Source organism: Oryctolagus cuniculus, chromosome 4 (genome assembly GCF_964237555.1).
Source record: "Oryctolagus cuniculus chromosome 4, mOryCun1.1, whole genome shotgun sequence".
Classification (NCBI taxonomy): Eukaryota; Metazoa; Chordata; class Mammalia; order Lagomorpha; family Leporidae; genus Oryctolagus; species Oryctolagus cuniculus.
In genome coordinates this window covers 141,062,492-141,133,998 of record NC_091435.1, presented here as the reverse complement: position 1 = coordinate 141,133,998, position 71,507 = coordinate 141,062,492, and the positions used below count along the sequence as shown (strand labels likewise).

General features: G+C 47.6%; 1 protein-coding gene across 4 annotated transcripts; it reads left to right on the top strand.

Moving 5' to 3' along the window:
* The first annotated feature begins 25,939 nt into the window (after window positions 1–25,939).
* TRIM42 (tripartite motif containing 42) lies at window positions 25,940–48,724 on the top strand. 4 transcript variants are annotated; one of them, XR_007908735.2, is made up of 6 exons: window positions 25,940–26,469; window positions 30,167–30,864; window positions 33,068–33,888; window positions 37,588–37,812; window positions 40,331–40,491; window positions 48,472–48,724. XR_007908735.2 is itself a non-coding variant. In XM_008266249.4 (5 exons), exons 1-5 carry the CDS (start codon window positions 26,129–26,131, stop codon window positions 38,428–38,430), a joined length of 2,211 nt encoding a protein of 736 aa, XP_008264471.3. In that variant the 5' UTR covers window positions 25,940–26,128; the 3' UTR covers window positions 38,431–40,190. The 4 variants fall into 4 exon arrangements, 3 of the variants coding, with proteins under 3 accessions (XP_008264471.3, XP_051674620.2, XP_002716607.3); XM_008266249.4 differs by lacking the exons at window positions 40,331–40,491; window positions 48,472–48,724 and adding an exon at window positions 38,305–40,190; XM_051818660.2 differs by lacking the exon at window positions 48,472–48,724 and having other exon boundaries at window positions 25,941–26,469; window positions 40,287–40,424.
* Window positions 48,725–71,507: the final 22,783 nt, after the last annotated feature.

Sequence of the window (71,507 nt, the reverse complement as noted above, 5' to 3'; positions counted from 1 at the left end):
GCATACTACACATTTCTTTTTTTTTTTTTTAAGATTTATTTATTTATTTGAAAATCAGAGTTACACAAAGAGAAGTAGAGGCAGAGAGAGGAGAGGTCTTCCATCCGCTGGTTCACTCCCCAATTGGCCACAACGGCTGGAGCTGCACTGATCTGAAGCCAGGAGCCAGGAGCTTCTTCCAGGTCTCCCACGTGGGTACAGGGACCCGAGGACTTGGGCCATCTTCTACTGCTTTCCCAGGCCATAGCAGAGAGCTGGATCAGAAGTGGAGCAGCCAGGTCTCAAACCGGTGCCCATATGGGATGCCGGCACTGTAGGCGGCGGCTTTACCTGCTACACCACAGCGCCAGTCCCACACTCCGCATTTCTTTTGTATTCCGCTTCATATCTACCGTCTATTTCCCTAAGTCAGCTTTGTTCACTGACCTCTATCAGGGAAAGGTGTGAATGAATGCTTTCACATGAATCAAATAAAAAAAATTCCCCCCTCCCTTTGCATTCTCAAGAGACCCCATCAAATCCTACCTCGATCTTTTACACCTTAGCGCCCAGGCTTTCCTTGACACCCCTCCCCCCGCTTCCCGCCTGGCTTAACCACTCCCACGGACCTTCTTCCAGTCCCCCCTAAAGATGGCAGGTGGGTTTGGTCCTCCCAGTGAGAGGAGTGTGGCCCAAGAGGGCGTGGTTACACCCGTGTGCCACATATTGAATCCTCACAGCAGCCCTGTGCAGCAGGGAGGGAGAGACTGAGGCTCCCACAGCTCAGCCGTAAGCCCGCGGCCGGGTAAGCATGCAATCCTGCTCCGGGCGAGGCGGCGTTTCCGGGGCAGCAGTGGCATCTTTGCCCGCGTATTGCGCGGTCCCATAAACACCGCGGAACCTTTCCCGGTGTCACCAGGCAGCAAGTGGCAGAGCTGAGCGGAGACAGCCCAAGCTGTTGCATAGAGCCTACTGTGCCTGAAGCCCATGGGCCCCGTCCCGGCTTCTCATTTCTCCCAAAGTTTTTAGCAGCCTCGCCTGCCTACTGCCCCCAGAACACTGTCGCCCTCTCCCAACAGCCTGCTGGGCGATCCCACACGTACGCTATGCACAGCAGGGGGCTGTCTTTATTTTTTTAAGTAGTCCCTCACATACACACATACGCCTGAAAACCGCTCCAGGTGGCTCGATTTGGCTTTAAATTATTCCTTTTAATGACTACATGGTATGAATGTATCACAGTTTATGCCTCCATGTGCCCTGGTTGGGTATTCAGTTTATTTCCAGGGCTTTTTTTTCCTTCTTGTTAGTGTTGTTACATTAAATTTTCTTATAGAAGTGTTATCTGTGACAGATTCCCTAGAGGGAGATTACTCACATTATATTAAAAAAAAAAGGAAAGGTATATCTACTTCTACTTGTTGTAATGGAAATTTCCAAATACCTAAAAGTAATACAGAATGTGGTAAAGTCCCACAAACCTGTTGGCCAGTCTCTGCAGCTGTCAACATACAGCCCATTGATTTCATCCAATTCTCTACCCATGCCCCTACAACACAAATTACTTTGGAGAGGAAAAAAGAAAACAAGTGATTTTATCACTTCACATGTAATTATCTCTTTCTGTATCTCTAAAAGTTGAAGACTGTTAATTTTTATTTTATTTATTTTTATTTCATCAGAAAGACAGAGGGAGACGGAAAGAGACCTTCCATCTACTGGTTTAGTCGCCAAATGTCCACAACAGCCAGGGATGAATCAGGCCAGTCAGGAGGCTGGAACTCCACCTGGGTCTCCCAGGTCAGTGGGGAAGGCTTGAGCCTCACCTGCTTCCTCCCAGGGTGCACATTAGCAACAAGGGATGAGGTATCCCATTCACTGCCTGAACCAGTGTGCCAGACACCCAGATGCCCTGCCCCCATGTATAGGTTTTTTTTTTAATGCAAATAAAGGATTAACAAAACTAATTCTCCTTCTCTGTGGAGAAATGACCTTCAGTTAAATTTCCTGCTCCATTCCCCTGGAAACCTGATAAAGGTGAAATGCCAACTATGTTACCAGGCAATACTGCTTATGGGAAAAGCCACCTCTAATTGTGAAACCACACCTGGCTTGGGAGCGCTCTAAGCACCTGGTAGGAATCTACAGAATGCAGTGGGCTCTTGTAACCGGGCATAGGGCTTGCTGGAACCCCTGGATGCTAGTCCCTTGGGCAATGGGGCTTACAAGCAGGTTGGCGCCCATACCCACTGGGAAAGGGCCCACAAGACAGACTGTGAGATGGGGATTTGCACATGGGGGGTTTGTTGGGGAGTGTGCTTGGAGAGTGAGGAGAACAGGACTATGCAGAGGGAAAAGCTCACCTGTGATATCTTTCCAAGTGTAAACCTCAGCAATCCAACAAGACCTCCCTGGAGCTGAGGTGGTTCTTTAAAAGGGTCCCCGTTTAAACAGCCTTGCCCTCACATAGCACCATAATCCTGTAACAGTGCCATAATCCTATAATGGCTTCCCTCTAGTGAAAGCTGTTTCTGGACACTCAGCTGTGAACCGGGAGCAGGCAGATGGCAGACAGCGGGAGGAAGGGGTGTGTCAGTCCCACCGACCGAGCGTGTACCTGGGCAGCACACCCCAGCATCCTTGTACCTGGATAGCACACCGCAGCATCCGTGTACGGCTCACACAGTCTCACTGCTTCCCACCTGAGCTGTCACACCTGCTCTGCCCTGCCCTGCCCTGCCCTGCCTGCCTGCTTCCTTCCTGTCCTCTAGCATCTGCCTAAACTGGTGCAGAGACAGTCCTGCAGAGTCAGTTGTCAAGTGTAGAGCTATACACACCTTTCCTGCCCAGACCTGGAATCACCCATTTCACCAAAAAACCCTAGTTCTTTTTAATGATATTCCCAGATCACAGCCTGGGGAGACCATGGGACTCATTACTACCAGGCAATTCATGGTTTCTGGGCATTTTCTGTTACCAGAATGAGGATAATTTTTTTTTATTTTTTGCAGATAAAATACAGCATGGGTTGACACTGTTATTTACAATTCAAATTCAGGACCACAAGGTTTTCTTAATTTCAGCAGTGTTCTAACTGTATGTCTTTTCCTCCATGCCAAAAATTCTGATTCTCATTGATATCAACATAATTCCCCACTTGACTCATTGCACAACACATACACACAAACATACACACACACTCACATATACACACATACACATACCTACACACACACACCCCTACACACTCACACATTACACATACCTACACACACACCTACACACTCACACATTACACATACCTCCACACACAACTACACACTCACACATTACACACACATTTATGCACACCTCCACACACTCACATTTACACACATACATAACTACACACATCTTCATATACACCTGCACACATACACACACAACTACAAACTCACACATATATGTACACCTCCACACACAGACACACACATGCACACACACACACAACATTCATAATAGCAACACCAGCATGGCCACTAATGATATGATTAGTGAAAGAGTTTGAGATTTTGATTTGTTTGGTTTGGTTTGTTTTGTCCTCAGGGATAAACTTCCCTGGGGGAAGTACAGACATATTAATGAGTTTTAAATTAACTTGAAATAATTCCTCTTTTTATGGGTGTGCCACCAACTCAGTTTATAGTTGGGCTAATTTGTTCCATTTTTCCTTATTTTTAGATTATTCTTTCTAGTTGATTTTGTTGTATAATTAAAATATTTAAATGGCTTTAAAATCAATTAGATAAGTTGAGAATTACATACAACCCAGTCCACCTTGTACTTGTCTTCTCTCATGAATCTAAGCTTTGTTTCCCTCTCCACATCATAAAACAGCAAAGATTGAAGACCTTTCCTGGGCTGAATGTAGCATATCACAGCCACCTTTGTACAGCTTACCTTTTCACACAGTGACGTGTCTGAGAAATCAGGTTGGAACAATAGACAGGCTTTTCTCATTTCTGTAACAGCTGCATTGGAAACCACTATGTGGGTGTACCTTAGCTTATCTGATCAGTTTCTACCGACAAATATTAGGATTGCCTCTACTCTGGTGCTATTACAAACAGTGTCATAATAAATAGTCCCAGGAATTATATCTTTTACTTTATATTTTTGTTAGTATATCTTTGGGTGCTATTCTTAGGACTGGTATTAATTTTGAGAGTTTTGTCAAATTCTACTCCATGGGGTTTGTGTTATTTAACATTCTTTTTTTATTTATATGATTTATTGGAAAGGCAGAGAAACAGAGAAAGAACAAAAGAAAAACAGATAAAGAGATGGACACAGAGAGAGAGATATCTCCTGTCTGCTGGTTCACTCTCCAGATGCCCACAACAGCTGGGGTTGGGGACCAGGCCAAAGCCAGGAGCTGGGAACTCAGTCCAGGCTCCCACATGGATGGCGGGCACCCAATACCTAAGCATCACCTGCTGCCTCCCAAGGTGCACATTAGCAGGAAGCTGCAATCAGGCACAGAGCTGGGACTTGAACACGGGTGCCCCAAGTGGCATACCAACCATTATGCCAAAGGCTTCCCCACCTCTGCATTTAACATTATTTTATTATTATTATTATTTGTTTGAAAGGTAGACTCATAGAAGGAGAGACAGAGAGAGAGAGAATCTTCCATCCATTGGTTTACTCCCCAAATGACTGCAACAGCCAGGGCTGGGTCAGGCAGAAGCCAAAAGACAGGAGCCAGGAGCCAGGAGGTTCTTCCGGGTCTCCCATGTGGCTGCAAGGACCCAGGACTTGGGCCATCTTTTGCTAATTTCCCAGGGATCCAAAGTGGAGCATCCAGAACTCGAACCAGCACCCAAATGGGATGACGGCCCTACAGGTGGCGGCTTTGCCCGCTACGCCACAGCAACGGCACTGCATTTAACATTCCTACTAGTAATGTATGGGAATTCCTCTTCCCCAAGAGCTTTGCCAACAGACTACATCCTTCTTTGTTTGCAATTTTGGTAATCTGTTGGGGAAAAAAGTATCTCAGCATAGTTTTATTTTGCATTGCTCTTTTTGTGAGCAAAGGTGAGAAAATACACACATCGTTATGGGCTATTTATATTTTCTCTGTAAACTGTTCATGATGATAGCTCATTTTCCTACAGAAGTCTTGATTTTTTTCCATTCAAAATTTTCAGAAGCTTTCTATGTGTTAAGGTTTTCAAATCTTTGCCCATAATGTCAGTTGCAAAATTTCTGCTAATTTATCTTTGTTTTTCTACTTTGTTGAATAGATTTTTATTTGTGTGGATTGTTTGCTTTGTTTTTCTTTGTTCCACCCTTAAAAAGACTTTCATGTTCTACAATTATCGTTCTCTTTTCACCAATCTTTTTATGAAAGTTTTCCCTTTTTCGCTTTTATACACTGTGTCCTAATTAGGAAGGTCTTCCCCCATCCCAGGTTAACAAGCAATTACTCCATGTCTTCCATTACATGCGTGATTTGCTCTTTTATAGTTAGATGGCTGATGCATTCGGAGTGTGTAGTGGTGCCTGGAGTGAGGAAAGAACTCAATGTTTGGAACATATACCTATCCAGGCCATCCAGCTCTATATACTAGATACCCCATCTTCCTCTTCACTGATGTGAAATGCAGCTTGTGTGATACATTACATTTCCATCTACAGTTTGGTCCATTGAGATTTCTGCCCTCTCCGCCAGTGAGTAGTCATTAGTCTGTTCCTCCAGCCATCCTGGCACTCTTCTAACCACAGAAGCAGCTTTGTATTTACCTCAATAGAGCCCTTCACTTCTCTTCTCCATCACAGTTTTACCAATTGTTCTCGTCTGCTTGTTCTTCCAGATAAACACCATAGTCATCATTCCTAAATTCAGCAGAAAAAAATCTGCAGATCATATATTTTAATTTTTTGCATTTGAAAAGCAGAGTGCCAGAGAGGGGGAAAGAAGGAGAGAGTGAGAAAAAGATCAATCTTTCATCTGCTGGTTCACTCTCCAAATGCCTGCAACATGTATGAATGGGCCAAAGAGAAGCCAGGAGCCAGGAACTCCATTCAAGTCTCCCACATGGGTGGCAGAAAGCTAAATACCCAGGCCATCTGCTGCCTCCCAGTTGCATTAGCAGGAAGTTGAATGAGAAGCAGAGGCAGGACTTGGTTCCATGTACTCCAGAATGGGATGTGGGCATCCCCAGCAGTGGCTTTAACCCACTGAGTTACAATGCCTGCCACCACATATTGCATTGGAATTGCAATGAATTCATAAATTAATTTAGTGAAATTGACATCTTTAGGATAGTGAATCTTCCTCTCCATTAATATGGCAGATATTTCCATTTACTGAAGCCTACATTTAAGTCACTCAAGGGTTCTTTAAAGCTTTCCTTTTATAGGTTTGTCTTTTCTGCTCAAGTTACACTTAGATATTTTCTTTTTTGGCTTGTTTGGTTTCCTAATAAAAACTAGATCTTTTACATCTTATAACTACCTTTGTTTGTACATATAGAATTTATTGTTTTTTAAATTTTTTATATTTATTTGAATGAGACATAGAGAAAGACAGACAGAGAGTGAGCTCCTTATCTCTGATTCATTCCAAGTGCCTACAACTTCCAGGCCCTGGGCTGGGTCAAAGCTGGGAGCTAGGAAATCAACTCCAGGTCTCCTGCATGGGTGGCGGGGAACCAGCCACTTGAGCCATGACTAGCTTCCTCCCAGAGTGCTCATTAACAGGAAGCTGGAATTGGGAGCAGAGCTGGGACATGAATCCAGGCACTCCAACAGGGGATGCAGGTATCCCAAATGCCCACCTCCAAGTAGTTAGTCTTTGCATGTTGACTCTATAACCCAATATTTTAGTAAATTTTCATGTGGTTTATAATGTTCATTATTTTGGGCTTAAAAATATATCCAAATTACCTACAAGTGGAGAAGGTTGTACATCTTTGTCTTTGCTAACCACCTTATCGAGGTACGATTGAGATACAAAAATCTTAATGTGTAGAAGTTGATTAGTTATTAGGTAAGTACACACCTTTGAACTCTCTTCCACAAATCTGCTATAAGTCTATCCATTAGCTCTAACAGTTTCCTCCCAACTTCTAATTTAATATTTTTATTATTAAAAAATAAGAGCTGGGGCCGGTGCTGTGGCACAGCGGGTTAAAGCCCTGGCCTGAAGCGCCGGCATCCCATATGGGTGCCAGTTCTAGTCCCAGCTGCTCCTCTTTTGATCCAGCTCTCTGCTGTGGCCTGGGAAAGCAGCAGAGGATGGCCCAAGTGCTTGGGCCCCTGCACCCTTGTGGGAGACCCGGAAGAGGCTCCTGGCTCCTGGCTTCGGTTTGGCTCAGTTCTGGCTGTTGAGGCCATCTAGGGAGTGAACTAGCAGAAGGAAGACCTCTCTCTGTGTCTCTACCTCTCTCTGTAACTCAGTCTTTAAAAATAAAAAAGGAAAAAAATAAGAGCTAAGTGTGAAGTACAACATCATTAGCTGGAGGCACTATAACGTGCTTTATTCATCTTGTGTAACTAAAACTTTGTACCATTGAAGTGATACCTCTCCATTTCTCTCTTCCACGTGCCCCTGGCAATCACCATTCCCACCTTCTTCTAAGAGTTTGATATTTCATGTTCATAAAGTAAGTGGTATCATGTAATCTTTTGTGTGTTTGGCTTACCTCACTTAGTATAATGTACTGTAGATTCACCAGTGTTGTAAATGGTAGGATTGCCTTCCATTTTATTGAAGATTTATTTATTTATTTGACAGGCAGAGTTAAAGAGAGAGAGAGAGACAGAGACAGAGATCTTCCATCCACTGAAGGCCACAATTGCCAGAGCTGAGCCAATCTGAAACCAGGAGCCAGGAGCTTCTTCCAGGTCTCCCACGTGGGTGCAGGAGCCTAAGCACTTGGGCCATCTTCTGCTGCTTTCCCAGGCCATAGCAGGGAGTTGCGTAGGAAGTGGAGCAGCCCAGATTCAAACTGGTGCCCGTATGGAATACCAGCACTGCAGACTGAGGCTTAACCTACTAAACCACAGCGCTGGGCCCATCTTCCATTTTACAATCAAACGATATTCATGTGTGTGGTTGTATGTGTGAGTATTACATTTTCTGTGCTATTTGTATTTCTTTTTTACAGAAATGTCCATTCAGATGCTTTGACCATTTTTTAAACAGGTTATTTTTTGGTTTTTGCTATTGAGTTGTAGAAGTTTCTTATGTATTTTAGATGTGGGCCATTTATCAGATATATGGCTTGCAAATATTTTCTCCCGTTCTGTAGATCACTTTGCATCCTGTCAATCATTTTTATTGCTGGGCAGGTTTTTACTTGTCAAGTTTTGCCTTTGTTGTCTGTGCTTTTCCTGTTTCTTTTGACCAGTATTTCTTTAAATACTTTCTCCTAACTAGGAAGAATTTCTAATTACTTTTCAATTTAAACATATAACACACATATAAAAATGTACATATTTATGGGGTACTCTGATGTTTTGTTACATGTATACATTGTGTAATGTCCAGTCAGGGTAAATATATTCATCCTGTCAAGCATCTAACATTCTTTTATAGTGAAAACATCTGAATTCCATTTTTTATACAGAAATATACAGTAAAGTAACACTATCTGTCATCAGCCTACTGTGCAATAGAAACCCAGAACTTCTTACTGCTACCTAGCCATAACCTAGTACACATCTACCAGTCGGCCAATTTTAGGGAAAATCTTGCATTATTTTCTCTACTCATCATATGACAGGTGATTTGTTTAGACTTTCTCTTACGGCTGAGATCAATCTGGTAAGCTGGATATTTCCAGAAAATTCTCTATTTCATTTAGATTGTATAATCAATTTTTAGAGTTCTGAATAATAGTTCAATATGACTTTAAAATTTCTATTATCCAAGGGCTGGCGCTGTGGCATAGCAGGTAAAGCCTCCGCCTACAGTGCTGGCATCCTATAAGGGCTCTAGTTCAAGTCCCAACTGCTCCACTTCTGATCCAGCTTTTCTGCTATGGCCTGGTAAAGCAGTAGAAGATGGCCCAGGCCCTTGGGCCCCTGCACCCTCGTGGAAGATCCGGAAGGAGTTCCTGGTTCCTGGCTTCAAATCAGCACAGCTCCGGCCATTGCAGTCATCTGGGGGAGTGAACCAGTGGATGGGAGACCTCTCTCTGTCTCTGTCATTGCCTCTACCTTCTGTTACTCCTTCAAATAAATTAAAAAAAAAAACTCTACTGTCTGGATAGTTACTTTTTCTTTGCTTAAATTTTGCGTTTTTAAATATTTCTCTATTTTTATCTGTTACATATGTGGGGGTTTTGTCAATAAGGTTCATTGTTTTTCCCTCAGAAAATCAGCTTTTAGATTTATTTGCTTATGTTTTCTGTTTTGTGCATTAAATTTGGGCTTTTGTCTTCATTAAACTTTGCCCTCAGCTTTTCTGTTTACTTTGTTGTATTCTTGCAGTTTCTGAATTGGGTCTGTAATTCACTTCTGTGTTTCATTTTTATTAATAAAGTTAGTGCTATTAATTTCCCTTTGAAACTAGCTTTAGCTGTATCCAAGATCTTGGCATGCCGTGCTTTTTTAAAATTATTTTTATACTTAAGCAAATCTGAAATTTCATTTCTATTTTGTTTTGCCATAAATGTCATTTAATATTATTTTTAAGTTACCAAGAAGAAGATCGTTTGGAGTTTCTTTTTCCATTTTTGAGTTCTAGTATTCTTGCACTGTAACCAGAAAATGCTATTTCTATCCTTTGGAATTTATCAAGGTCTTGTTTGCTTGCTAAAATATGGCCAAGGTTCATAAATCTCCTTACATATTTGAAATGTTATGTTTTGGATTCAGAATTATTCATTATACTGTTTATATCTTCAGTCTTACAAGTTTTTGTGCAATTGATCTGACTGTAATTGAAAAGTCTCAGTATTAATGTGCTTCTCCTTTTATGTCTGGTTTCTGCATTACTGAAGTTTTTTCCATGTTAGTGGGTGCATAAATGAATGCAAAATTTCTTTTTTAACATTACCAGATGTCACTCTTTTTCTCTTTCAGATGCTTTTCTGTCTGAATTCTACCTTTCCAGATAGGATTGCAAAAAGGCCTCGTTTTTGTTTTCGTTTCTTTTTCTATCTCTGTCTATGCTTTTATTTTTAAACTTTCTGACTGTGTTTTAGAAGTATCTCTCATATGGATTTTACTTTGCTGGCCAGATATTTTTATAGATGAGTTAAGCCTATTTATGTTGCTTCATTTCATCAGTATATTTGGCTTTGGTTCTATTATGTTGTTTATATTGTACTTTTACTTTTCCTATAAATATACTCAGACTATGTTTAAGATACATGCTCTATTTTATTTATGCTCTCTCTTTTTTGATATTTCTGTTTGCATAATACTGTCTTAAAGATAGCAGCAAATTCTTTGCTACTGCTCACACTGAGAAGTAAGTCTGTAAGTCTAATTCCTCCCCTTAAATCTGGTCTGGCCTTAGTGACTGCTTCATTAATAGAATTCAGTAGAGATGTGGTGTAAGACATCAGTATCAGGTCATAGGATGACTTAGCAATCACACAGGTATCTTGATACATTCTCCTGGTGTCCATGTAAGAACTGCCTTGCAAGAAGTTCAGTTCCTTGAGAACCCAAATTAAAGAGACTGACAGTCTGAGTTGAACCTAGTCTTTTAATGAACTCTTCCAAGATTGCACACATGTCAACTAAGCCAGGTTGAGGTTTCAGAGGAGGAAGCTTATCAGGTGTAGGTAGCTAAAGAATTCAATTCTCTGTACAATCATTATCCAACCACTAAGACAATAGATTAGAGGTTTGATGGCTAAACATAAAAAATAAAACAGAATTTAAGAATTGCTTCAGAAAAGTAATTAAACAAGAACAGCAGCAATAAGAACCAACCCTGGGGAGTGTGGAGAATCTGAATTCCACAACTTCCCCATTATATTAGTTGAAATATCCATTTATTATGACATGCAGAAAAAGGAAAAAAAAAACATGAAAATATGACCTATTCACATGAGAATAGGAAAAAGTAGTCAATAGACACTGCCCCTGAGGCACAGATATCAGATGTTCTAGACAAGGACTTAAAGTCAGCTACTTTAAGAAAGGTAAAGAATCCAAGAAAACCATAAAGAAGTGAAGTTTAGAACAACATCTCATCAAATCAGAGATATTTTTATGCCCAAAACGTCTGATTCCCACCAATTAAGACCACCAGGAGCCGAGGCTGATGCAAACACAAAGGTTTTATTTCAAACGCGAGTTTGGTCTGACGTCCGCACCAGGCGCAGCTGGACTGGATCGGCGGCCCCTACAGTAAGGTCGTTAGGATTTTTATACAGTTGAACAAACAAGTTCAGCTATACAGCATCTGACAGGCTTATATTTTAAATTTATACTTGTTGTTTTATAATTGGCTAAAGTTTAGGGTCTGAGCTGCTAGGGTGTACGTGCCAAACTGCAGGGTTTCGGGATGTTATCAATCACCTTAACTGTCTGAAAAGACACCTGGAACTTTGCGTATTTCCCTGTTATCTGTTAATTTGCTGTTGCTAGGAGAGTTTATCACAAGAGGAGTTTTATTTTCTTTTTTAGGAGTTTTTGGCTTAGGGTTCAGGGCCTGGTCAGGCCCGAATTACAAGATGGAGGCCTAGTCTAAAATAGCTGCGCCTTGATCCAGGCTCAGATCTCTCCATATGAGGAAGAAGCAGAAATTGTAAAAGACAACCAAATAGAAAGTTAGGAGCTGAAAAGGGCAGTAACTAGGACATCATCCAGCACAGTGGAATAGACATACAGGGACTGCTAGAAGTAGAGGAGAGAGTGAACAAGAAAGAATGTTTGAAGAAACAAAAGCTAAAAGTTCCCCAAAGTTTATAAAAAAGATTAGCTGGGGCCAGCGCTATGGCATAGTGGGTAAGGCTGCCACCTGCAATGCCAGCATCCATATGGGTTCCAGTTCGAGTCCCGGCTGCTCCACTTCTGATCCATCTCTCTGCTATAGTCTAGGAAAGCAGTAGAAGATGGCCCAAGTGCTTGGGCTCCTGTACCCACGTAGGAGGTGGCCCAGAGGAGGCACCTGGCTCCTCGCTTTGGGTCAGCACAGCTCCAGCCATTACAGCCACCTGGGGAGTGAGCCAGTGGATGGAAGACCTCTCCCCTGTCCAGCCCCTGCCTCTGCCTCTCTGTAACTCTGCTTTTCAAATAAACAAATCTTTAAAAAAATATTAATCTACATATCAAAGAAACTCAATAAATTCCTAACATGTTCAATTCAAAAGACCCACCCTGGACAAATAAATTGTTTCAAAAAATAAAAATAAAGAGAGATTTGAAAAAAATGAAAGGAAAACAACTCATGTATTGCTCTTAGGTGAGAAGTGACTTTTGTACAAAGCATCCACAATAAAAATTAACAGTAGATTTCTCCTGAGAAATAACAGAAATCAAAGGTATGGAATGACATATTCAAAGGTTAAAAGAGAATAATATCCAGCAAAGCTATCTTTCAAAATAAAAGAGAATTTTATATCCAGCAAAGCTATCCTTCAAAATAAAAGAGAATTTTATATCCAGCAAAGCTATCCTTCACAAATGAAGAACAGGGGTGGGCATTGGCACAGCAGTTAAGATGCCACTTGGGACACCCACTTCTAATACTGCAGTGCCTAGATTTGACTCTTAGCTCTACTCTCAATTCCAACATCCTGCCAATGGAGGCAGTAGAATGGAGGCAGTAGAGAATAGTTCAAACAGTTGGTCCCTGACACCCATTTGGAGAACTGGACTGAGTTCCAAGCTCTCAGCTTCAGCCTGGCCCAGGACCAGCTGTTAAAGAGTATTTGGGGTATGAACCAGTAGATGAGAGATAATTTTCTTGCTCCCTCTCTCTCTCTCAAATGTAATTAATTAATTATTTTTTTAAAATGTAGAAGAAATCAAAAACACTCTAAAATAAATAAAAACTGAGACAGCTCATTGCTAGTAGGTACACACTTAAAAAATACTAAAGGGAAGTTCTCAAGGCAGAAATGAAAGGGCACTAGAGAGTAGCTTAAATCTATATAAAGAAATTAAGAACACCAGTGATACAATAAATACGCTAAAAGGAGCATGGATGTATTTTTTGCTTATAATTCTTTTCTCCCACCTGGCTTAAAAGATTACCGTATAATTCAATAATCATCCATCTGATGGGCACATAACATATAAAGATGTAATTTGTGATGATAACAGCATAAAGCAAAGGGCAAATGGACTATACAGAAGCAATTTTTGCATACTATTGAAATTAAATTGGCTCTATTCAGAATCAGATTTTTGTAAATTAAGTTGGTAATGGTTATCCCCAGAGCAACCATTAATAAAATAACTAGAATGTATGTATTAAAGGGAACAACAGTGTTTTAACAATACATTAGGAAATATCTAGTGCAAAAGAGGATAATAATGGAAAAACTGAGGAACAAGAGACATAAGAAATATAATAAACAATAGAAAAATGGCAAACCAAACTCTACCTTATACATCACTCCATAGGAGGTGGGATCATGGCATAGTGGGTTAAGCCACATCTTGGGACACCTATATCCACATTGGAGTGCTGATTTGAGTCCTGGCTGCTCTGCTTCCAGTTCGGCTCTCTGCTAACATGCCTGGGAAGCAGCACACAATGGCTCAAATACATGAATCCCTGCACCCACGTGGGAGATCTGGATAGAGCTTATGGTTCCTGGTTTCAGACTTGCCCAGCCCCAGTTGTTTGGCCATTTGGGGAGTGAACCAGTTGTTGAAAAGATCTTGGCCGGCGTCACAGCTCACTAGGCTAATCCTCCTTCTGCGGCGCCAGTACTCCAGGTTCTAGTCCCGGTTAGGGGGCCAGATTCTGTCCTGGTTGCTCCTCTTCCAGTGCAGCTCTCTGCTGTGGCCCAGGAAGGCAGTGGAGGATGGCCCAAGTACTTGGGCCCTGCACCCGGATGGGAGACCAGGAGGAAGCACCTGGCTCCTGGCTTCGGATCAGCACAGCACGCTGGCTGTAGCGGCCATTTGGGGGATGAACCAACGAAAAGAAGACCTTTCTCTCTGTCTCTCTCTCTGTCTAACTCTGCCTGTCAGAAAGAAAGAAAGAAAGAAAGAAAGAAAGAAAGAAAGAAAGAATCTGTCTCTTCCTCTCTATGTCATTCTGCCTTTCAAATAAATAAATAATTTTTTAAAATCCACTAAACGAGAATGAATTAAACTCTCTAATTAAAACAATTTTGGCAGAAAGATTTTTTTTCTTTTTTTGACAGGCAGAGTGGACAGTGAGAGAGAGAGACAGAGAGAAAGGTCTTCCTTTGCCGTTGGTTCACCCTCCAATGGCCGCTGTGGCTGGCGCACTGCATCCGGCGCACTGCGCTGATCCAAAGGCAGGAGCCAGGTGCTTCTCCTGGTCTCCCATGTGGGTGCAGAGCCCAAGCACTTGGGCCATCCTCCACTGCACTCCCTGGCCACAGCAGAGAGTTGGCCTGGAAGAGGGGCAACCAGGACAGAATCCGGCGCCCGACTGGGACTAGAACCCGGTGTGCCGGCACCGCAAGGTGGAGGATTAGCCTATTGAGCAGCGGCGCCGGCCAGAAAGATTTTTTTTTAAATATCCAGCAGTCTGAAACCAGGAACCATAAACTCTATCCAGATCTCCCACATGGGTTCAGGGATTCATGTATTTGAGCCATTGTGTGCTGCTTCCCAGGCATGTTAGCAGAGAGCTGAACTGGAAGCAGAGCAGCCAGGACTCAAATCAGCACTCCAATATGGATATAGGTGTCCCAAGACGTGGCTTAACCCACTATGCCAACAAGGAATCACTTTAGATTTAAAAACACACAAAGGTTGCAAGTAAAAAGATAGAAAAAATTTCATGCAAACACTAACCAAAATAAAATTGAAGTAGTTTAGCTGATATCAGACAAAATATATTTTAAGGCACAAATTGTTACTCAGCTGAATTTTGTTTTGTTCTGGACATTTTATCACGATGAAGAGTCAATCCCACAAGATATTAGCATAATAATATGTCGGGGAACGGGACAGCCTGGCCAGCTGTGCCGCTCCCGACAAGAAGTTTAGTGCTGGGCTTTTTCCACCCTGCCCGTTGCTAATTGCAAGATCCTGTTTTGACTTTAAGCATCCTGTTATTGCATGTTTCCCACACTTAGTTGGTAACATGTTTTCCGTGAATGATATATATAAATAGGTGGACGGTGGGCGGGAGTGAGTGAATGAACGCTGGTAAAAGACGGAGGAGTGAATGAATGCTGGTAAAAGACGGAGGAATGAATGAACGCCGGTAACAGGCGGAGTTGTGAATGAACGCCGGTAACAGGCGGAGTTGTGAATGAACGCCGGAAACAGGCGGGAGTTATGAATGAACGCCGGTAACAGGAGGGAGCTATGAATGAATGCGAGTAGTAAGTAGGAGTGGTGAATGAAGGAGTTGTGAATGAATGAGTTGTGAATGAATGCCGGTAACAGGGCGGGCGTTCGCGACATGTAACGCGAGTCTGCTGAAAAATAAAGTGAAAGCTGAAAAGCCGATAAACGCGTCTGGTGTCTCCGAGGTCTCGCTGGCGTTAACCTATCCGGAAGGTGTACGCCTGCAACTGGTGCCGTGACTCGGATCACTGCGACGCGGAAAGAAGGTAAGAAATAAAACGTCTATAGACGGGAGTCTAGGGGAAAAAGCCTAGGAATACCGCGGTACAATGGGGAACACAGAGTCCACCACGAAAATGCACTTATTGATTAGCCGCCTTTTAAAGGCAACGGGGACGCCCGTAAAGAGTGTAGCTGTGTGCAATTTTATGAGGATACTATATAAAGCTTGTCCTTGGTTTGTTGAAGAAGGAGATTTATCACAGGTTCGGTGGAGACGGGTGGGACGTGAATTGCGAAACGCTGGAGTCGAGGAGGGAGTGATCCGCTTGTGGTATCTGATAGATACTGCTTTACGGTCAGAGGATGACCAGATCGGGGAACTCTTAGATGAAGGCTCCGAACTACTGGAGGAGCTCAGCGAAGACTCCCATGATAGTAGCGAAAAAGGAGATAGTATAGAGGAACAAAGGATGGAAGAAAGCGGAGGAGCCCGACCAAAAGCGAAACATCCGCAGACGCTGGGATCGCTTCCACTATACTCGGAGTTGCCCTTAATGCCCTCTGCTCCTCCTTACGAACCACCCCCTCATTCTATGCGCTGTTGCTGTTTTGCCGGCAATGCTTCCAGCGAGATGAGGCCCATAGTTTTAGAGTCTGGGCCGGAGAAACAGACTAGAAGGCAAATGCTTGAAAATGAAAGTGCTCGTAATGACGATGAAGCCGCTTTTTTTTATAAATACTGGGGATTTAACTCCCCACCCACCGCGGCGCCTGAAATCAAATTGGGCAGAGTTCTTTAACCCCCATCATCTCCACTCATCATGTTAAAACCTTAAATGACTTACAAAAATTGTGTGGAAATTTAAACTGGATTCGGCCTTATTGTAAAATGACTACTGAAGAAATGCACCCTTTGTTCCGACTTCTGGAAGGCGATGCATGCCTAAATTCACCCAGACAACTTACAAAGGAGGCAAAAGCAGTATTAAAAAATTTTGAACAGCGCCTTAAGAGCACCGCTATGCAGCGGTGTGACCCCACTATGCCCTTAAGTATTTTGGTGTTCATACAAAGTCATTATCCCTATGCTTTACTCTGGCAAGAAGGACCATTGTTGTTTATATACCCACATAACCATATGCCCAGATCTATTACCTCCTATGCAGAGGCTATGGGAAATTTAGTTTTACAAGCCATCCACCGAGTCGTAGAAATTGCAGGGAGAAGACCACAGTCCTGCATTCTTCCGTTAGAGTCTGTAGTCATTCAGGAGTGGGCTAAGGAAACTTGGCAATGGTCCCACATCACCATCACCCTTGACATAAGTGTAGATAACCATTATCCCAATCATCCCTTTATTAGATTTTGCGACACGGTATCCCATTCCCAAAGCACCCATAGCTTTTACTGATGGAGCAAAAGGAGGTACCAGGGTGGCTATTTTACAAGGTCAGGTGCATCATGCAGTTACTGCGTCTCCCTCACCTCAACATGCAGAGCTAGCTGTAGTGGCTAAGTTATTAAATATGGTTGAGGGTCCTCTTAATATCGTTTCTGATAGCTTATATGTTGTTAATGCTGTTAAGAGGCTAGGCTCCCCTTCGTTAATATCCAAAAGTTCTACAGTGTTTCCTTATTTTGAGCTTGTTCAGCACGCTTTATTTAGGAGATCAGATCCCATTTTTATCACCCATATTAGAGCACATACCTCCCTGCCAGGTCCTCTCACCGCGGGAAATGCCCTTGCCGATCAACATTCCCGCTTCCTTTTAGCTTGCACTGCCATGGAACAGGCAACAGAATATCACAAACTTTGGCATGTTAATAGTAAGACCTTAAGTATGAGGTTTAATATCCCTATTCGTAAAGCTAAATCTATTGTCCAAAATTGCGAAAAATGTGTTATTCATCAGCCTGTTACTATGCCTACTGGAGCTAATCCCCGGGGCCTTTATCCATGTCACATTTGGCAAATGGATGTAACGCATATCCCTGCCTTTGGCAAGCTATCCTGTGTCCATGTTACGGTGGATACTTACTCAGGAGTAGTTATGGCTACCGCCGCCGCCAAAGAGTCCACTTCCCATGTAATGCAACATATGCTACAATGTTTTGCTTCTTGGGGAATTTCTAATATAATAAAAACTGATAATGGACCTGCTTATACTTCTAAGGTTTTTGCTGAGTTTTTAGCAACTTTTCATATCTCTCATTTAACTGGCATCCCATATAACCCTACTGGACAAGCCGTTGTGGAACGCACTAATCTGTATCTGAAAAACTTTGTATTAAAACAAAAAGGGGGAATAGGGGCACTATCCCGTTCCCCTAAAGACATTCTCAACCTTGCCTTACTTACCATAAATTTTTTAAATAAAAAAGCTGATGGTCTCACCCCGGCAGAACGTCATGTAATCTCAGAACAGACCCCCAATAGTAATAAACCCTATGAACCGACAGAAGTTCAGCCACACGTTAGAAAAATGATTATGTGGAAAGACCCACAAGATAACAAATGGAAAGGCCCATACCCTTTAATAAGAAGGGTACGAGGCGCTGTTTGTTTTCTCCCACAGGAAAAAAAAAAAAAAATCCAATCTGGACTCCAGAAAGACGGACAAGAACAATAGAGTGGCAAGATGATCGTGATCCTACTCCTACTAATAATGACGCCACTGTCACCAACGATGGCCAAGCTGGATGAGTATTGGGGTCTCTTGAGAGCCCTACCTCTCCCTCTCCAGTTGTGTATTTGCCTGAGAAGGACTTCTCTATGGCTGTTCAACACAGGAGAGACTTTGGAGTCACCGTGGTCGTTGTTGCAGTAATTGCGGTGTTATCAGCTTGTTAGGCTGCTATTGGCATGGCCGTGAGCCAAACCTACACTTGATAGCATCACAAGATCTACCGCCCAGGCACTTGATGATATATTGCTGAACGGATTTATTGCAAGATTAGGCCTGGTTGGCATACCCTGTGTTATTCGATCTACTGCAGTTTGTGTTCCCGTCTTTTGGGTAGCATGTTAATAACAGGATCAATTATTGTTCGGATCTTGCAAGGGCTGTTAATACGCAAATGGTGGTTAAACAAGCCAGCTAATATTCAATAACCAGTACCCCATGCAAAATGGACAGATTCAGGTGTGGCTGAATCTGCTGGAATGGTAGTCAAAGACGGGTAAGTTCTGAGAGGTCTTCAAGGCAACCTAAGACAGGGCATGAACGCTCCCTCCACACCTCATGTTCATGTGCCAATGACGGGTAAGCCTGATAGATGCTCTTGGTCACCTAAGACAGGCACAGTACCACTCCATTTTGCAAAGAAATAAGGGGGAGATGTCGGGGAACGGGACAGCCTGGCCAGCTGTGCCGCTCCCGACAAGAAGTTTAGTGCTGGGCTTTTTCCACCCTGCCCGTTGCTAATTGCAAGATCCTGTTTTGACTTTAAGCATCCTGTTATTGCATGTTTCCCACACTTAGTTGGTAACATGTTTTCCGTGAATGATATATATAAATAGGTGGACGGTGGGCGGGAGTGAGTGAATGAACGCTGGTAAAAGACGGAGGAGTGAATGAATGCTGGTAAAAGACGGAGGAATGAATGAACGCCGGTAACAGGCGGAGTTGTGAATGAACGCCGGTAACAGGCGGAGTTGTGAATGAACGCCGGAAACAGGCGGGAGTTATGAATGAACGCCGGTAACAGGAGGGAGCTATGAATGAATGCGAGTAGTAAGTAGGAGTGGTGAATGAAGGAGTTGTGAATGAATGAGTTGTGAATGAATGCCGGTAACAGGGCGGGCGTTCGCGACATGTAACGCGAGTCTGCTGAAAAATAAAGTGAAAGCTGAAAAGCCGATAAACGCGTCTGGTGTCTCCGAGGTCTCGCTGGCGTTAACCTATCCGGAAGGTGTACGCCTGCAATAATAAACATATATGCACCTGATAACTCAGCCCCAAAATACTGGCAGAACTAAAGGTTGAAGCAGATAATTCAACAATAATGTTTGAGAACTTCAACAACCCACTTTTGGGGCCAGCACTGTGGCTCAGTGAGTTAAACTTCCACTTGTGACTCCACTTTAAGTCCTGGTTGTTGTGCTTCCTACCCACCCCGATAATGCACCTGGGAAAGCAGCAGAAGACGACTCAACTACTTGGGCCCCTGTACCCATCTAGTAAACCCAGATGGAGTTCCTGGCTCCTAGCTTTGCCCTGGCCAGGCTCCAGCTGTTGTGGCCATTTGTGGACAGAACCAGAGAAGGGAAATATTCTCTCTCTCTCTCTCTCTCTCTTACCTGGTCTATCAAATGCATGCTTTTAAAAAGTAATCCACTTTGAATAATGGATAAAACTCAAAATCAGTTTAGCAAGGAATTGGAAAACGTGAATCAACACTACAAACCAACTAAACTTCAAAGAACTAGAACACTCTGCTCAACAATAACAGAATGTTTATTCTCACAGGCACATGGAAATTGTTCAGGACATCAGATAATAGAACATAAGAAAGGCATCAATAACTTTACAAGGATTTATACAAAGTATGCTTGCTGACTACAATCGAATGAAGTTACAAACAAATAAAAGAAGGAAATTTTGGAAGTTTATAAATATGTGAAAATTAAACAACCATTCCTAATAAATCTCCTGGGCAATTGGAAAGTACTTTGATATGTATAAAAGTGAGAACACAGCACTCCAAAACATGACATGCAGGCAAAGCAGGGCTCAGAGGGATAGTTACAGGTGTAAATCTACTTAAAAGGAACAAAAGAGAGGGAATTTGGTTTGGTGGCTAAGATGCCCATTAGGATACCCGTGTCCCACACTGGAGTGTCTGGGTTTGACTACAAGCTCGAATTCCTGGTGCCAGCTAATCCACCCCAGGTAGAGCGCAGACAATGACTCAAATAGTCCTGTCCTTGCTACCTACCTGGGAGTCCTACTTTAAATTCCTGGCCCCTGGTGTTTGCTTGATTCAGCCCCAGCTGTTACAAGCACTTGGAAAGAGAACCAACGGATGGGAGCCCATGCTTTCACTTGCTTTCCCTATCTCATTATCTATCTATCTATCTATCTATCTATTTATCTATCTATCTAATTTCTTAAATAAAAAATAAGATTTCTAATCAATAACCTAAATTTCCAACTTAATAACTAGAAAAACAAGAGAAGTCTAAACCCTAAGCAAGCAGCAGGAAGGGAATAATATGGGTGAAATAATAATGGCTAAAGAAAAATGTAATAACAAATAGAAGCAAATGAGAGAAAACCAACAAAAAAAGAAAGTAGGCTTTTTTGAAAAGATAAACAGAACTGGCAAACATCAATCTAGACTTACTATGAAAAAAATCACTAAAACTGAGAATGAAAAGGGAGATGTTAACAGGAATCATACAGAAATACAAAATATCAGAAGGGAACACTATGAACAACCATATTAGATAACCTAGATGAAACGGGAAAATTCTTGCAAAGACGCAAACTACAAAATGGAAAAGAAAAAATAGAAAACCTTAATAAATAACCTTAATTAAAGAGATTCAGTTAACATCCAAAATACTTCCGACAAGGAAGAGCTCAGAACAGAGGGTTTCAGTGGTGAATGCTACCCTACATTTAATGACAAACTCAACACCAGGCCTTCTTAAGCTCCTCAAAACGGAGAAGAGGAGAAAAAGCTTGCTAACTCATTCTTTGAGGCCAGTATTTCCTTAATATCAAAATCAGAGAAAGACATCATAACAAAACCAGAGACTAATTTCCCTTTTGAATACAGGTACAAAATTTCTCAACAAAATACTCGCAAACCCAATTCAACAAAACAGAAAACTGCATCTTTTCTAAGTGGGATTTATTTCACTCATTCAAAAATGATTCAACATACGAACATCAAGCAATGTAACACACCACATTAGCAGAACAGTGACACCAAAAAATCACATCATGATATTGAAAAAAGCATCAAAATTCAACAGTCCTTCATAATTAAAAAATCAACAAACAGAATAAAATGGAATTTTACAAACTTAATAAAGGACTTCTATGAATAACACACACCTAAAATCATACTTGATGGTGAAAACTAAAAGTTTTCACTTAAGATTAGGAACAAAACAAGGATGTCTACTCTCATCACATCTATTCAACATTGTACTGGGAGACAGAGCCAGCATAATTAGGGAAGAAAAAAGAAAAGTATCCAAACTGGAAAGAAAAAAGTAAAGAGATCTCTATTCACAAGTGACATGAACTTAAATATAAGAGTACGTCAAAAAAGTTTCTGGAAAATCAAATTAAAAGCTGGGTTTAGGGACTGGTGCTGTGGCATAGCAGGTAAGGCCACCTCAAAGTAATCCCAGCTCTTTTTTTAAGATTTATTTATTTGACAGTTGAGTTACACAGAGAGAGAAGGAGAGGCAGAGGCAGAGAGAAAGGGCTTCCATCCTCTAGTTCACTCCCTAGTTGGCTGAAATGGCCAGAGTTGTGCCGATCTGAAGCCAGAGCCAGGAGCTTCTTCCAGGTCTCCCACATGGGTGCAAGGGCCCAAGGAATTGGTCCATCTTCTACTGCTTTCCCAGGCCATAACAGAGAGCTGAATGGAAAATGGAGCAGCTGGGATTCGAACAAGAGGCCATATGGGATGCCAGCGCCACAGACGGAGGATTAACCTACTTCGCCACAGCACCAGCCCCCCAATACACATTTTCTATGAACTTTTCAATGACAAAGCTACACATAGATTTCATTTTTTCAGGGCCGGTGCTGTGGTGTAGTGGGTTAACACCCTGGCTTGAAGTGCCAGCATCCCATATGGGCACCGGTTCGAGACTTGGCTGCTCCTCTTCTAATCCAGCTTTCTGCTGTGGCCTGGAAAAGCAGTAGAAGATGGCCCAAGTCCTTGGGCCCCTGCACCCATGTGGGAGACCCAGAAGAAGCTCCTGGCTCCTGGCTTCAGATCGGCGCAGCTCTGGCTGTTGTGACCATCTGGGGAGTGAACCAGCGGATGGAAGACCTCTCTCTCTGTCTCTGCTCTCTCTCTCTCTCTCTCTCTCTCTCTCCCCCTCTGTAACTCTGACTTTCAAATAAGTAAATAAATCTTTAAAAAAAAAAGATTTCATTTTTATTTTTACCCTAAAGTAAACCCAGATTTTTTTAAAGCTTTATTTATTTGACAGTCAGAGTTACAGAGAGAGAGAAGGAGAAGCAAAAAGAGAGAGAGAGAGAGAGAGAGAGAGCGAGAGCAAGCTTCCATCCATACATTCACTCCCCAATTGGCCACAGTGGCCGGAGCTGCGCTGATCGAAGCCAGGAGCCAGGAGCTTCTTCTGGGTTTCCCACATGGGTGCAGGGGCCCAAGGGCTTGGGCCATCTTTCACTATTTTCCCAGGCCATAGCAGAGAGCTGGATCGGAATTGGAGCAGCAGGGACTTGAACCGGCACCCATATGGGATGCCGGCACTGGAGGCAGCGGCTTTACCCGCTACGCCACAGCACCAGGCTCCCAAAAATTCTTTCTTTATTATTTCTTTATTTATTTGAGAGACAGAGCTCCCATCCACTGGTTCACTCCCTAAATGTCCCCAGCAGCTGGGGTGGAGCCAGGGCTGACACCAGGAGCAGTGAACCCAATTCAGGTCTCCCATGTGGGTGGCAGGGACCCAACTATTTGAGCCATCACTGGCTTAGTTGGTAATTTCTTAAATGACACCAAAACACAAGCTACAAAACAGAGGGACTGGTGCTGTGGCACAGCAGGTAAAGCCACCGCCTGCAGGGCCAGCATCCCATATGGGTGTCGGTTTGAGTCCCAGCTGCCCCACTTTCAATCCAGCTCTCTACTATGGCCTGGGAAAACGGTAGCAGATGGCCCAAGTTCTTGGGCCACTGCACCCACGTGGGAGACCTGGAAGAAGCTCCAAGCTCCTGGCTTCAGATAGGCCCAGCTCTGGCTGTTGTAGTCATTTGGTGAGTGAACCAGTAGATGGAGGGCCTCTCTCTTCACACTCTCTCTCTGTCTCTCTGCCTCTCTGCACCTCTGTCTCTGTAACTCTGCCTTTCAAATAAATAAATATTTTTAAAAATATATAGATTGCACTTTGCCAAAATTTAAAGCATTCTGCCTCAAATAAAGGACATTATTCAAAAGGAAAAGATACCATATGATGGAGAAAATAGCCACAGATCACTGGTCAGGGTCCAGTGTCTAGATTATGTAAAGAACTCTTATAACCCACCAATAAAAAGACAAATAACTCATTTTAAAACAGGTGAAGGATTTGAGCAGACATTTACCCAAAGAAGATACTGGCCAATCAGCACAGGCAAAGACCTCAATACCATTATCGGGAAAACTCAGATCTAAATTACAAGCAGATTCCACTTCACACTTACTTGATATCTATATTCAGAAGTGTAGAAGTGAGTGGGCAATAGCAAGTCTGGGTAAGGCTGTGGAGAAATTGTTGCCCTCGTATATTGCAGGTGTGAATGCAGAATTGTGAAGCCATTGTGAAAATAGTTTGATATTTTCTAAAAATATCTTAAACACAGAGTATCCATATGAACAAGCAATTCCGCCCCAGAACTGAAAATGCATATTTATACAAATTCTTGCGTACAAATACTCAGAGTAATAGGATTTCTAATAGCCAAAAAGTAGAAACACTTCAATGTCCTGCAATTATAATGGATAAACAAAATATTATAACAATATATTATAACAATATTATTCAGTCATTAAAAAATGAAATACTGATACATGCTACACATGGATGAACCCAAAAACACTGTGCTAAGCTAAAGAGTCCAGACACAAAAGCCATATATGATACGATTCCATTTATAGGGAATGTCCAAAGCAGGCAAATCCTTAGAACTTAGGGTACTTCTCAAGGATAGACAGGAGCCGCTAGGGAATGAGGAGTGGCTGACTGCCCTTGAGTGTCTTTTGGGGTGATGAAAATGTTTTGGAATTAGGTCTTGGTGACAGCTGCACAGTTTTATGATTATACTGAAAACTATTCAATTGTTCATGGTAAATTTAATGGTAAGTGAATTGTAATGTCAATAACAATTTCTAAAAAGAGGGGACTTCACAGAGACCAGTAATGAAAATATACCATGAACCCAAGAATGGCATTTGGACCTCTGGGCCTGGAGCCTAGGGAGAAAGGCAGATAAAATTGAGTTTGAGCAAATGTGTGGGAAAGATGTCTCTCATCCATTACTGGTGTCAGTATGAACTGGCACATTTATTTGAGTAGGCAATTTAGTGGCATCTATCAAAAAAGATAAAGCACATACCCTATGATCCAGCCCTCTCATTTCTAGAAACTTAAAATCGGTGTGTGGCTGGCACCATTAGCACTCAGTAAACGTTCTTTCCTATTATGAAGACGATCATCATGGGGAGAGATCATGGATTATGCAATCGGCTCGAGCAGCCAAACTCAGCCTTCAGTTCTTTTTGGAAAAGTAATACTGCAGCCTTCATACCGTCATGCGGCGTGGTCATGAACACTTTGCTCTTTTAACCTTTGCAAGCTGCATCAAGTGGAAACGAAATTCACCCCATTAGGGTCTTGTTTCCAGGTATCTGGAGCACACTGCTAGCACAAAAGTATAAAGCTCATGTAGCATTATAACTTCTTGATTAACAGGACCTAGAGGACTGATAGTAGGGTGGGGGAAAGGAAGTAAAGCCTAAGACTTGGTCAAACCCCTTGAAGCTGCAGAATTGGCAAAAAACATTCGGAGGTTTCTGCGAAGCCTCATGAAACAGACCAGTCATTATGCAGTGATGGGCAAGAGCAATGACTTTCAAAAGAAGCTCCTGAAGGAAGCGGTGTCTTCTGCTCCTTTAGTTCTTTCCACAAATGGTGACACCTCCTTCCGTGCTGTCCTCCTTGTTGCTATTTGTAAACACTGTAAGGAGTTCTATCATGCAGGAAAAACCCAGGAGAGGAAAATTATGTCCATCTACTTTTCCAATTAGTCATGCCAGGCTTCTCAGTCTGGGAAGACATTCCCTGAAATCAGCTTGCCCAAACTACGGGCAAACACCAAGCAAGAAGAAATAGCTTCTGAAATCTACCCCACAACCAGGAAGGGGACCAAGGACAGCTCCCCTGGAGCTGGTCCGACGGAGGCATGAGGGGAGTATCCATCAACTCACCTGCTAACCACTCCAGGCTTCACCTGCCAGCTCCACAGCGTGGTGAGACACTGCAAGGACCCAGTGATTGTGACATCAGCAAATGGCCTCATGCACGTGCTAACCCATGAGCTTCCTGGCAGGGACACCACTGGTGAGAGCCTCCTAACAGCCAACTTCTTGCAACTCTCAGGCTGACGGCCTCACTGGGTTGGGGGAGGAGGGACACCTCCACTGAGAACTGGCAGCAGGATTCTGGTAGAGGAGACACCAAGAGCCACGGTGGGGACGTGGTAATCATGTAGGGGCCATGGAGACTGCTATGTGCGTTTGCTCGCCATGTTGTACATGGCAAAGATGTTGTCCTCAGCTATGCTCCTGTCTGTGCTGCAAGTTCATCTTCACCTCGGAGAGGAACTGCACCTGCTTCCCCTGCCCATACAAGGATGAGCGGAACTGCCAGTTCTGCCACTGCACCTGCTCCGATAACCCCAACTGCCACTGGTGCTGCTGCTCCTGGGCCAATGATCCCAACTGCAAATGCTGCTGCACGACCAGCAGCAATCTCAAGTGCTACTACTATGAGAGCCGCTGCTGTCGCAATGCCACCATCACCTTCCGCAAGGGCCGTCTCAAGAGCATCCGCACCTCGTAAGTGAAAACTGGGAACTCAGTGCCAGCTGGGGGCCCACAGGGTGGGCTGGTAACCCCTGGGTTCATTTCTCTCTGTGGGAAAAGGAAGCCAGGAATTTTGTAGCAATTGAGTATATCCTCATATACTAACCATGTAGCAATTAAGTATATCCTAGTATACTAACCAGTATAGACTCTAACTTCCAAATTGAAAATCCATAAGGTGTGAATGCTTACAGCACTCTTCTGAACCACAACTCTCTCATGGGTGCAAAGTACTCAGAGCCAATACTCAGTGCTTAAGCAACTTGCCAGGCACTGCATGGGAGACCCTGGGGAACCCTCCTCTCCCTGAGCCCACTGGACCCAGCAACAGAGCCTTTGAGAGGTGAAGCCACCTGGGTTGACACAGCTAGCATGATGCAGAGTCAGGATTTGAACCCAGAAGCCATTATTTTAAATTTCAAGTGTTGTGTTGCAAAATGGAGAGGCCCTGTGAGGACTGATGTGAAATTCATGGACAGTAGAGTTCAGACATAAGTTGATTTGGGTGCAAAGTTGTTCATGATCCGCATTTTCCATGAATTTGTTGAGGGCTCTTTGCATGTGCTTTGTAACCTGATAGGTGACATAAAAATATAAATCGCTCTTCCCCCTGCTACTGTGAACTCTTGATATATGCAATGTTTCTTGGAAAAGTAAGAATTTCCAAGGACCAGTTTTGAGCCTGATGACCTGTATTCACCTGAGTGCCCCAGACACATCTGAACTCCCGTTGGCCTCCTCGACTTTCCCATGGAGAAGTCATGGTGCTTTGGGCCTCCAGGTGCTCACTGGGGGCATTAGTCATCCCCACTAAGCACTGTATAACCTCTTCCTACTCTACCGAGTCAGTCTTCTTCTGTCCCTGTGAGAGGAGCCTGGTAAGGACAGACTTACTCAGCACTGTGAGATGAGTGGACTAGGAGAGGCTGAACAATAGGAAGCAAGTCTGAAGGCCTTCAAGGCTGCATCAGCAATTCTACCAACAAAGGTTTGGTGGACTCAGGGCAAGAATGTAAGATCCATCTTGAGATTAGGTGCTTGGTAGGGGCGTAGGAAACATGAGTTTCCGTGCACGGCCCTCTCTGGTGCTTGCGGGAATCCAGGGACTCTAGTGGCAAGTCCAGAGGTTCCAAGGTGTGGAAAGCAGTGGCCACACCCCTCTCTCTGGACACGCCCGTTCTCCAAGCACCAGCCACGGAGAGCCACAGAGCCCATTCCAGGAGGGATGAAACTGCTGCTTTGGGAAAGTGGCTTTGGCATCAGTGGTTCCCAAATTTCTATGCATTTGCAATCATGCAGGGATCTTTAAAAATACCTAAGCCTGGTCCACTGCCTCCCCAAAACTCTGAATGTTATTGGCCTGGGGTACCACCTGGGCATCAGAATTGTATAAGGCCCATCCTGTTCAGGTGATTCCAATGTGCAGAATGGCCTGCGGGAGCAGGAAGGGAAGCTAGGAGACTTGCCAGGAGAGACAGTGAGAATCCAGGGGCAAGGGGACCAGGCCTGAACTGGGGAGAGTGAGGAGAAAGGACCAGAGGCAGATAGTTTAGCAGGAAGACCAGGCTGCTGGGCCTGGCAGCTGGGCATGGATCCCTGGCTACTGAACACCTTGTCCACACCTGAGGCTTCTGCAGGCTGGGCAGGGATGCACTTGACAGCTTCAGGAGGCATTGTGCCTGTCTTCTCCCTGGCCCCTCCCCTGGGTCCTGAAGCCCTGCCTCCCTGCTGCTCATCACCGCCTCCTGCTGAGCAGTTACAGCCACTCACCTCTCTCTGCTCTCGCCTGTCCCGCTCAGCCATACTCATTTCCTCACCTCCATTCCTACCGCTGCCACAGCTCCCTAGGCCATTGACACCTGTCTCTGAACCCTGTGCTCATTCTCTCTCCCTTCCCCCCCACCTCCCTCCATCTCCCTGATTTCTTTGGCTGACACCTGTCATAGTACGCCCTGGTTCTCAGAGTCCCATTTTTTTTAAATCAAACTCAAGAAGTCCATCCAGCCTCCATGTGTTATCCTTTACCACTCTTGATGACTCCAGGCAGGAGGCTAGGATGGCACAGTGGAACCAGCTGAGAACATCAAGGCTGGTGGGCTACAGCCCAGCATCCAAACCCTGAGAGGTGGGCCTTCCAGGCACCCGAGGGTGACTCCATCCCTGTGTGCCCAGGAGGCCCCTCTGAGAGCCTGGACTCTGAGGCCCAGGACCCCACCCAAGGGAGTGGGGATGGAGACAGGGCCATGCTCCTACAGGGAAAGCAGAAAGTCAAAAGCAGATGGAAACAGCCTCGAGGTCAGGACCAACATCCGAACATTCCTAATGCGAGCAGAGGAGAACAGACAGGAAAGAGCCACAGATTTCGTGCCTGCTTGCAGCTCCGTTCCCACAGCCGAGTCACTGATTTTCATAAACTGCTTTATTGTAACGTCTCAGAACTTGAATTGGATAAGCATGTGTTCATTTCAAACCCGCACTTCTTTCAATGAAATATTTGAAATCAGCCTCAGACATAAAATAGATGATGACCTTACACATACACACACACACATGCACACACGCACACTAGTAGAAACACTTTTTTTTTTTTAAGAGTCATTCATTTATTTGAAAGGCAGAGTTACAGAGAGGCAGGGGCAAGGGGGGAGTTTCCATCCCCTGGTTCAATCCCCAGATGGCTGCAACAGCTAGTGTTGGGCTGATCTGAAGCCAGGAGCCAGGAGCTTCCTCTGGGTCTCCCATGCGGGTGCAGGGGCCCAAGCACTTGGGCCATCTTCTACTGCTTTCCCAGGTCACAGCAGAGAGCTGGATCAGAAGTGGAGCAGCCGGGACTTTAACTGGTGCCTATAGGGGATGCTGTTGCTGCAGGCAGCAGCTTTATCCACCACACCACAGCGCTGGCCCTGAAACACAGGCTTCTCATGGACTTGGCCACCGCTTTCCTCCACTGCGGCTGTGTCCTCTCCTTGGACGTGAGCTGGCCAGGAGCAGCGGGAAGTCGTTGGAGTGGCTGGGTTTATTCAATGCTGACTGCATACCAGCAGCTAAGCATTTAGAGTATCAGGAACCTCCCCCGGAAGTAGTAGGTATGCTTTGATTTACAAGTGGGAAAGCTGGGGATGAGAAAGGGGGAGACACCCATCCCAAAGGTGAACTCAGACGTGGCGCCACCCTTCATTTGCATCCATCTCCAGGGGGTCTGAGAGCCACATCTCACAGGCTTCCTGGAGGAGGAAGACACACACACACACACACACACACACACACACACACCTTTCTCTGCCGATGTCTTCCAAGTAAAAACCACCAAGAACACACCTGTAGTTGGACAGGACTAGATTTATTAGCCCACTGAAACAAGTGAGAGCATCAATTATTATAGGCCTTGGGCTCATGTTAGGTGACAACATGGGTATTCGAACACCTGCTGTGTTCTGGGGGCTGCTCTCAGTCCTTACAGCTATGACACTCAGGGTCAATCCTCTGAAGAGGCTCTGCCGTGTGGGCACTCACCGCATCACCAGGAAGGGGGCAGAGAGAGGTTGACTGCCCTACCCGAGGTCACCCAGCTCAGGGCTGGTGGCGGCAGGTGCAGAACCCTGTGCTGCCTCTCTGACCACCAAGGTGGAGAAGCCGAGCTGGCTCTCAACCTATCCGCTCTTCCTTTCAGCTCCAAGACCGCCCTGCGCATCGGGAGCAGCGACACCCAGGTGGATGACCTGAAGTCGATGCCAGCCAACAGCCACCTGGTGGACCATCTCACCTGCCCCATGTGCAACCGGCTGCGCCTGCACTCCTTCATGCTGCCCTGCAACCACAGCCTGTGCGAGAAGTGCCTGCGGCAGCTGCAGAAGCACGCCGAGGTGACGGAGAACTTCTTCATCCTCATCTGTCCGGTGTGCAACCGCTCGCACTGCATGCCCTACAGCAACAAAATGCAACTGCCCGAGAACTACCTGCGCGGCCGCCTCACCAAGCGCTACATGCAGCAGCACGGCTACCTCAAGTGGCGCTTCGACCGCTCCTCCGGGCCCATCCTCTGCCAGGTCTGCCGCAAACGGCGCATCGCCTACAAGCGCTGCATCACCTGTCGCCTCAACCTGTGCAACGAATGCCTCAAGGCCTTCCACTCAGACGTGGCCATGCAGGACCACGTCTTCGTGGACACCAGCCCCGAGGACCAGGACGAGAAGGTCTGCATCCACCACCCGTCCAGCCGCATCAACGAGTACTGCCGCAACGACAATGAGCTACTCTGCACCTTCTGCAAGATCGCCTTCCACAGCGGCCATGACACCGTCGGCCTCATCGACGCCTGCTCGGAGAGGGCGGCCGCGCTCTTCAGCGCCATCGCCAAGTTCAAAGCAGGTCCTGCTGGTTCCCGCCCCACCTCACCTCCCCGACTCCCACCCCCACCCCGGGCAAGGCGGTTGGGGCGGTCTGTTTCGTGAGAGCCACTAGGTGGCGCCGCGGGAACTCCGGCAAGCGCCGGGCTGGGGTGGGTGGTTGGCCTGGCGCTGCACCTGGCACTGGCCGCCCCGCGCGCATGGCTTATCTCACCATGGCGGGAGCAATGAGGAGCATGGACAGGGCTTCTTCCTCCTCCCCTTTACCTGCTGTGTGACTGGCTGAGCCAGAGTTCCCTCATCCATCAATGGGAACAATGTCTTCTACGGAAGGTATATATGTAACATAAGACCTGTATATACATTTGGCCCATAATCTAATATATGGGTCTTGTTCATAATAAATGCTTACTAAATAATTTCTAGTTTCTAATTTTAGCTGTATAACAGGTCTTCAAAAAGATCATGGAAATGCATGTTATGAAAAACTATGCATGATTTTAATTCTTGGCACCAAAATAAACACACCTTTGCATTCCACGTTTCTGTGAGCTTTTTGAAACATCCTCACAGGTTTCAGAAGGCCTGAAGGAGACCTTGATTAGATCTTGCGCTAAGGTCAGCTCCAGCAAAGCTGTCCTGTTCATCAGGTTTGTGGGTAGAGATGTCTCTGAGAGCCTTCCTCTTGCATTCCCCCTCTCCTCGCATAGTCCCTTTCACCTCCTTTAAGAAATCTCCATCCTACACCCCCACCCCACCCCGGGCCTTTGCCTTACCCAAATTCACTAATGCCTAATACAGTCAGGAATTTCTTGTGCAAGTATCCTTGGCAGAGGGCACCTCTTGAATAGCAAGGAAGTTACTGCATGAAGTGGGATTTCTGTTGCCATCAGCCACAGTCAGGCTAGCATTTGGGAAAGGCGAGGATGCCTCTCAGCACTGCGGAATCACAGCCTAGGAGTCTCCTCTCCAGTCCTTACTCTGCTTCTTCCTTTCTGGGCCATGTGAGGAAGGAATTGGAGGCTACAGGGAGAGGCCAGACAATGGCGCTGCTGCTGTTCACATGGAGAAATCAGAAAACAGGAAAGAACGTCTTTCTCTCAGCAAACGCCTTTGGATCCCCTCTAGCCACTCTGGTCGTGAGGATAGCCCAAGGCACTGGGGTCCCTCTCCTCATGGTCTGGCTGTAGGGTTTCTCTGACTCAGATGCTCACCACCCACAGCAATCCAGGCTCCTGTGACCCAGGATGTTGTTTAGAACCAAGTACAAAAATACACAGGCACCTGCCACTCCTTTTTTTGATGGAGATCAGAACCAATGCACTGTGGTGTTGGCCTCTTATGCGGGGGAGGGCTTTCCTGTAGTATAGGTGAAAGATGGCTGGCATGCTCCCACTTGCTAGTTAGGCCCTAACAACAGTGTTCATCTCACAGAGACGTGCCACAGGCTCACCCTGCAACAGCACCCTCCAGCCATCGTATGGTTGGGTTTGTGAGTGCCTTGAGCATAAGTACACTTCATACTCATGTCTGTATTCCTAGTGCCCGGAAAGGCCTGCGGTGTGCAGCACGGCTCTGGGGAATGTTTGCTGAATGACTAACTGTGTGAACTTAAAATTGAAGTGCCATGGGACAGGGTGCAGGATGGATTGGTTCCCCGTGGAGTGTGACTGCAGACGCTTTCTTGAAAGGGAGAGGCGAAAAGACAGGAGAGGGAACAGCGCTGACCACGAGAGAGACAAAGGCTGCTATGCAGGACCACGGGTGTGCAAGAGGGCCCCCATGAGGGAACACTTTGCCGATTTCCCACTGCTGTCTGAGGCTGGATTCTGGGTGAATGAGGCAAGGCAGCATGTAGAAGGGGTCATCAGTAATGTACTTCTGTCTTCCACCACTGCAAAAGCCCACCTTCCTGCAGGAAAAACAGGGCCCTGGCCTAGATGACTTTGCCTCTTCTCAAGTCCAGCCTGCAGACAGGGCAAGTGTGGCAGGAACCAGAGGGATTGCCTTCACCAGCTGGGGCTAGGTCAGGGAGGACGGCTCCTGACACCTGGGGGAGGTGAGAGGGAGGGGCGTTCTGAGGGAGGCCACGTTCAGCCCAGCTGGGGGTGCCTGCCCTCCGTCCACTCACTCCCTCGGAGGCCAGTGCCGTTTAAGGGTTTGCTGTGGCTTTGGCATCTGGGGAGAGGAAGCTTCTAACAGTAAGCAACTTGGTTGTTTTGCAGTCCGATATGAAATCGATAATGACCTCATGGAGTTCAACATTCTGAAAAACAGTTTTAAAGCGGATAAGGAGGCAAAGCGGAAAGAGATCAGAAGCGGGTTTCTGAAGCTGCGCAGCATTCTGCAGGAGAAAGAGAAGAGCATCATGGAGCAGATCGAGAATCTAGAAGTGTCCAGGCAGAAGGAGATCGAGAAGTACGTCCACGTCACCACCCTGAAGGTGAACGAGATGGATGGCCTGATAGCCTACTCCAAGGAAGCCCTGAAGGAGACGGGCCAAGTGGCCTTCTTACAGTCGGCCAAGATCCTGGTGGACCAGATCGAGGACGGCATCCAGAGCACCTACCGGCCCGACCCACACCTGCGGCTGCACTCCATGCACTGCATGCCCTTGGACTTCGCCGAGCTCTCCAGCGCCATTCACGAGCTCTTCCCCACGGGACCCAAGAAGGTGTGTTCCTCCGGAGACTCACTGCCCACCCCCTACCCCATGCACTCGGAGATGATGATCGCCAGGAAGGTCACGTTCAGCACCCACAGCTTCGGCAACCAACAGATATACCAGCGGAGCTCCTCCTTGCTGTCCTTCAGCGCCGCTGGTGAGAAGGCCAAGGGGGGTCTGGAGGCCTACGGGAGGACCCAGTCGGCCGCGCCTGCCAAGCCCCCCGATGGGCTGTACACCTACTGGAGTGCCACAGCCGACAGCCAGCCTGCACAGAACTGCAACAGCTTCCACAACTGGTACTCGTTCAACGACACCTCTGTGAAAACCCCAGGCCCAATTGTTATCTACCAGACTCTGGTGTATCCAAGAGCCGCTAAGGTAAAAAAAAAAAAAAAAAAAAAAAAAAGGCTCTGGGCCCTGTGGGGAAGGTGGGAGGTTGTGGGGTCCAGAGTGGAGGTGGGTAAGCAGGGGAGGTTGTTTGACCTCTGGGTTCTGGCTACTCAGACCTGCTTCTCTCGTGTCTTTGGGGGTCAGCCTGTTCAAAAGGATTGAGTTCTGAAATCTTAAATAACCCAAGGTTGGCTTAAACCAAAGAGTCAAGGTATATTTAAAGCATGGCCGGAAATAAAACTGAGAGCCTGACCCCCACTCCCAGGCAGTTTCTCTACTGACAGAGAACTCCTGTTGGGAACCAGAGTAGTTTAAGGCGACGGCTGGCAGAAGGTGGTATTACCTGAGGGATGGTCTGTTACAGGGCACAGAAATGGGAATCAGGAATGCAGGCCCCTTTGCCCATGAACTTGGGTATTTCAAATTGGCTGCCTTTCCTAAAGAAACTATCATTGTTGTTATTGATTATTCTTATTAGAAGAATACTGGATATTCCAATATTGAAAAATCTAATAATCTTATTGGAAGAATAATCACCAACGGAATGCCAGTTCTTATCTCCTGAGATCTATCCTTGTTTGCAGAGCGGGGGTGGGGCTAGAGAGTGGGGTGTCTCACAGATCTCTACAACTGCCACCAGTGGGCCTCATGGGAATGACACCCTCAACCCAACATGGACAAGCGTCACGTGCCTTTCAAATATGCTTGTAGGATACTTTATTAAGCCCCATGGAAGCAAGAGATGAATATGTGACTCAGTACTGGACAGAGGTGTATCTTGCCTCCTCCTGAGCTTCATCACAGGCACCTCCCAGGCCAGCCTGTGTGGCTGAGCCCATCTCTTGCCCAATTCTCTGAGATACTCTCAAAGACTCTGGGCTTCCTTGACATCTGAACCAAGGCTTCTCAACACTCCCGTGTGCCCGGGGATGTTGTTAAAGCACAGACTCTGCTTCACTGGTTGCAGGGGGGCCTGACACATACCACTGTGTTTCTCACAAGCGTCCAGGTGTTGCCACTGCTGCCATCTGCAGCCCATACTGCAATATTGGGTTATCTAAATGGAGGAAAGTGAAGGTCTGCCACAGACCAGGCATCAATAAATAAAACATGTATTATGAAAAAGCGATGCATGGATTTCAAAATACTTTGCAACAGAATAGACATCTTTCATTCCATTTTCCATGAAGTTTTTGAAATTCCATTGTGAGTTTCAACACGCAGATTATGATGTCTCAGAAGTACGGAAAAGTACAAGGGGACTTCAAACAGAGAAATGAGAAGATTGAAGTTTATTTTGCTGCAAAAAAATTTGAAATCTGTGCAGTTTTTTCATAATGTCCATTTCCCATGGAGGTTTTGAAGACCTCTCGGATGACTGACACTAAGAATGACCACATTATGTAACATTATGTAACATGGCCTCCCATGGCCTAGAGACATGGTAGTCCCCACCCTTCACAGGAGGGACGCCCATCACTCAGCAGCCGAACTCATCTCCAAGGGCTACTGCATGAGCAAGACCTACAGTGTATGCGCCATTGGGTAGGCAGTGGGTGTCACCTGCACATTCACTCAGACCTCTTGCAAAATTGGCAGGAGTTTAGCCTGCGGTGTAAGTACTGGTGGTCCCTGCTCCATAACTGGGCTTGGGGAACAGTCACCCCACGCCACCTATTGGTCATCCCCAGGGAAGCTCCAGAAATGGGCTTCCATAGAACAACCAGGCAAGGGTGGCAGTGGAGAGAGAGATCACCTAAACCTGCCACCAGACAATGGCAGTCCTTGTGAAGCCATCACTGATCCGTATTTTAGGGCCACAGAATGGACTTTGCACAGGCATCATAGTGTTGTGTCACACAGGAGATTAAATCTCTGTTAACATCTCTGTCAAATCTTTAGAACATTGGCATCAGAAATATTCTTTTTTTTTAACTTTTATTTAATGAATATAAATTTCCAAAGTACAGCTTATGGATTGCAATGGCTCCCCCCTCCATAACTTCCCTCCCACCCGCAACCCTCCCCTTTCCCTCTCCATCCCCCCTTCCATTCACATCAAGATTCAGTTTCAATTCTCTTTATATACAGAAGATCAGTTTAGCATATATTAAGTAAAGATTTCAACAGTTTGCTCCCACACAGAAACATAAAGTGAAAAATACTGTTTGAGTACTAGTTATAGCATTAAATCACAATGTACAGCACATTAAGGACAGAGATCCTACATGAGGAGTAAGTGCACAGTGATATTCTTAAAGTTCATCTTATAATTTGTTAATATGTTTTGTTAAAAATCCTAGAGGTTTTTTTAACTCTAGAAACCCTTTCAAAGGAAATGATTAAAAATGTAGATGAATTTTCGTGCATGAAAGTGTTCGTTGCCACATTTATTTGAGTATAAAATTAGAAACAATCTAAATGTTCGACTAGATAAAGATTAAATTATTTATAGGGCAGTTTTCAGAGATGGTGCTTTACTGAATTTTTAATGATATAGAAAAATATATAAAATATAGTAAGTGAAAAAAGCAATATTTGAAGCAACATAATCCATATTACATGTATTTGTGCTTGTATTTCAAAATTAAAAGGAAATAATAATGAATTAACTAGATTGTGAGATTATTTGTGATGTTCACTTTTTCCCTTACACTTTTTCTGTATTTTCCAAGTGTGTCATTGATGAGTATGTTTGTTCTGATAACCAAAAAAAAAAAAAAAAAAGTAAGTTCATTTCTGCTGCTTTACAAATTGATTTGGCAGGTACCACCTACTGATTGACACTTGAGTCTTTTCCCAGGAGTTGGTATTTTATGCTTTGAGAGTGAACACAGATTCTCCATTATTGGAAAAGTCTTTTTTTTTTTTTTTTTTTTTTTTTTTGACAGGCAGAGTTAGACAGTGAGAGAGAGAGACAGAGAGAAAGGTCCTCCCTTTTCCATTGGTTCACCCTCAAGTGTCCGCCACGGCCAGTGCGTTGCAGCCAGCACGCTACACTGATCCAAAGCCAGGAGCCAGGTGCTTCTCCTGGTCTCCCATGGGGTGCAGAGCCCAAGGACCTGGGCCATCCTCTACTGCACTCCCGGGCCACAGCAGAGAGCTGGCCTGGAAGAGGAGCAACTGGGACAGAACCGGCGCCCCGACCGGGACTAGAACCTGGTGTGCCGGCGCCACACGCGGAGGATTAGCCTAGTGAGTCGCGGCACAGGCCGGAAAAGTCATTTTAATGTCTCTGGATTCTATTTCCTTGTGTATAATATAAAGGGTTGGAATAGGTAAACGTCTCATCTTCTAGTATTCTGTTTTTCCAGTAAAGTCTACTAATCTTTCTGGGCCTACAAAATGGAATCACACAGAGTCTATCTTCCAGGGCATTGCCAGGACTAAATGAGGTAGGGGTGGCAGCTCCTGACAGAATCTGGTCTTCAATAAATAGTAGCTGCTTCATTAGTGGTGTCAGGAGAACATCAGCCAGCCACACAGCACTCTTTGGTCCTTGAAAGCTGATACAAGAACCACGTCAGCCCTCATCACACAGCCTGCCAAGGCTGTTGCACAGGACCTAGCTCAAAGTCCCCCGCATACAGGGGGCGGAGTCAGCTCCAGCTCACCACAGGACAGCCAGCAGCAGTGTTCCCGCCAAGGGCAGGCTGGTGTCACCTGATGCATTCATTTCTTCTGTAGGTTTACTGGACGTGCCCCACAGAAGACGTGGACTCTTTCGAGATGGAATTCTACGAACTCGTTACGACCCCGCCTAACAACGTGCGCACAGAGCTCTGTGGACAGATTCGTGACATAATGCAGCAGAACCTCGAACTGCACAACCTGACCCCCAACACCGAGTACCTGTTCAAAGTGAGAGCCATCAATGACAATGGGCCCGGGCAGTGGAGCGACGTGTGCAAGGTACTGTGCCCGCTCTCTCCCAAACACACTTCCTACACAGGCTCAGGGGGCGACTCCGTTAGTATGACCATAAGATCGCAGACCCCACAACAGGGCTCTCCCTCCAAGGCCAGAAAATTCACTAACTCGAGGGCAAAGACAGAGCTGGGGGCCCCCAGCAGACTTTCTGAGAATTGGTAGTCCTGTGCCTTTGCTCCAGGCATTGTGTTAGGATGCAGATTCAGGGGAAAACAAAGCTTAATCCTCGCCTTCAAGGTGCTCGGGTTCCAGTAAAGAATACATAACTGGTGTGAAAAGAGTAAGAAATAATTGTGTAAAAAAGATTAAGAGAGGTTCTGTGCCCAGCCAAGCACTGATCGCCAGATTTAGCAGTCAAAACACAAGATGTCCAGTTATGTTGGAATTCCTGGAAAATAGTGAATACTTCTTCTAGTGTATCTCCTTGTGGTTTTAAAACCTACTTACACTAAAACGTGCATTTGTTGCATACAGGAAACTCAGAGAACAACCCTGAGCTGGTCAGTGTGGGCTCCAGAGAAGGAACAACAGATGGTTCCTGTCTTCTTGGTGACACAAGGCCGATGCTTCTTTATATCCCCAAGGGACACACCCTCATGAGATTAATTGTATTGGTATTAAAAGGAAAGAGAGAAGAAAAATATCAAGACTGCCCAGAGCTGTCTTGCTGTGTCACCATGATGGTGCTCTTTGCAATCAGAGTAGATTATGTCTTAATCAGGGACTCCTTAGGAGAAAAAAAAAAAAAGACAAGTCTATTTATTTCAGCTTTTGAAAGGAGGGAATGTATTATACAGAGAGAAAGAGGAGTCTCCTGACACCACTTCCGGAACATTTCTCTCATCTGATTCCCACAGGAACTGGAAAGTCCTCAGACATTCTCCATCTCTCCCTGTCAATGTCTCTGTCTCCCTATCTCTGTCCCCCTCTTCCTCTGCTTCTGCTGAATCTGTACCCTTTTCAACTAGCCCTTAGTTTCTGCTCCCCTAAGTTCAGTGTGCATGTGGTTTTGTGTTGTCATGGCCCAACCCTCTTGTGACCTTAGAACTCCAGTGCCCAAGCGACCATTGTCAAGTGTTAGTCCCCTTGTCACATGTTTGAGGACAAGAATGCAGAGGGCTGCTATCTCCAGGGAAGAGGGGCAGCAGGAGGAGGTAGGGTGAGGCAGGACTATGCTGTTGGCCAGTATCCTGGAAGCAGGGCAGCTCCTGGGGTGGGCATTTGCACCCTGATGATCAGCTCCAGGGTTCTGGAGCCCAGGACCCACATGTGCTCACACACACACACACACACACACAGGCCAGAGCCTCCCATAGGAAGGCAGTGGGATGAGAATGCCCTGTAGCCACTCCCCCTGGCTTACCCCAGCCAATCACTCTGTGGGTCACTGCCCCAGAGACCCATCCTTCTCTTTGGAGCAGGGAATACCCCATGGCTCCTACAATGCTTTGCAATGCAGCCTCTTGAAATTCGCCTTTCTTTCCAATTCCATCTTTCTTCTCAGCCCTCATTTCACCTCAGAAATGCCTTGCCCATGAGAGACTCTCAGGACTGTTCATGTCATTTTAGATTCCAGGGACAGGGATGGGCGCACAGAGCAGACAGTGTCACGCCTGCCATTGCAGTCCCTCTGGGGCCTTCATGGGGCAGATGTTTTGTTGTCGCTCTCCAACTGTGAAGTCCACGAGAACAAAACTCATATCTAGTTCCTCTCTCCTACAATGCTTCCCGCAGCCAGCAGTTTCCTAATGGTCATTGAATGAATACATGAATGAAAATGCGATCAAACAAATAAATGAATATCTAAATCGAAGAGTGAAGAAAAAGAAATTAAATTAGTAATCACAAAACACCATAAGAAGCCTGGTAGCCATGATGTGTTTTATGCAATCATCCAAGAAAGAAAATACCCCAAAATTGTGTTTATGTGATGAATTTGCCCTCTCGGTAGAACAGGGAAACACATGCCAATCCCTTTGCTTTTTAACACAATGTCTAAATGAGCAGTGCCCTAATTAATGAGGTTTTCTGGAAGCTTCATTTTTATCTGACTTGAGGAGCTGCAGTATAGATTTTTTCTTCAGAAGTAATTCTTCCTCCCTTCTTCGTGGCAATATTAGCATTCCGGGGGAGACACTGGTTTCCTTAACATTTGTCATGATTTGCATAAGTAAAGGCTTCAATAGCAAATGAAAATAAGATGGTGTGTTTGAATGACATTTATAAAGCTTCATGAAAGTAATGACTTCAGCTCTTTCCTATAAAATCGACATTTTTTTCCTGTGGCATCAGTGCTATGCAGGATTCCTGAAAGCTTTCATTTAAAAGCTGCGAGGAGGCAGCAGAAACATTTCTGATCCAAAATGCAATATTTCCATCATATATCCTCTGTGACAGAAGTGAAATAATACCTTTTCTATTTGATTTGCGTAGTTAAGACTCCTTGTTTTTTACAGGACTTTTATTCACAGTACAATGTGTAACTCCAATGCTTTTAAAGGTTCCAATAGAAAGCCAGCTCTGTGTCAGACGTTGTGTATTTGTTTTCAATGATCATGCCAACCACTGAGAAAGCAGAGAGCTGCCGCCTCCATTTTACAGCCCAGGAAGGGAAGTGTCTGGTCTCATGGAATGCAAAGGAGGGGTTCAGTGGGAACCAAGGTGGGTACCCAAAGCTAGGGCACTTTGTCCTCTGCGCCATGTCGTATGTTACTAAGTCTGGGCCAGGGAAGGCTCAGCCTTGGGGCCATGATTCCTCACTCTAGAACAATGTCAAAGCCAGCAGCAGTGAAAGCTGAACTTGTATTTCTTTGAGAGGCAAAATCTCACCTTAGAGAGAACACCTGGTTGGGGGCTGACATGGTGGCGTAGCAAATTAAGCCACTGCCTGCTGTGCCAGCATCCCATATGGATGCCGGTTCGAGTCCCGGCTGCTCTACTTCTGATCCAGCTCCCTGCTGATATACCTGGGAAAGCAGCAGCAGATGTCCCAAGTCCTTGGGCCCCTGCACCCATGTGGGAGACCTGGAAGAAGCTCCTGGCTCTTGGCTTCGGCCTGGCTCAGCCACGGCTGTTGCGGCTATTTGGGGAGTGAACCAGCAGATGGAAGACCACTCTCTCTCTCTCTGTCTCTCTCTATAACTCAAATAAATAAGCAAATCTTTTTTTTAAAAAAAAAAGGAAAGAAGGAAAGAAATAGTGAGTAGCTGGGTCCAAGGTCGAGCCACAGCAGGCTGCAAGCTCCATGAGGATAGGGACCCTGGGATCCCCACTCACCCGTCTTTGCCTGTGCTCCCAGCTGAGGGCCTGCAGCATCTGAGAGCCTGTTTTCATTGGGGAAGGGATCAGAGAAATGCATTCTTAGTGAATCATGTACGGTTCAGCCCCAGTTTCTCCTCCTGCTCTCCCTTGGGTCCTCCGTGTCCCTGCTGGGTCCCATTCATTCCCATTTCTGCAAGCCCCTGTCTCCCTGTGACTTGAAAACTCAGCTGACTTCCACGAGTCTTCCCCTGACCAGTTTACCTGCTTTTGTTCCCTGCTGCTGTCGCCAATTTGGAGTTTTAACAGCACTAATTACTTATTACCTTCAAGTTCTGGAGATCAGAAGTTAAAAATGGGTCTCCCTGGGTCAAAGCAGAAGGGGCTGTGTTCCTTCTGGAGGGTCTGGGGGACAATGTGTTCCCTTGTCTTCTCCAGCTTCCAGAAGCCACCTGCATTCCTTGGGTCAAGATCACTTCTCCATCTTCAAAGCCAACAACACTGCCATCTCTCGGGTTCTCTTCCACCTCATCATTCCCCCAGAAGGACCTATGTGATCGCACTGGGGCCACCCGCGGACTCAGAACCACCTCCCTGTCTGAAGACCAGACGCCTAGTGACCTGAGTCTCCCTCGCTATGCAGCGTGCATGGTCCCAGCTTCTGGGATATGGGCATGGGCATCTTCGGGGGGCCATCATTCTGCCTACCCAAACCTATAGACTGGATGTGCCTGGCTACATCCAATTCAGACGTAAAATTTCAGGCCTGATGACAGTCACCACAGCATACATTGCTGGGTCTTTCCCTGTAGCTCATCAGGACCTGCAGCAACTCCTGGCCCCCCTTTTACCCCCATCCCAGTCTTTGCTGCCCCCCTGCACCCTGCGTGTGTTAAGCAAGTACTTCTGTTGTGGCTTCCTGGAGTCTCTACAGTGCTGCCGCCTTCCCATTCAGCCTGTGCGCCTGCTGCACTCAGCACAGAGCAGGGCCACCTGGCATCACCACACCGGTTGTTCATCTCTCCTCACCGCAAACCCCTCCGCAGGCTGAGCCATGTGTCTCCAAGGACCGGAGCTGGAGCACAATCCACACTCAGCATAGTTACCCAGCCCCTCACACACTCACAGTGCCTCAGCACCCTAAAGTGCAACTGGAATGCTTAGCAGTCCCTATGTCCCTGTGAATTATTCCTTCCCAAATCGCTCCTGGTCCTTATGACTCCTTTTAGTCCCTCTTTACTTGCCCTGCAAACAGGTTTGAACCCTGGAGTGGGCATGATTTTGGTTCAAGCTACACCTGCTTTTTTGAACCTCATATTCAGAGTGTTGAGTTAATCATATGCCTCAGGTCATTAGCCAATGCAAGGCCTTTGTTTGGTTGATGTGCTTCCTCTTGTGTCAGTCTTCCCAGGTTTAGTGCATCTTATTTGTGAGTCCTCACATGTTGTGTATTGTTGTGTTCAGCGTGGTGCTGACACCAGTAGCATCGTGTTAGAGAGGTCTTACTTTGTTTTTTAACCCGCATCTCCTAAACACTATTTTTATGAGCCATCACTGCGGTCATGGGCATCTCAACCCTTACTGCCAATGCTGCCTCATCCCTCAAAGAAGTGTGCATTTGTAACTGCCTGTGACCTGCCTCCTCCTCCACCAGGCTGAGGACACCTGGGCGACCTCCAGTGACACTGCAGCAACCAGCCTCACACAGGACACCTCGTGCGCGGGGCAGGCTCTGAGAATTTCTCTGGATTCCGGCACTGCCACAAGAGAAAATCACAGGCGAGGGGGGCGTGAGCAACTGAGATTCCTTCTTTCACTGGTCTGAAGTCCAGTCAAAGTCCAGCTGGAAGTCCGAGATCAAGGTGTTGGCAGGGTTGGTTTCTCCTGAGGTTGGCTCGTGTCCTCACGTGGCTGTGCCTCTGTACACGGGCACCCCTGGTATCCCGCTCTGTGCAGATTTCCTCTTCTTCTAAGGACCAGTCTGGCTGGACTCAGGCCCAGCCTAGTGACCTCATCTTAACATAATCACCTCTGAGTGCCCTGTCTCCGAATGCATCACCTTCTGAGATCCTAGGCATTAGGGCTTTAGCACAGGGACGGGAGGGTGAGGGACGCTACTTAGACCATTTCAGATCTCAGTGGTAGAGCAGCAAGTACTTCATTTGACCTTGTCCATGTACACTCCCATGAGAAATACCTATATCCTAAGCCCCACCCGCATCCGGCAGGATCCTGCTTCCTATCACTTTGCTAAACCAATAGGTGCAAAGTGATATCTCCTTATTGTGTTAAGTTTCGGTTCCTATGCTTGCTGGTTTTCAGGATTCCCTCCTCTGTGAATAGCCTGCTGTTATCTATTACCCATTTTCCCATTGCATTTTTCTTTTTCCAGGTGATCTGCAGGATGTCCTTGTGTGTTCTAGATAACAGTTGGAGACTTTGCTAAATCTTTCCCCCTCTGACATTTGTCTATTAACTTTGTGCATAGTGGACTTCATGAGACAGCAGAAATATTCAATTTTGAGCATTAAAGTCATCAATTTTTTTCCCTTATGGTCTGACCTTTTGAAATTTTGTTTAAAAAGTCTTTCCCTAGGTTTAGATCACAAAGATAATCTTTTATCTTTTCCTTTATTAAATTTATAGTTGTACCTTTCAAATCTAGGGCTTTAACCCATGCAGACTCTACTTTTGTATGTAGTGCTAGGAAGAAAGGTACTCTTTTGCCATCTAGCAAGCCAGTTTTTCCAGTGCCATCACCCAAGCAATGCTTTTCCCTACTGGTGTGCAGCGAAGGTGCCACATTGGTCTCACACTCAGTTGTCACACATTTGGGGGTATGTCTCTGAACTCCATCGTATCTGATTGGTCCATGTGTCTTTTTTAAGAAAGATTTATTTATTTGAAAGAGTTACACAGAGAAAGAAGGAGAGGCAGAGAGAGAGAGAGGTCTTTCATCTGATGGTTCACGCCCCAGTTGGCCGCAACAGCCGGAGCTGCACCTATCTGAAGCCAAGAGCCATGAGCTTCTTCTGGGTCTCCCATGTGGGTGCAGGGACCCAAGGACTTGGGCCATCTTCTACTGTTTTCCCAGGTCACAGCAGAGAGCTGGATCGGTAGTGGAGCAGCTAGGAGTCGAACCAGCACTCATATGGGATGCTGGCACTACAGGTGGTGGCTTTACCCACTACACCACAGCGCTGGCCCTCACGTGTCTGTTCTTAAGACAGTACCATCCCGGTGTCAATTGTTCTTTAACCTCACTCAACTCTGTGCTATGCCTTGATGAAGTGCAAGGTAAGTACGCCCATTCTTCCATTCTCTTAAGATTTCTTCAGTTAATCATAGAAATGTATTATTTCATATAAATTTAGAAGAAAATTGAATTCTTAAAAAATAATCCAGATGGAATTTGATTAAGAAGTGTCGCTCCCCCTCTTCGCGGAGGAATGACACAGGACCCTGTGCTGTTCTTTTGTCTGCTCGGCCCTTCCTGGGTTTGCTGCTGGTCCTTCCCGGGTTGGCTGCCAACCCCTCCACCTCCGTGGAGGGGCAGCTCCCTTTGCCACTTTCCCCATTTCCGCGGAGGAGCAGCACACCACCGGCTGGCTCTCTCGGGGGCTGTTCAGGTGTTCCTTCAGATGTTCCCTGGTGCATGGTGTCTCTCTCCTCCTTTATAGTCCTCTTCCACCAATCCCAACTCTGCTACCCACACGCCGAGCACACTGCTCTCCTCCAATCAGGATCAGCTCCTGCAGCTTGTCAAACTGATGAGGCAGCTGCGTAGAGGTTGTTTGGTCTTTTTCTCTCAGTGCCATATTGTGGGAGAGCAGATGCATAGAATAAGTCTTAATTCCAGTAACTTAGTCTAGTCCGAGTTGCTCCCCACAAAGAAGGCCTGGAACCACTGATTGGGGGATGATTGATAATTCCATCATATATCTGAGTATTTATTCAAACCACCTTCCATGTGCTCCACTAGGGTTTTTTGAAGTTTGCTCTCCAGAGGTACTATGCTCTCATGGTTAAAATAGAGAGCTTAGAGATCTACTGTAGAGCATAACAAAAGAAAGTTAATAATATTGCATGGACACTGTAAAGCTGCTAAGATTTTAGGTACTCTTAGCACACACTTAAAACAAAGGTTGACTGTGTGAAGTGATGATTATGTTAATTATATTGACTAGAATAATCATTTCACTATGTATATCAACACATCATGTTACACACCTTAAATATGTACCATAAAAATACACAAAACAGATGGTTTATATAGATGGTATTGATGTTAGGTATGTGATTACTTTTTAAAGATTTATTTATTTATTTGAAAGGCAGTTAGAGAGAGGCAGAGAGAGAAGTCTTCCATCCGCTGGTTCACTTCTCAAATGGCTGCAATGGCCAGAGCTGGGCCAATCCGAAGCCAGGAGCCAGGAGCTTCTTCCAGATCTCCCACGTAGGTGCAGGAGCCCAAGGACTTGGGCCATCTTCCACTACTTTCCCAGGCCATAGCAGAGAGCTGGATCGGAAGTGGATCAGCCAGGACTCGGCCAGCACCCATAGGGGGCGCCAACACTGCAGACTGGCTTTAACTGGCTATGCCATACCTCCAGCCCCAGGAATGTGATTTCATACTTTGCTATATTTTTCTAACGAGTTGCTGGTTTAGAATAAAGATTATTGCCCTTTGTAGGTTAATCCTGACTCACACAATCTCAAACAACTGTTTTATTCTGAGTTTTGTCTTGATTCTGCTTATTTTTCCAGTCAAAAAATATCCTATTTTGGGGGGGAGGAGGCGGTGCTGTGGCTTAGAGGGTTAACGCCCTGGCCTGAAATGCCAGCATCCCATATGGGCGCTGGTTTGAGACCCGGCCGCTCCATTTCCAATCCAGCTCTCTGCTGTGGCCTGGGATAGCAGTAGAAGATGGCCCAAGTCCTTGGACCCCTGCACCTGCGTGGGAGACCCAGAAGAAGCTCCTGGCTTTGCATTGGCGCAGTTCCAGCTGTTGCAGCCAACTGGGGGAGTGAACCATCAGTTGGAAGACCCCCCCCACCTTTCCTCTCTCTGTGTAAATTTGACTTTCAAATAAAAAAATAAATCTTTTAAAAAATCCTATTTTTTATTTTAAAAATGGTGGTTGTGTATCTTTTAAGCCTTGAAACTCTATTTCTCTTTCTTTCCTTATAGATTTGGCCAGGGCCTTGCATTTTTCTTCAGGAGTAGAAATGACAGCAGAAATCCTTACTAAGCATCCCATTGGTAGTGTTAAAGTTTCTGCACTGTGGGCCGGTGCCGCGGCTCAATAGGCTAATCCTCCACCTGCGGCGCTGGCACACCGGGTTCTAGTCCTGGTCGGGGTGCCGGATTATGTCCTGGTTGCCCCTCTTCCAGGCCAGCTCTCTGCTGTGGCCCAGGAGTGCAGTGGAGGATGGCCCAAGTGCTTGGGCCCTGCACCCCATAGGAGACCAGGAGAAGCACCTGGCTCCTGCCTTCGGATCAGTGCGGTGCGCTGGCCGCAGAGCACTGGCCGCGGTGGCCCTTGGAGGGTGAACCAACGGCAAAGGAAGACCTTTCTCTCTGTCTCTCTCTCTCACTGTCCACTGTGCCTGGACAGAAAAAAAAAAGTTTCTCCACTGTGTAACTATTTTGGATTCCATTTTAGTGGTACATAAACATTTTTAACTTGGAAAATTCCTTCTACTCCCAGTCTTCGGAGAGCTTGTACATAAACAGCTGAACTTTGTTAATTGTGCTATTTGAGAAACTCCTAAGATGCTTCTTCTTTAGGCGATTATTAATGAAGTGAATCCCTTGATTGATTTTTCTGATGTCAAACCCTACTTGCATTCTTGGGATAAACTGTAAGTGGCGATGTGTTACTTTTTAATATACTTGGCTTCACTTAGCTTCTATTTTACTTTGGATAATTGCATCTATGATCATCAGTAAACTGGACTTACAGTTTCTTGCTTATATTGGTTTTTAATCTGGTTCCAGAACCAATATTCCTCCAGGTTAATTAAAGGAACCAGGAAGCACCTGCTCTTCTCCCACTTTCTAGAACTACTCTTTCCTCCGAGTCCGGCAGAATTCATCTGGAAGCAAGCTGAGCCCGGGGCATTCGGCCAGCTGGCATTTCAATCTCTTTAGTAGCTCAAGTTCCGTTTTTCATTTCTCCTCAGGCCTCTGTTCCTCCCCGTCTCCTTGTCCACAAGCACACCTCAATTCTTGCTGCCCATTCACACATCACACACGATTTTTAGTCTTGGAAGAGCCTAAGTATAAGACAGAAACTACTTTTTGCAAATCATTCCCATGGCCCCTCACCCACTGTGACCCTTCCCCACTCCCTCTAGTAGCTCTGTGCGTAGGTCTTACGCCATGCATGCTGGCTTCCTCAGGGCTGTCTCTGTGGATTATCTCCATTTCCACCAAGCAATGGGTAACCCAAGGTCACGTGTACACTATCACCTTTACCACACTTGCAGCCTTCTTTTCTCTAAAATCAAAAATAAATTTTATAAAAGGAGAGAGCATAATGCTAAGAAGTGTCTAAATTTATTGCCCTTTCTCTTTGCATGCAAGTATAGAAGATGCAAAGCTTTGTACACAGAAACTCAGTGCTGTGTGCAAACATTCCTCTTCACCATTCACACCCTAACCTCTGCCCTTCCTGCCCCACAAGTCCACATCCATGGTACATGCACGCCTCTGACCCCGGGGGCCCCTCCTCACTCCCTAAACGCCCCTCGGTACCTGTGTACTGGGAAGGTACCCTCCACATCCAAGGTAAGGCACAGAGATCCACAGCGGAGCTATGGAAGTTTCTAGAAGGATCCAGTGTACCCCTCATGCCCTGTGAACACAGTGTGGAACCCTCCTGCCTGCAACAAAGGGAAACATTTAGCAGATGGACAAGTTCTAGATCTACTTACCGCTCATCCGCTTTTCTAAGAATCTTCTCTTTTACCATACCAGCCAGTTGGGAAGACAGGGATGAAAGACTGTCATTTCTTCCCCACACCCTCATCAAGATGCTGACAGTCTGCTAAGAGTGTCACACACATTAGCTGAACCATACAACTCACACGAGCTGTAGCAGGAACAAGTTCCAGGGGCGCTGCCTTAAAGAGAGTAGTACTTGGTCCCTGGAGTCAGAACCCCAACACACTTTAGCTGCAGGTCCCAGGGAAAGTCACTGGTCCTTGGAGCCTTGATTTCTTCATCCATAACATGGGACCGATGGTGCCTGCCTCCTCTGGCTGTCTCGAGGAGTGAATGATATGATGTGTAGAGTGTCCAGGATGCATGGGCCAGGGCTCCTGGGGGCTGCTGTCTCCCTCGTGGCTGGGGCCATGGTTCTTTGCCTCTGATTGCAGGTGGTAACACCAGATGGGCGGGGGAAGAACCGAGCTAAGTGGGGCCTGCTGAAGAATATCCAGTCTGCTCTCCAGAAGCGCTTCTGAGCCCGCGTCCCAGGCAGCACCCTCGGCGATGCACCACAGAATGGACGTTTATACACACACAGACGAATGGATATGTATTTTTCTCACTGTATTCTTCAAGGAGGCTGCAGATGAGCTTTGCGACAGCAGTCTTCCAAGAGCTAATAAAAGGAGAGGCCTGACATCAGGGGCTGCTGGTCGCTCATTATGATGGCGCCGAGGACCCTGCCAGCAGCTCTGCATGCCTCCATCACCGCGGGTCTAGCGCTGGGCTCGGAACGCGGAGCCCAGCTCAGTCTTGAACTGAGCGATCACCAAGCCACTGGCACTGTAGCCACAGTCGGCACCCCTGGGTGTACATGCTGATGCTGGCTCATTTAGCTTTGGGCGTTAGAGCAAGTCGCTGATAGATGGGGAGCTCATTACCTCACTGTGAAATCTATTTCAATGTTTAGCAGCCAGCATTGTTAGGATGCTTTTCCGAATTATAGGACTACATAGTCCTCTCCCCAGCTTGCACTCGTGATCTGGGGTCGGCTGCCCAGGCTGTGAAGAATGAGGGTCCTCCCCACACTTCCCCTCCCTCTGTGCCCAGGGGGAACCCAAAGCTTTTCTGGGGCCCTTTAAAGCAAAGCAATAATGGACAGCAGAGCCGTGCATAGACTCCAGTCTTGCTGAGCTCATGGGGGTCCCTCGGACAAGAAGCAGCCCCCTGGTGTTTGCCTTCCAAGGCCTCATTTGCTGGGAGTGATCCCCTCCCTGCACTCCAGCCCATTTCTGCCCAGAAAGTGCGACCTTCCTTTCAAGAATTGCTTCCACTCCCTTGGGAGATTCTCCAGGTGCTATGGGGGAACTATGCAGGCAGATGAGGTAGGAACAGGTGAGCTGGGCGATTCTTCTCACATCTGCTGGGTAGCCCTGCATTGTAACACCACCCCTGACCTGTGCAGTAAGCCCACTCTGCCTGCGTCTCCTCAGAGACAAGCAAGGAAGAGACACCATGTTGGCCATGTGGAAGTCAAACTCCATATGGAGGCGCCAAGAAACCCCCAGAAGGCCTTGCACACACCAAACCCCGCCCAGATTCCATCCCATTTGTATATTCAATTAGGGCACCAACCCCATGCCATAAAGTGGGCTGTTACACAGGAACATCCCCCCCCTTTTTTTTTCTTTTTGGCCACTGTTCCTTGTTTTTCCTTCTCAGAGGCACACAGGGTCTCTCTCCCTGTAGGGGAGCCACACTCACCGTGACACTTCTAAATAATTCCTGCTCTCACTTGAGCACCATCTTTATGTCTCTGCATGCTTATCTCAGTGGGGACATGAACTTGGAATAACAATTGAGATATGTGTGGCCATATAACACAGGTGGGACGTCACCTTTCTCCTCCCTTGGGGCCCCACTAAGGATAGGGTACCTCCCCGACCCTGTCCCCTACAGAGATGCCTTGTGATACCTAGCAGCACCCGTGTGTCCCATCTTAGGGCAGAGAGATATGTCCCATTCACCCTCCACCTTACAGGGTCCGGCACAGTGAGGCTCATGTTCAATGTCAGCACCAGGTTGGAGGGGAGGCAGACTCACAGACAACTCCCCTGAACATGCCCAGATGCCAGGCTGTCCCATGAGGGTCTCCACACAGACGTGGGGTGGGGCTGGTCGCCACCTCCCCTAACCCCATCATTCTGGGAGCTGTACCAGCAGCTTCACCACGCCAGCCTCTGCCCTGTAGCCCTTTAGTTGGCCTCTGAGCAGGCAAAGACCAATTCCCCATGAGGGGTCCCTGGTGAAGATCTTCCAGCAGGGAAAGGAAAGAGAGTGGTGCAGGTGCCCACCCTGCCCCCTCCCACTGCCACAAAGGGCTGCCCAGGGGCTTGGTTGTGATCCTGTTACTGTAAGTGCCTGCTACAGCCTGACACTGGATTTGGTATTACCGTAGCATCGTCTCTGTAAAAGGCTGCAGAATCATCATTAGCAAGAGAGCGAATTAAATGACATGCCAGCAGGGATTTCACTATTGAGAAACTAAAATGAAATTAAACAGAAAAGAAAGGAATCCATGTGTGTGGCATTGCAATGCTCACACCTGCTCCTGGCTCTCTGCACACAGTTCTTTCCCTCTAGAAAAGACAGGGGCTTGCAATCGGGGACCAGGACAGCTGGGTTCCCTGGGAATCCCTATTACCCGCAAGCTGAGCCATTCCTTCAGCCAAATGCAAGGTGCGTTTCCTAATGGCACAGAAACCCTGACCGTCGTAGGTCCTGAGGGTGCAGTTCACATGGAGTTGCCCTCCCAAGACTGCCACTCAGGTGCAAATATACCAACTATAACCAAGAGATCATAAATACATACCACTATGTTAAACCATAGTCTCTCTGCACAGCTACACCTTTCTTCAGAGGACAGTCTGTGGCCACAGGGTCAGAGAGGTGGGATCTACCAGAGACCCTCTTAGGCTAGAACAGGTATTAGGGTGGGCATTTAGTCTAGTGCTTCAGATGCCACTTGGGACACCCACACCCCAAGAGTGCCTGGGTTCAAGTCCCAGCTCTGCTCCCACTTCCAGCTTCCTGCTAATGCACACCCTGGAGGGTAGGCAGTTGATGGCTCAAGTAGTTGGGTCCCTGCCAGCCTGACACTGGAGGGGAGCAACTGTCAGTCTCAGGGAGAGAAGGGACAAGCACCAGGCGGTCGGCACCACAGGCTCAAGGGCCGCGTGCTGAGCAGGGTCCCAGATCTCTGAGCAGGTGTCGCTGGCTGCCTGGTGCTCAGGTCTGGGGCATGTGCATGAGGCTGATCCTGGGAGTGCAGGGGACAAGCTGGAAACTGATACCAACAGCTGCCTTGCCACAGGCCGGAACAGTGAGCAAACAGAAAGCAGAGCTTTGCTTCTCCCCGCTCCAGTCTTCTGTGTGTCCTCCGATGTCCCCTGGCAGCAGAGCCTAGCAGAGCGGGCAGCAAAGGAAAAACGTCTTGGGGAGAGCTCCAGCCCAGGCACCACAGAGGAGGGCAGGGGGTGTGGGGCCAAGAGGCCACAGCGTCAGAACCAGCAGACTGGTGCAAGACCAGGTCTGGGAGAAGCCTCACCCTCAGGAGCCAGCAGGGGACGTGACACTGGGGTTTCCTAGAGCACTGATGACCCCAAGTGCCCCAAGCTCTCAAGGCCTGTGGGTAGACCAGAAAGCCACAAAGCCACTGCCTGCTTTCAGCTTGCTTCTTAAGCATCATTCAACTTGAGGACACCTGGAAAGCAAGTAGCCGTTTGCCTGTGCAGTTCCACATCTGCTCCCAGATCCAGACAAGCATGGGCATCGCCTATGGAGCTTTGTCAAAGGGCAGCTGCCCAGGTCCCACCCTGGACCCCTGTCCCATTCTGCAGGGCAGGGGCTTGGACATTGGTATTTTCTGCATTTCCTCTGACTGTCCGGACCATCAGCCTTCCCCTAAAACAACCAGTTTTGGCAACCAGTCGCCAGAGGCCTGAGGTGTGGGAAGATGCTTCCTGGCTGTGTTGGGATGAAAAGTCCATTTGAATCCGATACAGTGAGGGCCAGAGAGCAGATGGCAGGAGGGGGTGCCAGCTTGCAGAGGGGCGGGGAGGTGGAATGTAGAGGCTGCTACAGCAGGACTCAGACAACACCAGTTGATTTGAGCTGTTTAACTCTGAGCACCTACTGTGTGCCCAGCACCCTCTCATGAGAGAGAATGAGTAACAGGTTTTGTGGAGCCTTGGCGACAGATTTAAGCTGTTGATACCACGTCCACAGTTGCCCCGCCCCAAAACGATGAACGAAATGCCAACTGCATTCCATTTGTATCCGGAAGAAGTGCTTGAATTTAATCAAAGTGGGGGGACTGCAGAGATTGGGCAGGGGGTCTACACAGGGGCAAGTATTCACAGGGAGGAAAAGGCAGCACAAATCCCAGGGTGGTGGTAGTGGCACTGGGCACCCTTGCCTCCCTACTTCTGGGCACAGCCATGGCTTCCTGGGGAAAGCCATCCCCGCACGCAGCCTCTCTGCCCCAGTAGGGCAGAGAGGGACTCCTGTACGCACATATGTGTGCACCATCAACATGCACAGACAGGCACGCACATGCTTGTACACACACATGTGTGCACACAGGCACGCCTGCCTCAGCGGCCTCTGAGCTGCTCATCCATTCTAAGGTCAGCAAGAACTTCCTGAAACCATGGGGACCTGCCTTGAGGTGGGTTTCTGAGGGGAGCCCAAACACCTAGGACAGGAGACAGGAGCGGCGCGGGGGAGGGGAGGAATCGGGATTTGTCTCATCAAAGGCTCTGTGAGGCCACTTTGGGAGGAACTGAGGGGTTTCTTGGCCTGTGAATAACCAGATACTCAGGTTGTGTAAAACTCCTCCAAAAAGGAGGTGCAGCAGATCGGACCTCTGCCTGTAGCACCGGGCAGTTCAAGTCGCAGCTGCTCCACTTTCTATCCAGCTCCCTGCTAACGCTTTGGAAAAGGAGAGGAAGATGGCCCAAGTGGTTGGGCCTCTGCTACCCCCATGGGAGACCTGGTGGAAGCCTCTGGCTCCTGGCTCCTGGCTTCGGTCTGCCTCAGCCCTGGCCGTTGTGGCCATCTGGGGAGTGGACCAACAGATGGAAGGTTGATCTCTCTCTCTTTTCCTTGTCTCTCCCTCTGTATATATAACTCTGCCTTTGCAATAAATAAATAAATCTTTAAAAAATAGTTCTCAGAAAAGCTGACATATTCCATGGCAGATAGTTGACTGAATCTAAGAGAGAAAAATACAGTCTGGAGGAAAGCCCAGGGTGGGTGTATGTTGCTGCAGAGCTGTGCGGGGCCGGAAGCTTGAACCTTGTGTGCCAAGTTGCAGAAGCTGGCAAAATAGGTTCAAAACAGACCTTCAGACGCCACGAGTCTGCGCATGGCTTCATTTCCATTCTTTTCATTCCACCAGGAGCTAGAATTTCTAAATTTTCCTTCAGGAAAAAAAAATCATTTAGCTCAGAAATAATGCTCTCTGTATAAAACTGTAACTGTTTCAGGGTTCATTTTTCTTTTTTTCTTCCAAGAAAGCCATCATAAAGGGAATCTTTCATCTTAACAAAGCCAGTTGTGGGAAGTTGCTCTCTCAGCTCTGAAGCAGACAGCAAACTCACCCAATAAAGATTGGCCGAGGGCTGCCCTGGGCCTGGGCCTGGGGACCTGGACACCCACAGCAAACAAAGCCAGATTCACCCTCCAGGGTGGGAGAAGCCTCAAGCCTGGTCCTCAGTGGGCTTTGGGGTCCCCGCCAAGCTTTGTGGGAGAAGCAGACCATCCCTGGGGTCATGCAAATGGATAGCAAAGAGAGGAGCTGAGAAATACACGTAGGAAGAGCAGGTAGGGGAACAGCATGAGTAGAGATGCAGGGGCTGACCTTGGATGTCAGGTGCATAAGCCAGAAGCCCTATTGGAGGGGTCAAGGTTAAGCAGGCTTTCAGTTGCTCCCACGGCTAATGAGGTACATGAACAGGTAGCCGAGCTGGAAATGAATAGCAACATCAAGTGCAAGAGTCACAGCACAACTTCCACCGCTGCTCCAGGAGCGGGACCACCCATTTTACACATATTGGCTCACTGAATTCCCCCAAGCCTGCAGGGTAAGCACTGTTATTATGCCCATTTTAGCAATAAGGCAACTAGGCACAGAGAGGCTGAGACACAGCCCAGCCTGGGAGGCTGTGAGGGCTGAAGCCTCCTTCCTGCCTTCCCTCCACCCTATCTGCAGAGAGCTAGTCTGCGGGTGGGGGGTGATGTGGAACCACTGGAGAAGCGGAGGTGACAGGTAGAGGGGCACCTGGCTGTGCTCCTGTGCCTGCCTCGGGATCCCACCCCCCTCCCCAGCCTCTCAATCGTCCATAGCGGCGTGAACGAGCTGGAGCAGAAGGTCCACCACGCACAAAACACTGGCCCTCCCTGCCCCTCCCCTTCTACCCGCTCGGGCTGCTCCCCAGCTGGAAAGCTGAGCCTTCCCCGGCCACTCGGAGTCACTGAGAACTCGCCACACACAGGCCCTGTGCTGCTGCAGGGGTAAGGCCCTCCCCCTCGGCGGGAAACCACACCCTCCTCTGGCACCACGCACCACCTGCCTGCTGCGGCTCAGGCGCAGTGCCCGCCGGCTGCAGGTGCGCGGACCTGGAGACCGGCGGGCAGCTGCGGTGACAGTCCTCGTGCCTGCGCTCATGTCAGTGAGAAGAGGCTTCCTTCAAGATGCAGGAGCTCTGAACTCCGTCCGGGACACAGGACTCACGACGGGCCCAGCTGAAGAGCACGCACGCGGGATTTCTGCCCAGGGTTTCCTTGGAGTCAAGAGGGCGCTCACGACGCTTGTGCCCCTGCAGGCGTCCAGGGGCTCCAGGCGCAGAGCCCTGGATTCAGGAGCGCTCGCTTGTCTCTGAGCCCTTGTTTCCATTTTCTCCCCTTCTACTACTCAATCGAAACAGCAAGTGTAAACAGTCTCCCAGCTCCTTTAGTCAGGGAAGTCAAGAAGCAAGCTTACAATAGGAACACCCAGAGACGCCTCAGAGCGAGAGTTGAGTAAATGACTCCTTTCTGAAGCCCAGGAATTCACCCTCTGATCCAAGCCTTTGTTCCTTCCATACTTTCCCTGTCCCCTACTTAAGCTTCTGGGGGCGCTTTCCTGAAATAAAGATGAACAAGTTCCTCTCTCCCCTTTCTCCCTTTCTGTCTCTGTAAGTAATCCGAGACCAGTGTGACCTGCAATTCTGAAGAGTTCCACTAGGGGGTGGCGTCCCATTACCACAGACCCAGCATTAACAGCAGGTGTGTAGGCTGAGCCAAGCCGGTCATCTATTGCAAAAGCCACTAAGTGGTAGGGTTATGAGCAAATCTTTTTCTGCATCTTTATGCTTTCTCTGTACCTTCAAAAAAGAATGTATTTGATAATCAGAAAAGAAATGTTTAAAATAAAGTTCTTACAATATAGTAGTGTTACTCAAATAACAAAGGTAGCAAAATACATGGATATAGGATATTATCTTTTATTATCATTAAATGCAAGGGTGATACACTGAGGGACTGTGATGCAACCATGGTCTCCAGCCTGTCCCTTCACTAAGTGGTGATCAACTGGCCAGCATCTTTGTCATCCTTACACTCGCGTGTTGGTTTGCCTCAGAAGACAGGAACCAACTGCAACTGCTGACAAGAACCAGATTCCCAGGGACTCCAGGGACAGCTTTCTTCTGGGGCCTTTGTACATCCTGCCCACTCTTTCTCAGTATGTGCACAAGAAAATCCTAGAGAGGAGAGCGGGCAACTGAGGTATTCTCTTGCCTTTATCTCCTCAACTCATCATCAGATGTGCCGTTGGAGTTTTCCACATTGACATCAGAATTGCCAGTCTACAAAAATTAGCAAGAGCAATCATGCCTCCTGCAGTAGCAGTTGTAAAGAAGTATTATATGAAGACATTATGTTGGGTTTGAACTCTTCCATGAGGAAAAAAAAATCGGCATAATCTTTATGAGAGTTTATTACTATCCAGCAACCCCAGTTTTAGGAATATATTCTATGGAAATAAAGCAAGCACATAAAGATGCATAATGGGGATGCTTCTTATAAAACTCTTCAATACAATAATAAATAAATAAGAAGAGCCTACATGCACCACTTAAGAGCTTGTTTATTTCAATAATGATATCATCTTACTTTAAAATACTACAGAGTCATTAAAAGGAATGTGAGAAATGCCCATGTGTTGGCATGGAAAGCTATCTGCTGATTGGAATTAAGGGGGGAAATGCTGGTAATATTAGAATGCAGCATAATCCTATGGAGAAATTATTCCTTTGATTTGCTGAGAACAAAAGGTGAGAACTGCACACTGGTTCTAAAGGCACATCCAAGGAGGACTTGCTGAGAGCCAGCAAAGCCAGTCTACCAACCACGACCCCATCCCGATTGTGAATGAGAAGATTCAGCATTCAAACAGAGTTCATTGATTGTGAAGTAGAGAACTGGTCTTGTCCTTTCCTTCATACAGGAGCGAAAGAGGGGCCCCCTCAAGTCAGGAAGAGGAGAGCGGCTTAGAGAGATGCAGGATGCTTGGAAGCAGAAACTGGATCCCATCGTGGTGACTGTTGCAAACCAGATTGCTGTTGAGCAAGTATCCCCGAATTCAGCCTTCTCCGTGGGAGTGGTCTTTTCCAGCTCATTGATGTTGGGCTTAGCCACAGGACTTGGTTTGATTGTGAGCAGAGGACTTGGGATGCAATCCTGGGATATGATCTGGCCAGAGAGGTACCAGCAGACACAGTATAAGCAGAGGTTTGAAGCCTCTGTGTGTGTGTGTGTGTGTGTGTGTGTGAGTGGTTTGGTTTGTCTCTTGAACTTCTTGCAGCTCCTGGTAGTAGCCTCCTCTGGGTAGCTGCTTCCCCTGTAGTGTTTTCCTTTGTCCAAGAATGCATGTGGAGCAAACCCAAGTCCAACCAGCAGTGAGGAACCAGGACCAACTAGAACCACCACTTGAAGCCAGGCTGCCCAGGAAGGGCCAGCTTGCATCAGTTGAAGGTGAGAATAAATGATTAGTATTGCATGGCACTGAGTTTGGGGGTGGTATGTTATACAGCCATACTGCTGCAATAGCTAACCCCTATGATGCCGAGAGTTCTTCAAACACCTTGATAATTTGCTCCAGGAATGTGTGACATAGTGGGTCTAAAGACTTAATGTTTGAGTCTACCTAGAAAACTATGAGGACAAAGCCTGGTGGAAGATGCTCAGAATATCAGAGACAGTGTAGGGCAAGTTGCACTGCAGGTATTTGGTGGGAAAAGGGTAGGTGAGATTCCCACGGGTCAAGTGGACACCACAGGAATGGATTTGAGGGGCCGGCGCCATGGCTCACTTGGTTGATCCTCTGCCTGTGGCACCGGCATTCCATATGGGTGCCGGATTCTAGTCCTGGTTGCTCCTCTTTCAGTCCAGCTCTCTGCTGTGGCCCAGGAGGGCAGTGGAGGATGGTCCAGGTGTTTGGGCCCCTGCACCTGCATGGGAGACCAGGAGGGGCACCTGGCTCCTGGCTTTAGATTGGCACAGCTCTGGCCATGGCGGCCATTTGGGGAGTGAACGGAAGGAAGACCTTTCTCTCTGTCTCTCTCTCTCTCTCTCACTGTTTATAACTCTATTTGTCAAATAAATTTAAAAAAAAAAAAAGAAAACAAAAGAAACGGATTTGAGTCATGCTGATGTAAAGTTGCTCAAAAGTATCACCTGCCAGGTGGGGGAAACCCACCAGTAAGAGGCCATTGGTGCACCTTTTGGGGTAGAAGTGGGGGGTACAGGGGCCAGCAGTGAGGAGGTGGGGGTTCACTGGGCCCTGCCTCCCCACTGCGGGTCCCTGAGCCTGGGCCATCTACCCTAGAAGGAAGAGGGAAATGAGCTGTGAGGTCAGGTTTTTATTTACATTTCCCTGAATGTTTTAACACCTGGAAATGGAATTCTTGTAACTGAGAAGTAACTGGGAACCTATGGAATCTTCTGGAAGTTACATTTTGTGGAGACTTTGAAAGAGATCTGATAAAATAAGTTGAAGGCAATGATGGAAATTTAAACCATTTAATAAAGTGGTTATGGCCAGCGCTGCGGCTCACTAGGCTAATCCTCCGCCTGTGGCGCCAGCACACCAGGTTCTAGTCCCGGTCGGGGCGCCGGATTCTGTCCCGGTTGCTCCTCTTCCAGGCCAGTCTCTGCTGTGGCCCGGGAAGGCAGTGGAGGATGGCCCAGGTCCTTGGGCCCTGCACCCAAATGGGAGACCAGGAGGAAGTATCTGGCTCCTGGCTTCAGATCGGCGCAGCACTCCGGCTGCAACTTGCCGGCCATAGCAGCCACTTGGGGGTTGAACCAACGGAAAAAGGAAGACCTTTCTCTCTGTCTCTCTCTCACTGTCTAAACTCTGCCTGTCAAAAAAAAAAGGGGGGGGGAATAAAGTGGTTATATCATTCTATAAACTATGCACATGTACACACATATTATATATATGTAATATTTATATGACATTCCTTCAAAATGTTCCTGGAATATGGTATTAAAATATGCTTCTTTTGGTACAAAAAGTGTTTTGAATTGTATGCAAAGCTTTTTCATATTATATATTTTCCATGAACTTTGTGAAGACGCCTCAAATGCATGGGTCTCAAATTCTTTTTGCACCAAAATAAACATATTTTTAAAATTTTTATTTTTGGGGGCTGACACCAAGGTTCACTTGGTTAATCCTCCTCCTGCAGCGCTGGCATCCCATATGGGAGCTGGGTTCTAGTCCCGGTTGCTCCTCTTCCAATCCAGCTCTCTGCTGTGGCCTGGGAAGGCAATGGAGGATGGCCCAAGCGCTTGGGCCCTGCACCCGCATGGGAGACCAGGAGAAGCACCTGGCTCCTGGCTTTGGATCGGCATAGTTCCAGCTGTAGGGACCATTTTGGGGGTGAACCAATGGAAGGAAGACCTTTCTCTGTCTCTCACTGTCTACCTGCCAAATAAAAACATTTTTTAAATAAATAATAAATTAATTAATTAAATAAAAGTTTTATTTTTATTTGAAAGGCCAAGAGACAGAAAAAGAGAGAGCAATAGAGAAAGACAAAGTTCCCATCTACTGGTTCATGTCCTAAATGCCTACAACAGGCTGGGCTGGACCAGGGCCAAAGCCAGGATCCAGGAACTTGATCCAGATCTCCCACATGGGTACAGGAACCCAGCCACCTACTTGAGCCAACCATGATGCCTCCCAGGATCTACAGCTGCAGGAAGCTAGGTCAGGATCTGAAGCTGGGAACTAAACCCAAGTACTCCAAGGTGGCATCCAAGCATCCTATCTAGGGCCTTAACCACCAGGCAAACACCTGCCATTAGCATTGGGTCTTCTTCGGACACCGCCTTTATATTTGAGTCCAGACACAACATTTGCTTTCTTCTTGCCTAAGTGAAAGAAGTCTTGCAGGAACCTGGCCCAAGCAGCTGGGTGCACACGCAGATGGCCCATCTTTGCCAGCATCGCAACCATTAGGCCAAAGACCTGCCCCAAGCTAATCTTTTATTCCTATTTTCCATGAACTTGTTGAGATACCTGTATGCGTGTTCACAGAACTGTTACATTATACATTGAGCATGCCCATGGAGGATAGTTCTCTTTTGGTTTCTATTTGAAGAAATTGAATAGCCGGGGGTGGGAAGACTCTGAAGCAGGACCACATGGGCCGGAGGTAGAGGGGGTTCCCGCTGTGAGACCAAGCCCACGCTTCTGTGCCCCGTAGCTCCCTCGGTTCCAACAGCACAGCTCATTCCTCAGCAAATTTCCCTTCAAATGTTCAGCCTGTGGCAATGAGATATTTTTACAGCTTTTTACTTCATATCCCCCTGAGAATTATCATTCGCTTTTAAAGGGAATTACCGAGACACAAAGCAACAAAAACACATTTTAATCGTTTGAGCAAGACAGCTCTTGCCTTTTCAGATGCTGGAGGAGTGAGAACCTGTAGGGTGGAAGACTGCTCCCAGGGGCCAGCGTATGCACATTCGTGTGTGGTCAGCAGCCCAGACGCAACTGTGTGGCCTTACGCATGACCCTCAGCCCCTCAGGGGGCTTCATTTCTCATCCCATATCAGTCCATTGTGGGAGGTGTCCCGGCATCCTACAGTGCCTGGATGTCTTTAGTTGTGGAAGAACCCTGAGCTAGGTTCCACTAAGGAGCACTGGGATCCAAGAAAGCCATGGATTATGTTTGAGCATCAGGATGCTTACGTCTACAAGAGAGAGTAAGCCATGCCTTCCCGCTTCTCTGGTTTCTCCATGGTTGTATGTTTGGATTGCCAAGGGTTCCAGGACACTACCACAAAGCATAGTGGGGAAAAAAAAATCCCTCACTTTGCCCATGATTATGTAGCTCAGGAATCTGGGGGAGGACTGGACTGGTCAGTTTGTCACAGCCCTATGTGACATCAGCTGGGGACTCTGGGGCTGGAGGACTCAGTTTCATGGTGTTCTTTGCCCACGTATCCAGTGCAATGGCACTTCTGCATAGCTCTACCTATCTGTCTATCATTATCATCTATCTACCCGTCCTTCTATCTATCGTGTGTCTTTCCATCTCTATCTCTATCTCTATCTCTATCTCTATCTCTATCTCTATCTCTATCTCTTTCTATCTCTCCTCCCCACTCTCTCCACTGAGTGTCTCATCCCAGACCCACACACATCCCTTGGCCTCCTCTCCACAAGGGAGTCTCAGAGTGGCATATTTCCCATCTGGAGTTTGCCTCCCAAGCAACAGGAATGAAGCAGAGGCTGCCACCAACCAAGGGCGACTTCCAGAAATGGCACAGCGTGGCTTCTGTGGTACCCGTATTTATCCTATTGGTCACAGTCGCCAGAGTCCCCTCCCGGATTCAAGGATGGAGAAGTAAGTTCCACCTCCTGATAGGGGTGTGGCAAGGTCGCATTGCAAAAGAGCATATGGGATGTCAGGTATCGCAAAGGCATGGAAGGAAAATAGAACCTGTCACATATCCTATTTGGTGTTATTGCAGGCAAAAATATGATAGATGCACAAACTCTTTGCAGAGTTAAATCTCCATACCATTATAATCCTCATTTTAGTTTTCCATGTTTAATCCATTTTGGTAGTGGACTTTGAGGTAAGCAAAGGGTCCAGTCAAAATGCAGCTATAATGATTTCCGGAACCTCACCTGTGGGGTGGGCCAATGCAATCAGGGAGCCAGGGTATGTCCTTCAGTGGAGGAACACGAGACTATCTTGTTTGAACACAAACAACTCCAAAACTACAGACTTCAGAAAAGTACCTCTCTCTATCCCTCCATCTCTCTCTCTCCCTCTGCCTCTCAGAGAATGTCCATCACAGGTCATCTGGGAGCCTGTTGCTTTGAGACATGGACTGGTGGAGGGCGGACCCTCTGCAGCCTTGTTGGGCATATCCTGCAAAGGGAGGGAGGGAGTGGTCCCTGCCCGGAAGTGAGGCCCCTCAGCCCTACTCCCCCTGTGCTTGGAACCACCACTCCCATGGCCACGTCCAGCCTCACAGGGACAACCTGGCCATACCCCTGGAAGAGAAGAGCTAGAAACACCAGCGGCCGGCACTCCTGATGGCCACACTGGGATGCGAACTTTTCAGGGTGTTTTCAGAGCACTTCTCAGTGCACACACACCCCTGTAGAGACTCAGAGAGAAGCTGCCCACCCTGCCACTGTGTTCTCCTGCTCTCCTGGCTGTTAGCACTTCCTTTCCGCCATGTTTCACTTCGCTGTTTCTTGGAAGATGTTGAAGTCCCCACCCCACCTGGAGGTTCACGAAGTGCCCCCAGGGGGAGAGTCCACCAGCAGTGTTGCTCCACCAGGGGTGGGGGGGTACCATGTGCACCCCCACATTAGTGAGTCCCTACTCCAGTCTGCTGCTGGTGACTCAGACCGTGGTGGGTTAACAAGATTCTGTGCAGCAGAGCCGACAGGACGAGGCTGTAGGAACCACACATGCCTGGGTTCCCAGTCACCTCCCTCCAGCAGGTGAATTTGAGTCACTGGCCTGGCTTCTTTAAGTCTCAGGTCTTTTTTTTCTTTTTCAGCTACAGAGGAGAACAGTAGCAGTACTTACTTTTTGGCACTACGGTGAGACTTAAACGAGGTAACGTGGAGAGCACTTACAGCAGAACCTAGAACTTTGAAGGTTACTGCTCCCGTTGGAGGTGGTAGCGTCATCCTTATGACTGGTGTTGAACCCTGTGGGAGGATTGGTGGTCACACTCCTACGGCCAGGTCCTCAGTACCCACATAGGACAGCAGAACCCATAAGTGCTGTGAGAATGGGATGAAAAAAGAGGTGGGAATCAGAGGGCCCTTCCATTTGATTATCCTGGGAGGACACAGCTTCCTGCACAAAACAAGGAAAGGAAATAGTTATCCTTCCTGCCCCAAACTATCTTCCCTGCCAACCTGCCAGATGTCTGATGTTTTATCAACAGCAATTCATTCCTTTGGCTTAGCTGTTGCTTTGTCTAGGTGCCCCACAGGCGTTAATTGAGTAAACAAGGGACATGGGGAAGGGAATGAGGGGGAAGAACCAAGGTGGTTCTAGCGTGCAAGTTGATGGAAAGGGCTGGCAAGTTCTCCTGCCCAGAGTCTTCTCCCATTCACCCAGTAAGAGCAACTCACACTCCACCACTCACAATGACATTGGAAATTCTTAATAGGGGCCGCAGCTCGACGCAGTAGTTAAGATGCTGCTTGTGACACCTGTGCCCCGTGTCATAGAGCCTGGATTCAAGGCCTGTCTCCACTCCCAATTTCAGTTTCCTGCAAATGTACACCCTGGAAAACAACAGTGCTGAATCAAGTACTTGAGCCCCTGCCACCCACATAGGAGACCAAAAGGAGTTTCTGGCTCCTGGCTTCAATATCCCAGTGGTAGCTGTTACAGGCATTTGAGGAACAAACTAGTGGATGGGAGTGTTTCTCTCTCTCTCTCTCTGCCCTCAAATAAATAAAACTAATTGATTGGGGCTGGCACTGTGGCATAGTGGGTAAAGCCATCGCCTGCAGTTCCAGCATCCCATATGGGCACCAGTTCGTTTTTTTATTTTGATTTTTATTTCTATTTTTATTTTTGACAGGCAGAGTGGATAGTGAGAGAGAGAGAGACAGAGAGAAAGGTCTTCCTTTTGCCGTTGGTTCACCCTCCAGTGGCTGCCACGGCTGGTGCGCTGTGGCCAGTGCACCTCGCTGATCCGAAGGCAGGAGCCAGGTGCTTCTCCTGGTCTCCCATGGAGTGCAGGGCCCAAGGACTTGGGCCATCCTCCACTGCACTCCCGGGCCACAGCAGAGAGCTGGCCTGGAAGAGGGGCAACCAGGACATAATCCGGCGCCCCGACCTGGACTAGAACCTGGTGTGCCGGCGCCGCTAGGTGGAGGATTAGCCTATTGAGCTGCGGCGCCGGCCATGGGCACCAGTTTGAATCCCAGCTGCTCCACTTCCAATCTAGCTCACTGCTGTGGCCTGGGAAAGCAGTGGAAGATGGCCCAAGTCCTTGGGTCCCTGCACCCATGTGGGAGACCCAGAAGAAGCTCCTGGCTCCTGGTTTTAGATCGGCCCAGCTCCAGTGGTTGTGGCCACTTGGGGAGCAAACCAGTGGATGGAAAACCTCTCTCTCTGTATCTCTACCTCTGCCTCTATGTAAATCTGCCTTTCAAATAAATAAATATTTTTTTAGAGAAATTCATTGATTAATTAAAGAACATTCTAGAATTATTTTCTTCAACTGCATCAGCATTCTTCTGAGCCGGCATTCTTATCTCCAGTTCAGCCTCAAAATGATTGGTTAGGCCATCTTTCTGCAAATTGATCGTGCCACACCTTTGTTCCAACACCACCTGCTCTGAGATAGACACTGGTTCCTCCGAGTGGCGTGGGAGGCCTTCCGTCATCACACTTTCCATCATCACACCTCCAGCCCTCCTTTAGCTTTGTCTATTACTGTTGCTTCTGGCTCCCTCCTCATCAACAGAGTTCCTTCCAATCCTCCACACACCTTGGTTAGCCAGCAAGCACTGTAGTCTTGCTTTGTCTGTCACCGTTACAGGAGTTACCCTCTGCCCCCACCATCTGTAATAGAAATCACAGTCTGGGAGAACTCTTCCTCCCTCAGCACTATCACGTGACTCCTGAGGGTCTAATGATCATAAGACTTACTGTTTCCAGACAGTAGAATGGGCACATTATGACCCAGGCTTTGCCAATAGAGGATCACTTTCCACGTAGTCATGTGATCTAAATGAGGCCCATCAGAGCCTTCCTTATGACTTTACTAACTAAAGAGGCACAGATCTTACCCTTTTGGTCAGGGAGCTAGAATAATGTAAACCAGGGCCTTCCCGAAGTCCCTCCTACCAACGTGGACAGGTCTTTTTGGCTGTAGGAGGTAAAGCAGAAAAGGGAACTAAGCAGTGAGAGATGAGGGGCCAGCGCAGTGGCGTAGCAGTTAAAGCCACTGTCTGGGCTGGCGCTGTGGCTCACTAGGCTAATCCTCCGCCTGCGGTGCCGGCACACCGGGTTCTAGTCCCGGTCAAGGCACCAGATTCTGTCCCCGTTGCCCCTCTTCCAGGCCAGCTCTCTGCTGTGGCCCGGGAAGGCAGTGGAGGATGGCCCAAGTCCTTGGGCCCTGCACCTGCATGGGAGACCAGGAGAAGCACCTGGCTCCTGGCTTCAGATCAGCGCAGTGCGCCAGCCACAGCGCGCCAGCCACAGCAGCCATTGGAGGGTGAACCAACGGTAAAGGAAGACCTGTCTCTCTGTCTCTCTGTCTCTCTCTCTCACTGTCTACTTTGCCTGTTAAAAAAAAAAAAAAAGCCACTGCCTGAAGTGCCAGCATCCCATATGGGCATTGGTTCAGGTCCCGGCTGCTCCACTTCCAATCCAGCTCTCTGCTATGGCCTGGGAAAGCAGTAGAAGATGGCCCAAGTCCTTGGGCCCCTGCACCCATGTGGGAGACCCAGAGGAAGCTCCTGGCTCCTGGCTTCAGATCAGCTCAGCTCCAGCCATTGTGACCATTTGAGGAGTGAATCAGTGAATGGAAGACCTCTCTCTCTCTCTCTCTCTCTCTCTCTCTCTCTGCCTCAGCCTCTCTGTAACTATGCCTTTCAAATAAAATAAATAAATCTTTAAAAAACAAAGTGAGAGAGAGAAAGAGAATTTGAGAACAAATGACAGACATCATTTTCATCCATGGATCCAATCAGACCTGAGATGTGCTGGATTTAAAATGCACCCAGCAGTCAGGGCAGGCAGGTAAGCTGCCATCTGGGATACTGGCATCCCATAGCCGAGTGGGTTTGAGTCCCAGCTCCACTTGCAACTCTAGTTTCCCATTCAGGGAACCACACCAAATACATCTTTCTTTTCCTTTTCATAGTCTGATGAACAAACAGTAACTACTGAGCTCATGGCTGACTAGAGTGTCTGCTCAAACAGATAAATAAATAGTGGTTGCTTGTGACTTCCAGAAACTGAATTTGAGAAAACCCGCGGAAGTTACAAAATAATCTGGCCCTTGCTGGCCAGCTTGACCAGGGGTTTCAGTTTACTGCCACAGAGTGTAGAGGGCACAGCAGGCATGGGCTCTAAGCTGAGTGGGCTGCAACTGGTTAATAAAACCCTGAAGTCTCCTAACACAGTCCCGTGGCCCTTTCCGATCCCAGCCTGGTAACAGTTTGTAGCTGCTTAGTTGTGCAGAGCATCCCGCCAGTCCCCCCTCACGATAAAGTCAGGCCATCAAGCACGCATCTCTGATACCCTGTCGTCAGACCCACACGCAGCTTCAGCGCCTGCCTGTCTCCCCTTGACTTATCACTAGTCACTCCCCAGAAGCCCAGCCTCCCTCTTGCACTCTTTAGAAGTCCCAGACCATCTCCATGGAGCAGGACAGTGTTCTTGAGAGTCTCCGTCAGCTATCGCCCTCATCTACTGGTGGATTAAACTTTCTCTTTCCTTTACCCTCCTCCTTCTGATTTAGCACCAATGACAAAGACCAGATTTTCTTTCCTTTTTTTTTAAATTTGTTTGAAAGGTGGAATTACAGACAGTGAGAGGGAGAGACAGAGAGAAAGGTCTTTAGTCTATTGGTTCACTCCCCAAATGGCTGCAATGGCCAGAGCTGCGCTGATCCAAAGACAGGAGCCAGGTGCTTCTTCCAGTCTCCCATGTGGGTGCAGGGGCCCAAGGACTTGGGCCAGCTTCTGCTGCTTTCCCAGGACATAGCAGAGAGCTGGTTGGGAAGAGGAGCAGCTGGGACTAGAACCGGTGCCCATAAGGGATGCTGGCACTGCAGGCAGAGGATTAACCCACTGAGCCACTGCGCCAGCCCCAACGATTTTCAATAACATGTACACATGCCATGGGAGCCTGCAGGTGATGACTCGAGCGGTTGGGTCCCTGACACTCACATGGAAGACTTGAACTGATTTCCTGGCTAGCCCCAGCTGCTGTGGCCATTTCAGGAGTGAACCAGCAAATGGAAGCTCACTCTCTCTCTCTGTATCTGTTTTTAAAAAAATACAAAACAAATAATAATAAAAGTTTAACTATATGTCCACAAATTATTTGACCCTGTTCCCTTCAATAGGTAGAGGTTAATTCTTCACCCCTTAATGCCTGAGCTGTAATTAGCGACTTATTGCTAATGAACAGAATGTGGTGGGAGTTACAGTGCACAGCTGTTGAGGCTATGCCTATCGAAAAGGCACTGTAGCTTCCATTTGAGTCTCCCTTGGGTGACCTGCTCTGGGAGTCACAGGGACAGAAAGCAGCCCATAGAGAGAAAGGCCCATAGTGAGGAACCGAGGCCTCCTGTCCATAGCCCAAAGGCACACGAAGCCCTTGCCCACAGCACTGTGAGTGAGTGGTTTGGGACACCCCCCACTCCAGCCCTACTCAAGGCTTCTATTAGCCCAGGGCCACTGTCCTGTCTGCAGTCTCAGGAGAGACCCTGAGCCAGAACCACCCCGCAGTCTGCATTCAAAACCTTGACCTCAGAAAAGGTGCAGGAACAGATGTTTGTTGTTTTACAGCACAAATTGTTGGGGAATTGCTTTCTCACTATTAGCTAACAATTCACAGCGCATCTTCAGGTCCGCTAAGGGAAACTCCACGTTGTTTCCATAGCTGAGTTAACTTCCTTCACATCAGAAGTTTCCATGATTAGAACGTTGCCTTCCCCTGACCCCTGAACTTCTTCACCTGGATGAGCCCCCGATCGTCCAGATTCTTATGGGGTACCCCCACCCCGAGAAAGCTCTGTTCCCCTCCCCATACTCCACCTCGCCAAGCTGGGTAAGGGTCCCTCCTCTGAAACCCCAGGCCCCCAGAGCCTCCTTACCTCTCAGTGCAAACATTGTCATTTTTGTGGGTCTCCCCAAGTAGACTGTGGGCCCCTGAGGACAGGCACCATCTTTCCACTGCTGACCACAACAGCCTGTGACCAGGACACAGCGTTCACACATCAACAGCCTCAGTGCACGTAGCAGACACTGTTGCCCACCCCACGTCCTTTACTGTCAGGTAGAGTGGGCAGCTCACTCAGGCTTTCCCAGGACTGAACAGTCTGCCTCCCGGGGGCCCTCAGTCCTGGGAATAATGAGGTGGGTCATCCTGTGGTGTCAGTCACACCCAGCTCCCAGCCCCTGCCACAATAGCTGGTGCTTTGAGCCCAGATGGATGTGGCTTCTCTAGAGAGTTGTCTTTGACTGACAGGAGCTGCCTCTGCCAGAGACACAGGGAGGCTCCATGACCACTTGCAGGAGACCAGTGACTGATACAGAGGTACGAGAGCACAGCCCCCCAGACTCAAGGTGGGGCAATGGTATGGTACTGTTTATGCTCTAGAGCCAAGGCCAAGGCCAAAGCTAGCTCTGGGGCCCCATCACTGCTCAGCTCCTTCCCCCGCCATCCTGCATCTTTCACTTCCTTACACAATTCTGAGAGCACAACAGGTGCACCAAATCCCTGCATCAGGCCCTCCTTCAGGAACCCAGACTAAGAAAGTACAGTTATTGAATGAATGAATGAATGAATGAAGAGTATCTTGGATATTCTGCATCGCTGGGCTGTGTCCTAATCTGTAGACAGATTCATACTACAGAGTTGTCAAGATTTACCCTACAGAGATTCACCCTACAGGTTCACCCTACAGAGTTGTCAAGAAAACTCAAAGAACTGATGTTCCATTAAGTGCCTGGTGCCCTGAGAGGTCACCCATAGGTCACTCAGACCCCCTCCACCTCTCAGAAGCCCACAGCATGGGTATCCCAACTCTGCCTCAAGCGACCAGGCCCTTTCCTCTCCCATCATGGCCTGCAGCTTTCCCGAGTCTGAGTCTGGAAAGTGAGGTTGTCCTGGATTTCATGCAGGTGCCATCTTAGCAGGAAGCTGGGCAGGTAGACAGAGAGTGGCCGGGGCCACTGGACAGCAGGGTTTGGCTGAGACGTTGTTTTGGCTGAAGTATGTCTTGTTAGTTTCTTGAAGATGAAGCAGAGGAGAGGCCCAGACTTTTCACTCTTTAAACTTTCTGAGTTCATTTGCCCCCTGTGTGAGGAGACCTGGAATGTGGCCGGGATCCTGGAGACAGCAGCAAGCCATGGACAGGGAGGGAACAGGGTGTGGACAGGGAGTGGACAGAGCCTCAGCAGTGAGGCAGAGGCCCCTCTCAGTCGGTCAGAAGCACCTGCCCGTTCTAAGCATGGGCCCCTGATCTGCCTCCTGGGAATTTGGGGTCTCAGTGAGAGTGGCAGCTCACGCTCAGGGTGGAGGCTTAACCAAGAGCCTAACCTTGACCTTGCTCTGGAACCACTTGCTCTGAGGGGGTGGAGAGCAGGCCCAGCTTATTGTGCTCTGGGGGGAAACTGCCCCACCCCATAGCTGAGCATGTGGCCAGTCTCTGGAGGGAGGAGTTACCAACAGAAAATGCACAGTCCGAGCCTGGGAAAACCTGGCCTCCGAACCAGGCAGAAATGAAGACAAAGCTTAGCTCTGCTTTCCCTGGCTCTGTGGCCATGAGTGAGGCCACCTCTCCATATCTCGCGGCCTCCTTTTGTTCATCTCTAAGGTGGGTATGATCACCTCTGGTCCACAGAGCGACGAGAAAGATTGACAGATATCACCACTGTGAGCGCTGGGCTCACCACAGGTGACGCAGGTGCTGGAGCCTCCTCCTGGGAGCCCGAGGCCTGAGCTGAGGTGCTGGGCCCAGGTGCTGCACCCACAGGGTCCATCTGCAGGACTCCAAGGCTGTTTTCTCTTCCTGTCCCCTTGCTTCACCCACAGGACTAAGGCTCAGGCTATGCTGGACCTCAACCAATCAAACCTAGGATCTAATGGACCTGCTGTCCTAAAAGAGGAGTTCCAGATGGTTTAATCTCTAGCCCAAATAAATAAGTCCGTAACAATGAGCTTTCCACACAATAATAAGGGTTACATATTGAAGGTTCCAGTTATTACTGCTTAACAAACCAACTCAAAACATAATGCTCTAAACAAAAATATATGTGCACTATCGTTGTCTTGGTGCTGCATGGCTTTTGCTTAGAGTCTCTCGCGGGATGGCAGGTTGTGGCTGGAGGTGGCTGGTGCTGAACCCATCCAAAGGCTTGACTGGACCCGACGTCTGTGATGGCGCACTCCCCTCGCTGGAAGTTAATGCTGGCGGAGGTGGAGGAGCTCGGTGGGGCTGTCCCTCACAGCACCTACACGTGTGCTGTCCACGTGACCAGCAGCTGGGTTCTGGGAGGGGCACCCTGAGAACAAGTCTTCCAAGATGCCTGGGAGAAGCTGTGAAGCTCCAGCTCCGGCAGTCACACAGTGTCACCCCCAGGGCCAGTCCAGACACAAGGGCGTGAACATCAGGAGGCCGACGGGCATCTTTGGAGACAGCTATTGCAGAAATGCTGTCAAGGGAGGATGGGAGGAGAAAGACCACCATTTCCCAACCCGCTGCCCCATGCCAGGCCCCTCAAAGCTGCCACCTCCGTGGCGTCCAGTGTTGCAATGCCGCCATCCCACGACGGGGCAGTAGTTCGGGAACTAGCTGCTGTGCTTCCAACCCTGCTCCCTGCTAATGTGCACCCTGGGAGGCACCAAGTGAAGGCTCAAGGGCTCAAGTCCCTGCTACCCATGTGGGAGAGCCAGACGGTTGTTTCTGGCTCCTGGCTTTGGCCTTGCCCAGCCTGGGCCACTGCAACCATTTGGGGGTGGAAGATTTCTTTCTGTTGCTGTCTTTCCCTCTCTGTCACTCTGCCTTTCAAATAAATCTTTCTTTAAAAAAAAAAGAAAGAAAGAAAGTCTCACGCACAGTTCTCACAACAATCCCAGAGGTCTCCTGTACCCCCATTCCAAAGCAAAGGCTATTGAGGCTCATCACACCACAGGGTGCCAAGCCAGCATTTGCACTCGGGTCCACGGTCCCCCTCAGGTCAGCCCTGGCCACAGGACTTCCTGGCTGTCTCTGCCTCTCCAGGACACTGCAGGCATTATGCCTGGGTAATCCCCTCCTCTCTCCCCCTCGGACAAGCTGCTCTTTCATTGCAAAGGAAATGACTCTGGCTTCCTCCATGCTCATGGAGTCATCGAGGCCTGTGTACCATCCCAGACTGGCTTCCCCGGGGTCCTCACTGCCGGGTTAGCTCAGACCCCCAGGTGGGCCAGTGGCAGGGGCAGCTGTGCTCTGCGGCCCTGCCCCCAGCTGCCAGCAGCTCTCAGAGCCCATTTCTGCGTGGCTGTCCTGGCCCGCTGTGCCGACTGGCTAACTTAACATCCCCTGGCTTTTATAGACATGAGCCAGAGCTGGACCATTAAGTCTGACTCTTCTGCAGTCTCTGAGATTCATAGTCTAGTCCAACACCTGCAGCAGGGAGTGGAGCACACACAATGCAGTCCCACTGTTCCGAGCCTACAGACTGGCCACTGAAGACTCCAGGAGAGGCCTGGATTAACTCCAGGGGTCCCCAGACACCGAGGGCCTGCAGGCATGAAGGAGAAGAGCAAAAGGCCGCCTCTGGGTTCATTAATGGTCAGGCAGAGCCCTGGCTCTAATATTATTGTTGATAGATGATTATAAGAACGAATGGGTGGAGGCTGGTGCTGTGGCATAGCAGGTAAAGCTGCTGCCTGTAGCGCCAGCATCCCATATGGGCTCTAGTTTGAGTCCTGGCTGCTCTGCTTCTGATCCAGCTCTCTGCTATGGCTTGGGAAAGCAGTAGAAGATGGCCCAAGTCCTTGGACCCCTGCGTGGGAGACCCAAAAGAAGCTCCTGGCTCCTGGCTTCAAATCTGCACAGCTCCGGTTGTTGAGGCCAACTGGGGAGTGAACCAGTGGATGGAAGGTCTCTCTCTCTCTCTCTCTCTCTCTCTCTCTCTGTAACTCTGCCT

What these genes read in the sequence shown, in the direction of transcription:
- TRIM42 (XM_008266249.4), top strand. Translation starts at nt 26,129, where the DNA reads ATGGAGACTGCTATGTGCGTTTGCTCGCCATGTTGTACATGGCAAAGA. An exon ending in CATCGCCAAGTTCAAAGCAG is followed by an intron (nt 30,865 to 33,067) that starts GTCCTGCTGGTT and finishes GTTGTTTTGCAG; the next exon opens with TCCGATATGAAATCGATAAT. An exon ending in TGTATCCAAGAGCCGCTAAG is followed by an intron (nt 33,889 to 37,587) that starts GTAAAAAAAAAA and finishes TTTCTTCTGTAG; the next exon opens with GTTTACTGGACGTGCCCCAC.